This window comes from Rhinopithecus bieti, unplaced genomic scaffold (assembly GCF_001698545.2).
Source record: "Rhinopithecus bieti isolate Rb0 unplaced genomic scaffold, ASM169854v2 scaffold_52030, whole genome shotgun sequence".
NCBI lineage: Eukaryota > Metazoa > Chordata > Mammalia > Primates > Cercopithecidae > Rhinopithecus > Rhinopithecus bieti.
The window spans coordinates 723,881-792,943 of NW_016821228.1; the positions used below are offsets into that span (position 1 = coordinate 723,881).

General features: G+C 40.0%; 2 protein-coding genes across 2 annotated transcripts; one reads left to right on the forward strand and one right to left on the reverse strand.

The window, feature by feature from the left end:
* Positions 1 to 5,960: 5,960 nt before the first annotated feature.
* Positions 5,961 to 6,515, forward strand: LOC108520773 (putative TAF11-like protein ENSP00000332601). Its single transcript, XM_017860273.1, has one exon. It carries the CDS (start codon positions 5,961 to 5,963, stop codon positions 6,513 to 6,515), a length of 555 nt encoding a protein of 184 aa, XP_017715762.1.
* Positions 6,516 to 12,743: 6,228 nt separating this feature from the next.
* LOC108520774 (uncharacterized) lies at positions 12,744 to 60,627 on the reverse strand. Its single transcript, XM_017860274.1, has 4 exons — positions 60,563 to 60,627; positions 28,690 to 29,204; positions 28,066 to 28,130; positions 12,744 to 13,223 (listed from the first exon to the last, which is right to left on the reverse strand). The coding sequence occupies exons 1-4, from the start codon at positions 60,625 to 60,627 to the stop codon at positions 12,744 to 12,746; spliced, it is 1,125 nt and encodes a 374-aa protein (XP_017715763.1).
* Between the last annotated feature and the right edge of the window lie 8,436 nt (positions 60,628 to 69,063).

Sequence of the window (69,063 nt, forward strand, 5' to 3'; positions counted from 1 at the left end):
TCCAGAGGTCTGTCCCTGTCGTAGGTGAGGAAGAACCCAGGGACTTAAAGGGCTTTCACAGCCCTGATTAGGTTAAGTATCTGCTGAAGCACAGAATGTGGTGGAAGGTAGCTGGGTGGGTCTAATCCAATCATCCAAGCCTCCTATAAATGACTGAATTTGGCTGAGATCACAGAGATCTCCAGCCAGAGCAAGACTGCCTGGGAGAAAGATCCTCCACTGCTGTATGCAGACCTAGGAATCCCAAGGCCACTCAAGGAGACTGAATACAGGTACCTTGGACCCACTGATTTGTGAGCTGGTAAGTCCGGGACGGGGTGGGAAGGGGCTAAGTGTATGGGAGCATCTTCTGCATAAATCCTAACACAGAGACTCTCTGAATCCTGCCCGCAGTTCCAATACCATTGCTGTCTGGTACCAACGCTGCTGCCAGTTCACCAGGCTCGGCCCAACGACAAGGGAGAGGCCACAGCCCTACACCATGGCTCACAGCAAGCAGACCCACCACAAAGCCACCGCCTGGCAGGCCCCCAGGAAGCCCCTGGCCACCAACGGCACCGGCAAGAGGATCCTGGCTACACGAGGAATCAAGAAGCCTCACCGCCACAGGCTTGGCACCCTGGCGCTGCGCAAAATCAGGAAGTACCAGAAGTCCACGCAGCTGCTTCTGCGCAAGCTGCCCTTCCAGTGCCTGGTGCGCGAGATCGCCCAGGCCATCCAGGCAGACCTGCGCTTCCAGAGTGCGGCCATTGGCGATTTCAGGGGAGCAGCGAGGCCTACCTGGTCCCCCTCTTTAAACACACCAACCCATGTGTTAATCATGCCAGGCGCGACACAGTTATACCCAGAGACATGCAGCTGGCCCACCGCCTCCGTGGAGAGGGTGCTCAAGAGCCCAGGCTCCTGGGAAACGCTGCACTCTAGATGGCTTCATTTCCGTTTAGCTGTGTTTTTCATCGTCTCTGTATTAATCATAGTTCTGATATTAGCAGTTCTCTTCACTTTTGGTTTCATGTCCCTCATGGGGTTGAAAAGTAGCCCTGCATATGATTAGGAGTAACGAGGGAGGCAGATTTAATGGGTATGACTGTGTTTCTGTTTTCTTTTGTTCCTAAACTTTGAGTCCACATTGAGGGTCTAATGCGTTCACATCAACGGGGAATTTCTCACAGAACGCCTTTCAACAGTTCAAACCAAGAACAATTGTGAAAAAATTTGTTCATTAATATCATTGAAAACCAAATAAATTTCTTATTGGTGGCAAATAGATAATGTCTCCTGCATTTGATCAAACAGCACATGAGATCCTCACTTTGACTTTTCCTATATGCAGCTCCGTGTTCTCAATGTTCCCTGTCTCCTGGGCTGTTCCTGAATGTATCTTTGCTGTGAACATACATTACGTCCTACTTTCTAAAATGTGAATAGAATCTCTATACACAAGTCATTTCACATTATGGGAGGCAAAAACCAGTGTGGGTCTGTTTGTGGGTGGGAAAGGGAGCGAGGCACCAGTTAGAAGTCCGATACAGTCCATCACCAGCAGCTCAGTGTCCTAGAATGTGGTCCCAGCCGTGGCCAGGGCTGGAATGATACACGTCTTGGTTGGGGTAGTGGTAGGCGAGGCCCTGGGCATGTTTGAGATGTGGGGAGACATGCCCCACCGCAGCCCAAGCATTGGAGGGAGACCTTTCTCATGGGACAGCCCTGTGGCCATTTCCCAAACACCTACTACAAAACAAAGTCATCTTCCTCTGTGCCCCAGTCCAGAAAGAAAGGCCTGATTTTAGAGGAGAAAGTGCTGGTTCCAGTCTTTCTATGACAGGGCTCTCTGCAGGCTGGAACTTCAGTATCTCAACCCATCCTGGACTTACCCATGACTTAATGTCTTTCTTGCAGCTTACATTGGTCTCACTCAGATGTAGGCAGCAGCCTGTTTAATAATGTTGTCCAATCACCTTTGTATCTCAGACGGGGCACAATGGCTTATTTCTATCATCAGAGAGCATTTTGGGAGATCGGGGTTAGCGGATCCCTAGAACTCGGGCATTCTAGACCAGCCTGGGCAACATCTCGAAACCTCCTCTCTACAATTACAGTGGGGAAAAAAAGCTAAATGTGGTGGTTGGCACCTGCTGTTTCAGCTACTCCAGAGGCTGAGGTAGGAGGATCTCTTGAGCTCTGGAGGTGGAGATTACAGTGAGCCGAGATGGAACCACTGCCCTCCTACCTGGCTGGCAGAGTGAGACCTTGGCTCAAGAAAATAACAGTCATCAGCATCATATCTAGGTCTCTGAGGTCCACGTATGAGCAGGCATTGTTCTAGGGCTTCCTAGTTGGAAGAACGAAGGTACATGGGCCTTGAGCATACTGTTTACGGGGAGCTGTTTTCAGACAGAAGAAAGAAACCCTTTTAAGAGACTATGCTGGATTCATACCAAATCCTGAAGTTGATATAACTTAGGATTTTTGTTCATATGTGATTTTAAGGAGATACAACAAAGTCTTCCCGTACAATACTCTGTCCTGAAGGTCCTGGGCTTTCTAAGAGTACTGGAGTAGTTGCCCTTGTAAACATTTAGTACTTTTCCATAACTTTTCCTGGGGAATCAAGCACCTCTTTTCCACCTTGTAAAAATAAAAAAGAAATTAAAAAACAGTCTTCTTCTCAAAATGACTCTTTTACTTTCCTACCAAAACTGTTTCATGTCAGGGAGTGATGTTTGATGATGTCAGAATGGTAGCACACTCTAGGAGCCTAAAACTAAGAGACGTACAGACCCCAGATACCTTGTCTAATCTGGGCACTCCTTTCCACGACTTCACTTCCAAGGAATTGACCCCAGTGTAAACTAGGTTAATGGTTGAAATAACATGTTTATTTCTATTTTGTGTTCCTGTAAAACAGACATGCATATGATGACAATACATTTTCATACTAGATAAAATTTCATTTCATACTAGATAAAATTCAGTTGTTACTTTATTTTCCAAATTATTCTATAAGAATACAAAATTAAAAATAAATTCCTTCTCAGTGTAGGATTTGACCATTAAATATTTTTGTGTAATTGAACATTATTTGTAATTATACTGACATGTAATTGATCCAGTACCCTGAATATAACTATGAAGTGTGGCGCCGGTCAGCTTTCCCGAGAGCACGCATTGCACGTCTGATGCGGTCTATCAGTGGCAGCTCGGTGTCTGAGAACACGGCCATTGCCATGGCTGGAATAGCCAAGGTCTTGGTTGGAGAGGTGGTGGAAGAGGCCCTGGACGTGTGTGAGATGTGGGGAGAGACGCCCCCGCTTCAGGCCAAGCATTTAAGGGAGGCTGTTCGCAGGTTAAAGCCCAAAGGCTTCTTCCCCAACAGCAACGGCAGAAAAACCATGTTCTTTTAGGCCCACGGACAGAGGGTCAGGTCTGTTGGTGAAGGACGAAGTGCTGCATCCATCTTTCCACGACAGGACTGTGGTTGCTGGAGCTTCTACATCTCAGTCCACCCTGGGTTGACGTAGGACTTTAACGTCTTTCTCAAACTGACGTTTGTGTTCCCCAGATGAGGACAGTGACTTGTTTCATAATCACTTCGACTAAATATTTCCGCTTCCTAGGGCATACGGAGGCATCTTTCTGTGTCCGCCTAGTTGGAAGAAGATGGGAGCTCGGGCCTTCAGTCGTTTGTGGGCAGGGAGATGCTTTCAGAGGGGGACACCTCTTCCAGAGGACTTGTATGGTTTTATGCTGAAGCCCGGAGTCGCTGTGTCTTAACTTTGACAATTAGGTCTGCGGAGACTTTTCCCTCGTGTTATTCTGCCCTGGAGGCTGTGTCTGAGCAGGAGCTCTGCAATTGTTGTCCTTGTATGTCGTTTAAATTCTTGTACCGGCTTTTTGACTCATCATTGAACTGTTTCCAAACTGAGGAAATAAAAACAAAATCGCAAAGCGTTACTTTCTCTTATTTGACTCTTCTCATGTATATTCCTCCCTAGTTTGCTTTATGTCGGCAAGCGGTCATCTACATTATTGGCAATTAATGTAGCATAGGATAGTTTTATAAGACTAGGGAGGGAGGAACAGAGGACGAAAACCACCTGTCTGTGAACACCCATTGTTAATGATCATCCACTCTTTAAAAGACACATGTAGAGAGAGCTTATTGATCCTTCAGGTTTGCTTCATGTGGTCACATTACCGGGGCTGCTAGAGGCACCCAAATTTAGTTGAAAACACTGTCACAGAGTATTATTGATTTTATGCTTTCTAGAGGCCATCTGCTCTGAAAATCCAACCTGAGTACAGCAACGTAGAGAAGAAAGTATTGAGATATGGAACAAAGTAGGTTCCACAGGAGTTATAAAGTCATCCCACAGCCTCCTTGTATATACTCTACTTTACCTTTGTTATGTTCCATATTACCTTTATGATACGGAAGAAAGTAAAGTTGTAAAGTTACCCCAACATCTGTTTGTAGGTACTCTTCTTTACCTTTGTTATGGCAAAGAAGACTTTTCCATCATAAAATAAAAGTCTGAGATTTAGTATCCAATCATTGTGAACATTCGCAGCACACTTTGTGAGCATTCCCATTCACTTTGGGAATCCAAGGGGGACAGATCGCTTGAAGTCAGCAGTTCAAGACCGGCCTGGCCAAAACGGTGAAACCTTGTCTCTACTTTAAAAGATACAAAAATTAACCCTGCGTGGTGGTGCACACATTTATTCTTAGCTACTCTGGAGGCTGAGGTGGGAGAGTTGCTTGAGGCGGGGAGGTGGAGATTGCAGTGAGTTGAGATCAGGCCACTGCAATCCATCCTGGGGCACAGATAGAGACTCTGTCTCAAAGATAAATAAGTAAATAGATACATAAATAAATAAAAGAAAACTGAAATAATATTTTCATATTCCCCTCACCCAGCCCAGTTTCTTTGCAGAGTATCTGATAAACCACTTGTTTCCCTATGAGTCAGACATTTTTTTCTCAGACATCTAAGTGTCCTAATGTGCAACTCCATAAAATGTCTCATTTTTACTGGGAATGTATTTGTGTTGCTGTTGTGGTGAGATGTGAACTTCGCGATTCCGTGAGGAAGACAGAATTCTGAAACGCCCCCTGCATCTCCCGCCCCTCAGAGACTCGCCCTACATCTGCCCCTCCCTTGGGTGTGGGCGGAGCCGTGAATGGATGAGCCGCCCAAATCCCTGATTAGATTAAGGATACCCTGAACCAATCGCTGTTAAGGGCTGGGTCTAATTCAATCATCTGAACTCTTTATAAGGGACTGAACCTCCCTGAGGTTGCATTCCCTGAGGGAGATTCCTCAGCACTGGCTGTGCAGACCCAGGGAGCCCCACAGAGCAGACCGGGTCAACACCTGTAGGAGCTGAGAGCATCCTCCCAGCAGCAGGCAGAACAAACAAGTGGGCCTGGGTTTCACAACCCTAAGGCGTTGAATTCCGCCACCAACTCGCATCAGATCGAAGCCAGACCCTTCTCAGGTGAAGGCAACGACCGCACAGCATAGTCGGACCCTTCCTGGAAGTCCCTCTTGTGACTCTGAGCAGGAGGCAGTCACTTGGCTCGGTAGAACTTCTGACCTGGGAGTTGGGTTTTGTTTCAAAAAGACTCAAAATTGACGAGAATTTATTATGCATTGATCTCAAACTAGTATCCTCTCTATCCACAAGTTTCTTCACATTGCGGAAGTGAGAAAACCTGTGTGTGTGTATGTGTGTGTGTGTGTGGGAGCGGGAGGCAGGGAGTTGTGTCCAGTTGTGGCTAAACTGTGGCTCAGCAGAAACACAGCAGCTGAAATCTTTGAATGGTTCTCGTTGCAGATCCATAATCCAACCAACCCAGGCGGAACTTCCGCCTCCACAGCGCTGTCAGAGAGCAGACCTGAATCCCACCCGTGGAGACTGGCAGGCAAGCAGGTGTGTCTGCTGAGACGTTCGCCATGCCCCGAGGTCGGAAGGGCAGCAACGAGGTTGGAATCCTTGAGGACTTAGATGGGAAGGTGGAAGAACCCAGGGATCGGGAAGGTGAGCTCACGAGTCAGGAGGTCACGGACCTCACGGAAGGTGACAATGGAGCCTCAGCCTCAGCTCCTCCTGTAGCCAAAAGACTGAAAACAGACACCAAAGGAAAGAAGGAGAGGAAGCCCACCGTGGATGCAGAGGAGGCTCAGAGGATGAGCACCCTGCTGTCCGCCATGTCCGAGGAGCAGCTGGCCCGCTATGAAGTGTGGCGCCGGTCAGCTTTCCCGAGAGCACGCATTGCACGTCTGATGCGGTCTATCAGTGGCAGCTCGGTGTCTGAGAACACGGCCATTGCCATGGCTGGAATAGCCAAGGTCTTGGTTGGAGAGGTGGTGGAAGAGGCCCTGGACGTGTGTGAGATGTGGGGAGAGACGCCCCCACTTCAGCCCAAGCATTTAAGGGAGGCTGTTCGCAGGTTAAAGCCCAAGGGCCTCTTCCCCAACAGCAACGGCAGAAAAACCATGTTCTTTTAGGCCCACGGACAGAGGGACAGGTCTGTTCGTGAAGGACGAAGTGCTGCATCCATCTTCCCACGACAGGACGGTGTTTGCTGGAGCTTCTGCATCTCAGTCCACCCTGGGTTGACGTAGGACTTTAACGTCTTTCTCAAACTGACGTTTGTGTTCCCCAGATGAGGACAGTGACTTGTTTCATAATCACTTCGACTAAATGTTTCTGCTTCCTAGGGCATACAGAGGCATCTTTCCGTGTCCGCCTAGTTGGAGGAAGACCGGAGCGTGGGCCTTTAGTCGTTTGTGGGCGGGGAGATGCTTTCAGAGGGGGACACCTCTTCCAGGGGACTTGTATGGTTTTATGCTGAAGCCCGGAGTTGCTGTGTCTGAACTTTGATGATTAGGTCTGGTTTCAACAAATGCAGCCTGCGGAGACTTTTCCCTCCTGTCATTCTGCCCCGGAGGCTGTGCCTGAGCAGGAGCGCTGCAATTGTGGTCCTTGTATGTCGTTTAAATTCTTGTATGGAGTTTTTTGACTCATCATTGAACTGTTTCCAAACTCAGAAAATAAAAACAAAATCGCAAAGCGTTACTTTCTCTTATTTGACTCTTCTCATATATATTCCTCCCTACTCTGCTTTATGTCGGCAAGTGGTCATCTACACTACTGGCAATTAACATAGCATGGGAGAATGTTATAAGACTAGGGAGAGAGGAACAGGCGATGAAAACCACCTGTCTGTGAACACCCGTTTGTCATGATCCTCCGTGCTTTAAAAGACACATGGAGAGAGAGCTTATTGATCCTTCAGGTTCGCTTCATGTGGTCATATTACCAGTGCTTCTAGAGGCACCCACATTTAGTTGAAAACACTGTCACAGAGTATTCTTGATTTTATGCTTTCTAGAGGCCATCTGCTCTGAAAATCCATCCTGAGTATGGCAACGTAGAGAAGAAGCTGTTAAGTGCTGGGTCCAATTCAATCATCTGAACTCTTTATAAGGGACTGAACCTCCCTGAGGTTGCATTCCCTGAGGGAGATTCCTCAGCACTGGCTGTGCAGACCCAGGGAGCCCCACAGAGCAGACCGGGTCAACACCTGTAGGAGCTGAGAGCATCCTCCCAGCAGCAGGCAGAACAAACAAGCGGGCCTGGGTTTCACAACCCTAAGGCATTGAATTCTGCCACCAACTCGCATCAGATCGAAGCCAGACCCTTCTCAGGTGAAGGCAACGACCGCACAGCACATTCGGACCCTTCCTGGAAGCACCCACGTTTAGTTTAAAACACTATCACAGAGTATTCTTGATTTTATATTTTCTAGAGGCCATCTGCTCAGAAAATCGAACTTGAATACCGCAACGGAGAAAAGAAATTATTGACCTGTGGAACAAAGTAGGTTCATCAGGAGTTATAAAGTCATCCCAAAGTCTCTCTGTATATACTCTACTTTACCTTTATTATGTTCCATAGTACCTTTGTGTTATGGAACAAAGTAGGTTCATCAGGAGGTATAAAGTTATCCCATAGTCTTCTTATACATACTCTACTTTACCTCTATTATGGCAATGAAGACTTTTTTTTTTATCATAAAATAAAGATCTGAGAGTTATTATCAAATTATTGTGAACATTCCCAGCACAGCTCGCCAATACTGATGATGCCAGTTCAGCGGGTTTTTCTTTGCCCTGGGCCCCCTCAATCACAGATTAGGAGCAAATAGGATCTAAAAGCCCCTTCCAATTCATTTCTAATATTGAACACAGGGTACCATCAATTATTTTTTCCTGATGCCAAAATACCCCCTCAAAAGTGTTGCTTTATTTATTTTGAAACTTAGCTTTTGCTCTTCAAATGGTACTTATGGTACATAGAACCTGTCTTTGACTGGGTGAGTATTACAGAAACTTTTAAACTTTACCAAGAATGGGGACATTCTGTTTCACACCACCATATTTTGACATTACTTGGCTTTCATTTTTTTAATCAACTTTCTTGCAATGGCATATAACAAGTTAGACTACTGGGTCTAAGGGAGGCATGTGGAAGGTACAGATTCTTGGAAGAATTCATGGAGTTGGGAGGGCTCTCTCAGAAATTGAAGCACTTTAGCAACCAAAATAAGTAAGATCCAAGGGCCTCGATATCACCCAGTCTTTATACTGCTCTCTGCTCTTTTTTCCATGGCACTGGGGAGTCTCAGAAGCTGTGTTCTGGCCGATGTGGCAGGTCTAGTGCTCTCTGAACACTAGAAGTAAAGAGAACCTTCCTCAAGCAACCTGAGGTGGGGCAAAAATCTACAGGCAGCCATGAGGGTAGTGATTGGACACACTAGGTTAGAACATTTTTCTGGCCCCCATATAGAACTGAATGCTTTTCGTGGAGTCTGAGTAAAGCTGAACTGCTGAAGACAGAAGCAAGATCCCATCAAGGTCTCAGAGGTCAGTTCAGGAGCAGAAACACAGTGTTGTTTTTTCAAAGAGGAAAACCGGATTAGCTGAGAAGGTTCAGTGTCCCCACACATTCTAAATCTTCTCAATGTGTAATATCACATAGCCACAGTTGTCAAGAAGAAAATCTGTAGAAAGTTATATCTTTCCAGGAAAAATCTTTGACAGTTTTCATGGCTGGTTGTATTACATGTTAATAACAATGTAAGTTTTCCTAGAGCTTCATTGTCATTATTAAAGTCTATCTCATAATGTACATTTGGAGACCGCCTAGAAAAATGTGGCCTCTGGTTGGAACTGGTGAGGTAGTGAGGAGATGACTAACAAATGAAGGGACTGCACTTCACAGCTTCTCTCTCTCTCTCTCTCTCTCTCTCTCTCTCTCTCTCTCTCTCTCTCTCTCTCTCTCTCTCTCTCTCTCTCTCTCTCTCTCTCTCTCTCCCTTCCTTCCTTCCTTCCTTCCTTCCTTCCTTCCTTCCTTCCTTCCTTCCTTCCCTCCCTCCCTCCTTCCCTCCCTCCCTCCTTTCTTTTCCTTTTTTTTGATGGAGTCTTGCTGGGTTGCCCAGGCTGGCATACAGTGGCATGATCTTAGTTCGCTGTATCCTCTGCCTTCCAGGTTCAAACAATTCTCCTGCCTCAGCCTCCAGAATAGCTGGGATTACAGGCATGTGCCATCACACTGTCTAATTTTTGTATTTTTAGTAGAGATGGAGCTTCACCATGTTGGCTAAGCTGGTCTTGAACCCCTGACCTCAAGAGAGCTACCAAAGTGCTGGAATTACAGGTATGACCCACTGTGTATGGCCTACAACTTCACAGTTATTTTCAATAGTTTAGGATCACTCTGGAATAACCTTAACATCTGCTCTGCCTGCCTTTGCCCCCCAAAAGTACTTAGCCTGTGTCCAAATAAAGTTTAAATGATCTAGCTGCACTGTTTCCAAGTGCAAACTATCTAGGGTTTGGTCTTCAAAGGTACAAGTAATCAAAAGGTTGTACCCCAATTAAACAAGTTTAAATAATAATTTGATGGAATTATGTTTTCTATGAAGAAGGATACAAAGTAGAGTGGTAACTTTCATATATAGCGGAGAAGGGTGCCATGCTCTCACAAAATGAATGGAGTCAGATCATTTTAATAGCTTAGTAAGTCACGAATATTGGAGAGACATGTCATACAATTTCAAGTTAGTGCCGAGTCTAGGAATATGTAGCAGTCTATTTGATAAGATATATTTTCTTTTATATGAACATATTAATGAGATAGATGAAGTTGTTTTAATTTTAATTAGTTTTCTTAGTCACATATTCAAGGGGCATACTACTGTTTGGTAAAACAAGACGATTCAACATCAGGTTTTGTTTTAAAGATGAAAGAGCTGAAAACCTTGTTTTGTCACAGCAATGTCATCCAATTATTCAATTTTTTTTAGATCATAATTCAAAACGACATTGTGATTTAGCTTCAAAAAATTTTTTGTAATGACCTTTGAATTGACAACTCATTAAAACTTTCTGTAGTTTGGATAAAGACAAAAAATTTGAAATGATCTAAACTGAAAAAATCATGTTTCTCAAAATCTACCTCCTACTCCTTCAGCTACCATGCCATGTTCAACTCTTGTACGTGAAAAGCATTGAAAAATTTAAGTTCTGTTTATTTCAATCCACTTTCAGCAAAGAAGTATTGTTTATGAGAAAGCCGTAATCTCATCAATAATGCCTTTAAAAAAATTCAACAGAAAATACGAACTAGTAACTGATCATGATAAGAAAATAAATCCCAGAAAAAGCAGTCCTAAGGCAGAGCAACTTCTGTCTTCAGTGTGAAATCACCATAGTCTCTTGGAAGGGGTTTCTCTTTCAAAGCAGTTTGCTGTCCGGAGGGTGCTAAAGGCCCATACAAGTTTATTCTTCCAAATAGGAAGATGTAGAAACAAACTCAGATGTCAGAAACGATCCAAATATTTAGCCAAAATGATTATGATATAGGTTGCTTCCTTCATCCAGATGTGGCCAATTTAAGGGTTTGAGGAAGATATTAAAATTGTGGGTAAATTCAGGGTAGATTGAGACACTGAAGCTCTGGCCCACAAAGTCTTCCGTCATAAGAAACGTTTAGCAAGTACTTTTCCCCCCAGGATTTCTTTTCTGGCCTTGAGTCTAAGATCACATGATTTTTTGGTACTTGTTAAAAATGTGGCCCTCTGTAATCCCAGTACTTTCGGAGGCTGAGGTGGGCAGCTCATGAGGTCAGGAGATCAAGACCATCTTGGCCAACATGGTGAAACCCCGTCTCTACTAAAAATACAACAAATTAGCGGTACATGGTGGTACTTGCCTGTCGTCCCAGCTACTTGGGTGGCTGAGGCAGGAGAATGGCTTGAACCAGGGAGTCGGAGATTGCAGTGGGCCGAGATCATGCCACTGCACTCCAACCTGGATACAGAATGAGACTCCATCTCAAAAAAAAAAAAAAAAGGAAAAAGTAGGCCGGGCGTGATGATGGCTCTTGCCTGTAATCCCAGCACTTTGGGAGGCCAAGGTGGGCAGATCACGAGGTCAGGAGATTGAGACCATCTTGGCCAACATAGTGAAACTGTGCCTTTACTAAAAATACAAAAATTAGCTGTGCCTGGTGGCGCTTGCCTGTAATCCCAGCTACTCAGGAGGCTGAGACAAGAGAATCGCTTGAACCAGGGAGTTGGAGGTTGCAGTGAACCGAGACAGAGCGAGACTCCGTCTCAAAACAAAAAGGAAAAAAAAAAGTAGACTTGGCGCAGTGGCTCCCACCTGTAATCCCAGCACTTTGGGAGCCCAGGCGGGTGCATCACGAGGTCAGGAGATCTAGACCATCCTGGCTAACACGGTGAAACCGGTCCCTACTAAAATCACCAAATAAGTAGCTAGGAGTGGTGGCTCTTGCCTATAGTCCCAGCTACTCAGGAGGCTGAGGCAGGAGAATGGCATGAACCCGGGAGGCGGAGCTTGCAGTGAGCCAAGATCTGGCCACTGCGCTCCAGCCTGGACGACAGAGCCAGACTATGTCTCCAGAAAAATAATAATAAAATAAAATAAAATAAAATAAAATATTAAATAAATAAAAGTGTCCCTTAAACTTGAATGTACAGTCTGCCTGCCTCAAATGGTTTGGCTGCAGTGGGGGTGTGTCTCCTCACATCTTATAGACTTCTGGGGCCTCTCCTACTACCTCCTACCAGCACCTGGGGCATTCCAGTCATGGCCATGGATGCGACCACATTCTAGGACGCTGAACTGCCAGAGATGGACAGCATTAGACTTCTAAAGGCTTCCTCTTTCCCTTTCCTACCCACAAACACAGTCACACTGCCTCCCATAACTTGAAGTGCCTTGTGGATACAGGGTCTATTGGTATTTTAGAAAGTGGAGTTGAATGTGTGTTCATAGCACACTAGTAGGAACAGCCCAGGACACAGGGAACATTGCAAACACAGAGCTGCATACGGAAACGTCAAAGTGCGGATCTCATCTACTGATTAAGTTAAACAAACATCACCGAGTTGCCATCAGGAAGAGATTTATTTGGTTTGAAGTAGTCTAAACACAGGCGTAGGCCAGTGAAAATGAACAGGTTTCTTGAAAATGGATGTAGAGTTGAAGCGCTGAAACTCGCTCACTGAAACATTCCCACCTGACACTAGTGCCTTACGACCCTCAAGGTAGATTAGACATTGACAAAAGCACACAGAACCACCACCACGACCTGATTTCTGCCTGGTTCCACTCCCAATCCTATGCTTAGCTACCTTTGGGTCCTTAAGCACCCTCTCTGCGGATGCGGCGGGCCAGCTGCATGTCTCTGGGCATAATTGTGACACGCCTGGCATGGATGGCACACAGGTTGGTATCTTCGAAGAGGCTCACCAGGTAGGCCTCGCTGGCCTCCTGCAGGGCGCCAATGGCCGCGCTCTGGAAGCGCAGGTCCGGGCTGATGGCCTGGGCGATCTCGCGCAGGAGAAGCTGCGTGGATTTCTGGTACTTTCTGATTTCGCGTAGCGCCAGGGTGCCAGGCCTATAGCGGTGAGGCTTCTTGATCCCTCCTCTAGGCGGCAACCTCTTGCCTGGGGCTTTGGTGGCCATGGGCTTCCTAGGGGCCTGCCAGTCGGTGGCTTTGGTGGCTTTGCGGGCGGTCTGCTTGGTGCGCGCCATGGGCTGGGCTGTAGCGTCTCTCCTCTCCTTGGACTGAGCCTGGCCGGCTGCAGGCGGTGCTGGCGTCAGCGAGCGAGGGCAGTGGTGCTGTGGACAGGATTCAGAGAGCCTGTGAGTTGAGATCCATGCCCATGACCCTCCTACACACTTAGTCCCTGCAAACCTAGCCCCAGACTTACCAGCTCTCAGGTCTGTGGGGCAGAGGCTGGGCTGTTGAGTCTCCCCACAGGGTCCTGGGTTTCTTTGGTCTTCACAGCAGCGGCCAGGAATCTCCCTCGCAGGCAGTCTCTTTCTGACTGGAGATCTCTGTGGTCTCAGTAAAGCCCTGCCTCTTATAAGGGGCTCAGATGATTGCATTAAACCCACCCAGCTACCTTCCATTGTACTCCCTGCTTCACTAGATCCTCAAGCTCATCAGGGTTGTGAAAATCCAATCAAGTCCCGGGGTTCTGCACACACCCAAGGGAGGGACAAACCTGTGGCATGTACCTTGTGGGAGGCAAACACCAAGGCATGAGATCATGAGGTTTTATCAGTTCCTTTGAGAATGAAGTGTTCCGGGAGGGGGTTGGAGGGGTGTGGAAATTGGAAAAATTTGAAATGGTCACTTCTCTGTCAGGGATTCTCCTGTAACATTTTCTCCCCAAAAGTGACACTTATGAAAATCTTCTTGTAGCCTCCAGCAGATTTGACTCCGGATAAGCCAAAGCTTTCCGGAGACAAGAATCACATGTGACTGTCACTGGTTTTCCCCTCAGCTCCCTCAAGCTCCTTTTCCCCTTTGAAGGGGGAAGGGAGCCTGAGCTGAGCTATCCTGCCGTTGCCCATGATGGGAATGCCATGAGTTCCTGAGAAGCCAGCCTTGACCTCACTGACCTGCTGACCCGAGGTCACAGCTGAGCTAAGCAAACATTGAATATATTTTGTTATTTCAATATTTGTAGGGGTACCTGTGGTTTTAGGTTCCATAGATAAATTGTGTAGTTGTGAATTCTATTCAAATACACTGTTAGAAGACTTTTGTGATCCCTGTAGTAGAAATTAATGCCCAATTCCATGTAGCTACGGCACAGAGAACAAGAGATTCCATGATATCCGTACTTACAAAATAAGTTCATATGAGTGTTTTAAAATTTGAGCTTATTATTATTATTGTTTTGTTGTTAAATTTTTTTAAGTGCGTTTCAATAGCTTTAGGAGTACAAGTTGTCTTTGGTTCCATAGATGAATTGTATAGTGTTGAAGTCTGGGATTTTAGTGCACTCATCACCCAGTTAATTTACATTTTACTCAACAGGCAGTTTCTCCTCCGTCACCCTCCTCTCACCCTCCCCACTTCTGAGTCTCTAATGTTTAGTATACTACACTGCATGCCTTTGTGGACCCATAGCTTAGCTTTCACTTCTAGGTGAGATGGTGCACTATTTGCTTGTAGATTCCTGAGTTACTTTACAGAGAATAATGACCTCCAGTTCCATTCAAGTTGCTGAAATGACATAGTTTCATTCCTGTTTATGGCTGAGTAGCAGTCCATGGTGTATATGTTCCTGTTTTCTTTTTGTTTGTTTATTATTATTATTATTTCAGTAGTTTTTGGGGAGCAGGTGGTGTTTGGTTACATGGATAAGTTATTTAATGCACAAAATTTCGGAAATTTTGGTGTGCCTGTCACCTGAACAGTGTACACTGTACCCAATGTGTAGCCTTTTATTCCTCACCCCTTTCCACCCAAGTCCACAAGTTTCATTGTAACATTCTTATGTTTTTGTGTTGTCATAGCTCAGGTCCCGTTTATAAGTGAGAACATATGATGTTTGATTTTCCATTCTTGAGTTACTTCACTTAAAATAATGGTCTCCAATTCCATCCAGGTTGCTGGGAATACCATTATTTCTTTCCTATTTTTGGCTGAGTTGTATTTAGTGGTATGTGTATGTATATATATATACACACATATATTATATATATATGTATATATATAAAACATTTTCTTTATCGACCCGATTGATGGGCATTGACTGGTTTCTTTCTTTTCTTTTCTTTTTTGAGACAGAGTCTCGCTCTGTCACCCAGGCTGGAGTGCAGAGGCGCGATCTCGGCTCACTGCAAGCTCCGCCTCCCAGGTTCACACTATTCTCCTGCTTCGGCCTCCGGAGTAGCTGGGACTACAGGCGCTTGCCACCATGTCAGCTAATTTGTTGTATCTTTAGTAGAAATGGGGTTTCACCATGTTAGCCAGGATGGTCTTGATCTCCTGACCTCATGATCCACCCACCTCGGCCTCCCAAAGTGCTGGGATTACAGGCATGAGCCACTGTGCCCAGCCTGGTTTCATATTTTTGCAATTGTGAATTGTGCTGGTATAAACATGTGTGTGCAAGTGTTTTTTTCATATAATGACTTATTTTTCTCTGGGCTGATACCCAGTAGTGGGATTGGTGGATCAAATGGTAGATCTCCTTTTAGTTCTTTAGGGAATCTCCACACTGTTTTCCATAGTGGTTGTGCTAGTTTACATTCCCACCAGCAGTGCAAAAGTGTTCCTCACCTCATCCACCACAACATCTATTATTTTTTGATTTTTTAATTATGGCCATTCTTGCAGGAGTAAGGTGGCATTGCATTGTGCTTTTGATTTACATTTCCCTGATCATTATTGAACAGTTTTTCATATATTTGGTGGCCATTTGCGTATCTTCTTTTGAAAATTCCCTGTTTATGTTTTAGCCCACTTTTTGACGGGATTATTTGTTCTTTTCCTTGCGGCTTTGTTTGAGTTCCTTGTAGATTCTCAACATTAGTCCTTTGTAAGATACATAGTATGTGAATATTTTCTCCCACTCTATAGGTTGTTTGTTTACTCTGCTGATTATTATTAAGATTTTTGCTGTGCAGAAGCTTTTTAGTTTAATTAAGTCCCATCTATTTATCTTTGATTTTCTTGCATTTGCTTTTGGGTTCTTGGTCATTAACTCTTTGCCTAAGGTAATGTCGAGAAGAGTTTTTCTGATGTTACCTTCTAGAACTTTTATGGTTTCAGGTCTTAGATTTAAAGTATTTGATCCATCTTGAGTTGATTTTTGTATAAGGTGAGAGTTGAGGATCCACTTTCATCCTTCTATATAAAGCTTGCCAATTATCCCGGCACTATTTGTTGAATAGGGTGTCCTTTCGCTCCTTTACGTTTTTGTTTGCTTTATCGAAGACCAGTTGGCTATAAGTATTTGGCTTTATTTCTGGGTTATGTATTTTGTTCCGTTGGTCTGTATGCCTATTTTTATACCAGTAGCATGCTGTTTTGGTACCTATAACCTTGTAGTATAATTTGAAGTTGGGTAATGTGATGCCTCCATATTCCTTCTTTGTGCCTAGCCTTACTTTGGCTATGCAGGCTCTTTTATACTCCCATATAAATTTTAGAATAGCTTTTTTCTAGTTCTGTGAAGAATGATAATGGAATATTGATGGAAATTGCATTGAATTTGTAGATTGCTTTTGGCAGTATGGTCATTTTTACAATATTGATTTTACCCATCCATGAGCATGGGATGTTTTTATATTTGTTTCTTTCATCTATGATTTCTTTCAGCCATATTTTGCACTCTTCCTTGTAGAGGTCTTTCACATCCTTGGATAGGTATATTCCTAAGTACTTTCTTTTTTGCAGCTTTTATTAAAGGGGTTGAGTTCTTGATTTGATTCTTGGCTTGGTCACTGTTGGTTTATAGCAGTGCTACTGATTTGTATACTTTGATTTTGTATCCTTAAATTTTACTGAATTCGTTTAACAGATCTAAAGGCTTTTTACATGAGTCTTTAGGATTTTCTAGGTATACAATCACACCATTGGAGACAGTGACAGTTTAACTTCCTCCTTAACAATTTGGATGCCCTTTATTTCTTTTGTATGATTCCTCTGGCTAAGACTTCCAGTACTGTGTTGAATAGGAGTGGTGAGAAAGGGCAACCTTGTTTTGTGCCAGTTTGCAAAGGAAATGCTTCCAGCCCTTGACCATTCAGTATGATATTGGCTGTGGATTTATCATATCCGACTCTTATTATTTTGAGGTATGTTCCTTCGATACCTAGTTTGTTGAGAGTTTTTAACATGAAGTGATGTTTAATTTTATGAAAGATCTTTTCTACATCTATTGAGAAAAGCATGTGGTTTTTGTCTTTAGTTCTGTTTATGTGATGAATCACATTTATTGATGTGTGTATGTTGAACAAGCCTTGCATAACGGGGATGAAGCCTACTTGATTGTGGTGGATAAGCTTTTTGACGTGCTGCTGGATTTGATTTGCCAGTATTTTATTGAGGAATTTTGCATTAATATTTATCAAGGACATTAGCCTGAAGTTTTCTTTTTTTGTTGTATCTCTGCCAGGTTTTGGTATCAGAATGATGCTGGCTTAATATTTTGGAGTAGTTTCAGTAGGAATGGTACCAGCTCCCTCTGTTTTTTTTTTTTTTTTTTTTTTTTTTTAACCTCTGGTAGAATTCAGCTGTGAATCCTCTGGTCCTGGGCTTTTTTTGGTTGGTAGGCTATTAATTACTGCTTCAATTTTAGAACTTATTGTTGGTCTATTTGAGAATTTGATTTCTTCCTGGATCAGTCTTGGTAGGGTATTCATGTCCAGGAATTTATGTATATCTTCTAATTTTCTAGTTTGTGTGCATGGAGGTGTTGTTTATAGTCTCTGACGGTTGTGTGTATTTCCATGGGGTTAGTGGTGGTGGTATCCCCCACGTTTCTGATTGTGGGTTTTTTTTTTTTTTTGAGATGGGGTCTCTATCACCATGCTGGAGTGCAGTGGCGCTATCTCGGCTCACTGCAACCTTCACCTCCTGGGTTCAAGCGATTCTCCAGTCTCAGCCTCCTGAGTAGCTGGAACTACAGGTATGTGTCACCATGTCCAGCTAATTTTTGTATTTTTAGTAGAGATGGAGTTTCATCATTTTGATCAGGGTGGTCTTGATCTCTTGACCTTGTGATCGACCCGCCTCGGCCTCCCAAAGTGCTGGGATTACAGGCGTGAGTCACCACACCCACCTGATTGTGTTTACTTTAATCTCCTCTTTTTTCTTTTTTATTAGCCTAGCTAGAAGTTTATCTATTTTATTAATTTTTTCAAAACACCTGCTACTGAATTCATTGATTTTTTGAAGGGTTTTTTTTTTTATCTCTATCTCCTTCAGTTCAGCTGTGATCTTGGTTATTTATAATCTTCTGTTAGCTTTGGCATTTGTTTGCTCCTGTCCTCTAGATTTTTAGTTGTGATGTTAGGTTTTTAACAAGTTCTTTCTAACTTTTTGATGTGGGTGTTTAGTGCAACAAATTTCCCTCAACACTGCTTTAGCTGCGTCCCAGAGATTCTGGTACATTTTATCTTCATTCTCATTAGTTTCAAAGAACTTCTTGATTTCTGCCTTAATTTCATTATTTACCCAAAAGTCATTCCAGTGCAGGTTGTTCAGTTTCCATGTAGTTGTATGGTTTTAAGTGAATTTCTTAATCTTGAGTTCTAATTTGATTGTGCTGTGGTCCAAGAGACTGTTATAATTTCAGTTCTTTTGCATTTGGTGAAAAGTGTTTTACTTCTAATTATGTGATCAATTTTAGAGTGACTGCTGTGTGGTGATGAGAAGAATGTATATTCTGTTGTTTTTGGGTGGAGAGTTTTGTAGATATCTGTTAGGTCCATTTGATTCAGAGCTGAGTTCAGGTCCTGAATCTCTGTTAATTTTCTGTCTTGACGATCTGTCTAATATTGTCAGTGGGGTGTTAAAGTCTCTCATTATTATTGTGTGGGAGTCTAAGTCTGCATTGTTTTATCATGATTCTTAGCTTCTTTCCATTGGGTTACAACATGATCTTTTAGGTCAGTGAAGTTTATTTTTATCCACATCCTGTCATTTTAGCCATCTCATTCTCAGCCCACTTCTGAGCCCTTGGTGGAGAGATGTTGTGGTCATTTGGAGGAAAAGGGGCACTCTGGGTTTTGAGTTTTCAGGGTTTTATTGTGCTAATTCTTTCTTTCTTTTTTCTTTAAGAATTAAAAGAGGTCCACTTTTTGATGGGGTTGTTTGATTTTTTTCTTGTAAATTTGTTTAAGTTCTTTGTAGATCCTGGATATTAGTTCTTTGTCAGATAGGTGGATTGCAAAAATTTTCTCCCATTCTGTAGGTTGCCTGTTCACTCTGATGGTAGTTTCTTTTGCTGTGCAGAAGCTCTTTAGTTTAATTAGATCCCATTTGTCAATTTTGGTGTTTGTTGCCATTGCTTTTGGTGGTTTAGACATGAAGTCCTTACTCATGCCTATGTCCTGAATGGTATTGCCTAAGTTTTCTTCTAGGATTTTTATTGCTTTAGGTCTAACATTTCAGTCTTTAATCCATCTTGAATTAATTTTTGTATAAGGTGTAAGGAAGGGATCCAGTTTCAGCTTTCTACATATGGCTGTCCAGTTTTGCCAGCACCATTTATTGAATAGGGAATCCTTTTCCCATTTCTTGTTTTTGTCAGGTTTTTCAAAGATCAGATGGTTGTAGATGTGTGGTATTATTTCTGAGGGCTCTGTTCTGTGCTATTGGTCTACATCTCTGTTTTGGTACCAGTACCATGCTGTTTTGGTTACTGTAGCCTTGTAGTATAGTTTGAAGTCAGGTAGCGTGANTCAGATGGTTGTAGATGTGTGGTATTATTTCTGAGGGCTCTGTTCTGTGCTATTGGTCTACATCTCTGTTTTGGTACCAGTACCATGCTGTTTTGGTTACTGTAGCCTTGTAGTATAGTTTGAAGTCAGGTAGGGTGATGCCTCCAGCTTTGTTCTTTTTGTTTAGGATTGTCTTGGCAATGCGGGCTCTTTTTTGGTTCCATACGAGTTAATGGGTGCAGCACACCAACATGGCACATGGATACGTATGTAACAAACCTGCACATTGTGCACATGTACCCTAGAACTTAAAGTATAATAATAATAATAAAAGATTTTAAGGAAAAAAAAAAGAATTAAAAGAGGCAACATGAATTTGTTTTCTTTTTTTTTTCAAAATTGAAACTGATGAATATCAATATCACTTAGTAAAGTTCAGGAGAAAAAATCAAGTTAGACATGCAAAAATGTGATATGAATGTGATAAGAGATGTTATTCTGTGAAGCTTAATTTTATCTGAAAGAAATGTAAGAGAAAATAAAAAGCATTGTCAAATTCTTTCTTATCTTTGTGGATTTATCTGGCTTCAAGCTTTGAGGTTGCTGACCTTTAGATGGGGTTTTTAGTTTTGTTGTGGTGGTTGTTTGCTGTTTTTATTTTTTTCACTCTGGCCACTCTTCTGTAGGGCTGCTGCAGTTTGCTGGGTGTCTGCTCCAGACTGTAGTCACCTGGATTTTTCCCATACTTGGAAGTATCACCCTTGAAGGCTGCAAAACAGCACAGATGGCATCTTGCTTCTTCCTCTGGAAGTACCCAGGAGGGTACTAAACTTGTTGCTGGCTTGAATGCATCTGTAGGAGGTGGCTGGTTATACTGCTTGGGAAAATCTCATGCAGTCGGGAGGAATGGGATCAGGAACATACTTAAGCAATCTAACTGCTTTTTGGTAGAGCAGCTGTGCTGTATTGGTGATCCCTTCAACCCCTGATCCATTAGGGCTTTCCAAGGCCCACGGACTGGACCAGCTGAGATGCCTGGACAGTCATGGTGGCAGCACACCCTGCCCCATGGGCACTTAGACTCAGGGAGAAATTAGAACTCTGTCAGGCAGGTGTGGCTGGAGGCCCTGGCTGGGAGTACCCACCCCAAAAGGAGCAGTGGGTTGGGCTCCTGCTTAAAGAAGCAGTCTGGCCACATTCTGGGAAAGCAGCTGTGCTGTGCTGGAGGTACCCTACCTCATCACGACCAATTGGACTCTCCAAAGCCCACAGACCGAAACAGCTGAGCTGACCAAACAGCATAGATAGCAGTGTGCCCCTTTCCTGGGGTCTTTGTCCTATCTCAGGCAGGCTCCACCTTGTTTCTTGTGGCTGCCTGGAATTCCAAGCCAGAGGGTCTTATCTTGTGAAGTGCTGTGGAAATGGGGCCTGCAGATTGATGCTGCTCAGTCCCCAGGATTTAATCCCTTCCTAGGGGTATGCACAGACCTTCTGCCTTGCCTGAGCTGCAGATGCCCTTGCCAGGGATCCCAAGGCCAGAGTATGTAAAGCTCCTGGGTCTCTGTACATGTTGGAGCAGCTGCTCTGCGGAGACTCCACGCAGCTGTGTGTATCAGACCCAAGGCCCGGGAGTCATGGGCCTATAAGGGCACCTCCTGATCCACAGATCGCAAAGATCCACAGGAGATGTGTGGTTTCCTGGGAGCATGCAATCACTCACTGCTTCCCTCAGCTGGGGGTGCGGGTTCCCTTGGCTCTGTGTTGCTCCAGGTTAGGCTGTTTCTCCATCCTGCTTTTCTTCATTCTCCATGGGTCAGATTGATTTCCTACATAGTCTCAATGTGAGTACATGGATATTTCAGTTGAAGGTACTGCCTTCACTCGCCCCTCTTCCTTTCTGTGAATGCGCAGACCACAGCTGCTTCGGAATGGCCATCTTGGGACCCACTCATCAGTGGATGGGCACTTAGGTTGTTTTTTTTTTTTTGACAGAGTCTCGCTTTGTCGCCCAGGCTGGAGTGTAGTGGCGCGATCTCCGCTCACTGCAAGCTCCGCCTCCTGGGTTCACGCCATTCTCCTGCCTCAGTCTCCTGAGTAGCTGGGACTAAGGACACCTGCTACCACGCCCGGCTAATTTTTTGTATTTTTAGTAGAGACGGGGTTTCACCGTGTTAGCCAGGATGGTCTCGATCTCCTGACCTCGTGATCCTCCCGCCTCGGCCTCCCAAAGTGCTGGGATTACATGCGTGAGCCACTGTGCCCAGCCAGGTTGATTTTATATCTTTGCAATTGTGAAGTGTGCTGTGATAAAAATATGTGTGCAGGTTTCTTTGATATAATGACTTCCTTTTTTTTTAGCTGTGTACCCAGTAGTGGGATTGCTGGATGGAATGGTAGATCTACTTTGAGTTAGTTGTGAAATCTCGGCACTGTTTTCCACAGAGGATGTACTAATTTACATTCCAACAGCAATGCCTACGCATTTCCTTTTCACCACATTTACGCCAATACCTACTGTTCTTTGACTATTGAATAATGTCCATTCTGACTGGGGTAAGGTGGGTGAGAAACTCAGCTGTTTCTCATTGTGGGTTTAATTTACATTTCCCTGATAATTAGAGATGTGGAGCATTTTCCCGTTTATTAGTTATTTGTGTATCTTCTTTTGAGAAACGTCAATGCATGTCGTTTGCTCACTTTTTGTTTTTGTTTTTTGTTTTTTTTTGAGATGGAGTCTTGCTCATCACCCAGGCTGGAGTGCAGTGGCGTGATCTCGGCTCACTGCAAGCTCCGCCTCCCAGGTTCACGCTATTCTCCTGTCTCAGCCTCCCGAGTAGCTGGGACTACAGGTGCCTGACAACGCGCCCGGCTAATTTTTTGTATTTTTAGCAGAAACGGGGTTTCACCATCTTAGCCAGGATGGTCTCGATCTGCTGACCTTGTGATCCGCCCGCCTCGGCCTCCCAAAGTGCTGGGATTACAGGCGTGAGCCACCGCGCCTGGCCCGTTTGCTCACTTTTTAATGGGATTATTTGTGTTTTCTTTGATGATTCGTTTCAATTTCTTGTAGATTCTGTATCTATTAGTCATTTGTCAGATACATAGTTTGCAAATAGTTTCTCCTATTCTGTAGGTTTTTTCTTTACTCTGATGATTTATTTTGCTTTGGAGAAGCTTTTTCTTTTCATTAGCTCCCACTGATTTATTTTTGCTTTTGTTCAATTTGCTTTCGGGGTCTTTGTTATAAGTTGTTTGCCTAGGCTGATGTCTAGAAGAGGTTTCCCGGGTTTTCTTCTAGAGTTTTTATTATTTCAGGACCTAGATTTAAGCCTTGAATTCACCTTGAGTAAATTTTTGTGATGAACGATAGGGATCCAGTTTCCTTCTTCTGTGTGTGGCTATTGTGTTCCCATCACCATTTATTCAATAGGGTGTTCTTTCCCCAGTTGATGTTTCTGTATGCTTTGTTTGAGATCAGTTGGCTTTATTTTTGTTTTCTCTATTTCGTTTCATAGGTCTATGGATCTACTTTTATGCCAATACCACATTGTTTGGCATACTACAGCCTTTTGGGATACTTTTGTAGCGGGACGAGCCACAGACAAAACTCATCAGATACCGGATTAAAGAAGGAAGAGGTGTTTTTATTCAGCCGGGAGCGTCAGCAGTCTCAAAAGCCGAGCTCCCCAAAGACAGATTTCCTGGCCCTTTTAAGGGCTTACAACTCTAAGGGGTTCCACGTGAAAGGGTCGTGATAGATTGAGAGCACATGTGGTTGGAGTGGGGGGTGGGGTTAATCTTTTAACGTCAGGCCTGGTCATCAGTGGCACCAGCTGGTCTCGCCACGGATTTCATTCCTGTTGTTTTTCAACTTTTCCTTCCTCCTCCTCTTCAGAGACAGGAGACAGTAAGAGAAATGACTTCTCTCCTCAATTTGAAGTCTGGTAATGTGATGCCTCCATATTTACTCCTTTTCCTTAGGATAGCTTGGCTATTCTAGCTGTTTTTGGCTCCGTATGAACTTTAGAATTTTTTTTCTAACTCTGCATAAAATGATGTTGGTATTTGGGGAGAAACTGCATCGAATCTGGAGTTTGCTTTCGGCTGCATGATTGTTTTTTTTAAAACAATACTGGTTTTTCTAATCCACGGGCATGGAAAGTATTTCTGTTTGTTTATACCATCGATTATTTCTTTCAGCAGTGCTTTGTGGGTTTTCTTTGTTGGGATCTTTCACCTTCTTTTTAAAGTATATTCCCATATACATATGTAACTACTATAAAAGGCATTGAGTTTTTGATTTAATTCTCATCTTGGTTGTTGTTGGTTTATAGCATGCTATTAATTTGTGTGCAAGACTTTTGTAACCTGAGATTTTACTGAATTTACCTATAAGGTCTGGCTGTCTTTTGTAGGAGTGTTTAAGGTTTACTACATATACCACCAGATCACTGGGCAACAGAGATAGTCTGACTTGCTCTTTTCCAATGTTAATACCTTTTATTTCTTCCTCTTGCCTGGTGGCTCTAGCTAGGACTTTGGTGCTCATTTTATAGAAAAGTTTTAGTTTTATGCAAAATTGGGCAAAAATTAGAGAGTTCCCTTATATTCTTTCCCCCACATACGCATCGCCTCCCTCCGGTATCAACTCCCTATCCCGGATTGTATGTGAGTTACAATCACTGAACCTACATTGACCTATTATTATCACTCAAAGTCTGTAGCTTATGTTAGGGTTCACTATGTTTTTGTTGTACATTCTGTGGGTTTGAACAGATGCATCATGACAGGCATCCACAACCATAGTGTCCTATGAAATAGTTTCACTTCTCTAAAAATCTTTTGTCTCTAGCTTCTCTATTCCTTCTCTCAACACCAACCCCTTCCAACCATGGATCTCTGTATTTATTGATAAATCTTGTCTACTTCATATTGTATATACTTCTTATGTACAACATGACGTATTATATACATTTTACGATGTCAAAATCTAGCTAATTTTTACATAGTTATTGTAGTTTTGTTAAGAACACTTCACATTCACTCTTAGCATTTTTCAAGAGCATGATATATTGTTAGGTGGAGTCACCACGCTGTGAAATAGATCTTTTGAACTTATTCCTCCCATGTGACTGAAATTTTGTATGTTTTGACTGTCTCTTCAAATACCCCACCTCTGCAACCCCAGCCCATGGTAACTGCCATGCTACTGTCTACTTCTATAAGATCAACTTCTTTAGATTGTACATAAGATTGAGGTCAAGTAGTATTTGTCTTTCTATGCCTTATGTATTTCACATAGCATAATGATCTCCAGATTCATCTATGTGTCCTTATCTTTTTAGGCTATTCCTTAAGTAGCCTTAAAATATAAGAACACATAGATGAACCTGGAGATGTATTTTGTTGTGTATACTTATCACATCTTCTTTATCCAATCATGTATTTTTGGACACTTAGTTGATTTTATATCTTAGCTATTGTAAATAGTGCTGCAGTAGACATGAGGATACAGAGAGCTTTTCAGTATACTAATTTTATTTCCTCTGGATATATATTTAGCAGTGTGGCATTGGTGGAACATACTGTGGCTCTATTTTTAGTTTTTGGAGGAACTGCTGTACTAATTTTTGTAGTGATTGTACTAATTTGTATTCTCACCAACAGGGCAAGGGGTTTCCCTTTTCTTCATATCTTCATCTACAATTGTTATCTCTTGATGTTTCCATAACAGTTATTCTAATGAGTGTGAGGTAATATTTTATTTTGGTTGTAATTTGCATTTCTGTGATGATTAGTGATGTGGAGCATTTTTCTATACACCTACTGGCCATACCTTTCTGTCTTTTTTTCACAAATGTCTCTTTAGGTCTTTTGGCCATTTTTATTTTGGATTTTTGTTTTCTTCCTATTGAGTTGTTTGAGTTTCTTATATATTTTGGAAATTTATTCCTATCAGATGTAGGATGTGCAAATATTTTGTTCCATTCTGCTGGTTGTCTCTTCACTCTGATGATTGTTTTCTTTGTTGTGCAGAAACTTGTTAGATGTAATTCATTTTGTTTACTTTTGCTTTTGTTGTCTGTTTTGGGGTTCTATCTAAAAGATCACTGGTCTAACCAGTGTTAGGGATGTTTTCCCCTACGTTTCTTTTAGTACGGTCATAGTTGAGGGTCCAGCTCTAAAGTTCGAAAGAGATTTTGGTGTATTTTTGTATATGGTAAGAGAAAAGGGTATAATTTGATTATTTTGCATGTGGATATCTAGTTTTCCTGTCACCATTGATTGAAAAAACTGTCATTTCTTCATTGTTGTTCTTGTTACCTTTGTGTAAACTCAGTTGGCTGTACATGTCTGGATTGACTTCTGTGGCCTCTACTCTGTTCCAATGGTCTAAGCGTCTGTTTTTAAGCCAGTGTTATTCTACTTGGGTTACTATCACTTTATAGCATACTTTGAAGTGAGGAAAGCACAGATCTTTTTATTTTCTTCACAGTTTGCCCTATGACCTCACTATTCAGAGAAATGTCAAAAGAGATGTTGATTTTTCACTTTTATTTTTTGAGATGGAGTTTCGCTCTTGTTGCCCAGGCTGGAGTGCAATGGCATGATCTTGGCTCACTGCAACCTCCACTTGCTGGGTTCAAGTGATTTTCCTACCTCAGCCTCCCGAGTAGCTGGGATTACAGGCATGCGCCCCCACGCCTGGCTATTTTTTTTTTTTTTTTTTAGTAGAGATGGGGCTTCCCCATGTTGGCCAGGTTGGTCTTGAACTGCCGACCTCAGGTGATCTGCCTGCCTTGGCCTCCCAAAGTGTTGGAATTAACAGGCATGAACCACCATGCCTGGCCAATTTTTCACTTTTTAAACTTTATACTTGTTGTAGGACAGAGTGATGACGACTAAGCTCCATCCATACCACCGTGAACACCGGAAGTTCATTTGATTTTTTACTATACATTTGTTCCCATTTCTCTTATATTCAGAGTATTTGATGAATTACACATCAATGTAATTCGAGTGTTTTATTTTAAGGAAAATATTTAATGCTTAAATCTTATAATCATAGGAATTTTAAAATTTTGCATTTTAACAGCATACTATAAAATTAAAATATGTGAGAATCTTATGTACTATAAAATTACATATCAGATGTATTTTTCTTTCTCAGAAGGACAACGGATAGATCAGTATATTACCTTAGCTATGAAAATAGTTTACAGTAAAACCAATTCTTCAGAGCTGAAGGCATGGAAATAAGTGCACAGACTAGACGGTGTTTCTCGGGTCTGCTTTCTCTCTGGAGTTTTCCATGCAGCTTCTAGAATACGTTGCCATTTTTACATTATCAAAGATCCCTCCCTGACATAAAACAATTTTAGTAGCAATGTGAATGAAGTCATTTTAGACAACAATTTGGTGTGTAATTTTAATTTCATTCTTACAAAAGTCGGAAAATAGTTCAGTGGATGGCAAATGAAAATTCAGTTTTCATTCATTCAAATTTCATTCATTCAAATCAGTTCCAGTCTCCTGCTCAGGGCACAGCCTTCTGGATAGACTACCACAAGGAAATAGTTTCTGGAGCCTTCACCTATTGAAATCAATTGATTTCAATACACAAGCATAAAAGCTAAGACATTGTGGCTCCAGGCTTCAGTATGAAAACACATAAGTCTCTTGGAAGAGGTTTTCTCTCTGAAAGTAGCTTCCTGTCCCCAGGATGCTTTGGACCCCCATAACTTTTTTCTTCCAGGTAGAAAGAAACAGAAAAATGTGTCTATATGCCCTCAGAAGCACAAATATTTAGTTAAAGCAATTATGAAAGAAGCTGCTGCCTTCATCTAGATGAGATCAATGAAACAGTTGGAGAAAGACTTTAAAATCATGGATCAATTCAGCCTAGACTAAAACACAGAAGGGGTAGGGCACAGGCAGTCCTGTCATAGAAACACCAGATTCAGTCCTTTGTCCTTTAAGAACAGGCCTTTCTATCTAGACTGGCGCTCGGAAGAAGACAATTATTTTGTACTAGGTGTTGAGGAAGTGGCCCTTGGGTTTTCATCTGTGAACAGCCTCCTTCCAATGCTTGGGCTGCAGTGGGGTGTCCGTTTCTGCATCTCACACACACCCAGGGCTGCTTCTACCACCTCCCTGAATAAGACCCAGGTCATTCCAGCCATGGGCATGGCCATGACCATATTCTAGAACACTGACCTACCAGTGATGGACTGCATTAGACTTGTAATAAGTGTCTCTCTTTCTTTCCTACCCACAAGCAGACCCACACTGGCTGTTCTACCTCCTGTAATGTGAAGTGACTTGTGGATAGAGAATCTATTCACATTTTAGAAAGCAGAGTTGGATGTATTTTCATAGCAAACTAGCAGGAACAGCCCAGGAGACAGGGAGCATTGAAACCATGTAGCTGCATATAGAAAACTCCAAAGTGTGGGTCTCATCTATGTTTGATCAAATGCGACAAATGTCATCGAGTTTCCATCAAGAAGAAACGTATTTGCTTGTAAATAGTCTAAATGAGGCATTCTCCAAACATAAGAACAAATGTATTGACAATTGTATAGAGTTGAAGTGCTGAAACTTGCTCACTGAGACATTTCCACTCAACACTAATGCATTAGACTCTCAATGCAGATTAAAAGTTTACAAATAAAAGCAAATAGAAACACAGTCACTACCTGTGATTTCTGCTTATGTTTCTACTCCCCATCATATTCTTAGCTACTTTTGGACCCCATGGGGGAAAAGAAACCAGAATGAAATAAAACTTCTAATATCAGAACTACCAGTAACTGCAAGAAGAGAAAAAAAACTCAACAAAACAGAAGCGAAGCCATCTAGAGTGCAAAGTTTCCCAGGAGCGTGGGCTCCTAACCACGCTCTCCGTGGAGGCGGCGGGCCAGCTGCATGTCTCCGGGCATAATTGTGATGCGCCTGGCATGGATGGCACACACGTTGGTGTCTTCAAAGAGGTGCACCAGGTAGGCCTCGCTGGGCTCCTGCAGGGCACCAGTGGCCACGCTCTGGAAGCGCAAGTTGGGGCTGTTGGCCTGGGTGATCTCGCGCACCAGGTGCTGGAAGTGCAGCTTGCTCAGGAGCAGCTGCGTGGACTTCTGGTACTTTCTGATTTTGCAGAGTGTCAGGGTGCCAGGCTTGTAGCCGCGAGGCTTCTTGATCCCTCGTGTAGGTGGTGCCCTCTTGCCGGCAACTTTGGTGGCCAGGGGCATCCTGGGGGCCTCCCAGGTGGTGGCTTTGCGGGTGTTCTGCTTGGTGTCCACGATGATGGTGGGCCGCGGCCTCTCCCTGCCCTTGGGCTGAGCCTGGCCAACTGCAGGCGGCTCTGGCGTCAGGGAGCGAGGGTGGTGGGTTTGTGGACAGGATTCAGAGAGTCTGTGAGTTGAGATCCGTGCAGAAGACGCATCCTCAGCTTAGCTCCTTTCAACCCAGCCCTAGACCTACCTGCTCACAGGTCTGCGGGTCAGAGGTCTGGCTGCTTATTCGCCCTGTGGGGTCCTGGGTTTCCGATGTCTACATATCCGCAGTGGGGAATCTTCCTGCAGCTAGTCTTGCTCTGTGGTCTCAACCAAGTTAACAGTCTCATAATTTGCTCTGATGGTTGCATTAGACCCACCTGGCTAGCTTCCACTGCACTCATTGCTTCAAGAGATTTTTAACCTAATGAGGGCTGTGAAAGCTTATCCAGTCTATGGGTTGTGCCACACCCAAGGGTGCTGTTACCTTTCATTGTATTTACGGGTTCACAGATTTGTTACCTAATCAAGGTATGAAAAACTGTCAAGTTCATGGGTTCCTCCAACACTCAAAAGAAGGGCAGATATCTGAAGTATGCATTATGGGATGGGTCATAGGTGGTGGTTGATACGATTTTGCTGTCACCACCCAAAATCTCATCTTGAATTGTAATCCCTGTAATCCCCATACTCCTCATGTCAAGGGAGAGACCAGGTGGAGGTAATTGAATCCTGGGGGCAGTCTCCCAGTTTCTGCCATGCTGTTCTTGGAGTAGCGAGTGAGTTCTCACAAGATCTGATGATTTTATAAGGGGCTCTTCCCCCTCAGTCCTCACACTTCTCTCTCCTGACACCTTGTGAAGAATGACGCGTTTGCTTCCCCTTTTGCCATGATTGTAAGTTTCCTGAGGCCTCCCCAGCCATTCAGAATAGTGAGTCAATTAAACCTCTTTTCTTTATAAATTATCCAGTCTAGGGTATTTCTTTATGGCAGTGTGACAACAGACTAATACCGTGGTCATCCAGAATTCTGCCTGCAACAGAGATTCTGACAGTTCACATTTTATGATAATAATGGAAACATTTATAATGAAAGCATGTTTTAATAAAGTTGTATCTTAGGCAGTTGATGAGGCATGAAGTTGGTTTATCAGGTGCTCTGGTGGTTCATAGTGCCAGGAAAGACAATGTGAAAAATCTAATTAGCCACTCCTCTAGCTGACTTTTCTCTCTGGCAGGGATGTTCCTGGGGCATTATTCTAAGATAATGTGCTAAGAAACACATATTGGAAACTTCAGAGAGGCTCATGGGAAAGCGGAAGCTTTTCTGATAAAATGATCCTGTGTGAATATCACTGATGCTCTTCTTGGCTCCTCCTCAGTCTTGGACCTGGATGTGATCACTGGGTTGAGCCATCTTCCCATTGCCCAGGATGAAAATGACGGAGAAGGCAGCCCTGACTTTACTGAGCCATTTATGTGAGTTAACAGGTGATACCTTCAGATGGGTTCATGAGAAAAAAATTCCTGTTTCAATCCACCTTACACTTTTCTGACATTTGTAGTGGAAAGCAATACTCATCCATATAATGCATGCCGTTCACAGACAAGAAATTTTATGAGATCTATAGTAACAAAATAACACCGTTACATTTTGTATGTGTATTATGTCTTTTAATAATGATTTGATTGAAAAGAATGTATTATTAAAAATAAATCCCATGTCATTAGCTCCAAGTGCTTTGGTAGCTGAAGCTGTAATTTTTGATCAACACTTAATATCAAAGAAGGTTTAGTTTTTTATAAATCGATAGAAAACTAATTGAATATGTCTATAGAGAAGGTGAGTATAGATAAATTGTTAGAAATAAGAATAACTCAATATATATAGTGGTGTAATGAGTGATAATGATTTGAGTATTGGACATAAGTTTATGAGTATTAAATTGTGTAATCTAGAGGATTGAAATGTTATCACCAAGAAATAACTCTTGAAAATAACTCTGGAGAATCCAGAGAGATTAGATTCTGATTGTCCGTGAGTCAAAGGAAAGGCTGCCAATGACATATGCAATGGACACCATTGCAAGGGCCATGGGGTGGAGTATTGAGTTTAAAAGACATTAATACATTACAGAACAATTATTTTTGTTACTTGTCATCCAGAATTCTGCCAAAACAAACTGAAGGGGCCAAATGGATATGAAAAACTCATTTAGTATAGCAAAATATTTCTTACCTCTTTTTTCCCCCATAAGTTGATTCAAGTACAGAATTAATGAGGTCAAGATTATATCTTAGATCCCTGGATAGCCTAGTTAATTTGCACAAAGAAAATTACATTTTATGACTATGGACCCTATGACTAACTTTGTCAGGTCACTTATGAAAATATGTGTCACTGATCACTGGTGCCATTAGGTAAAAGTGCACAGATGTTTTAGAGAAAAATCTGCATTGTTACTAAGAAACTGAACATCTGAAAATACAGGATGGCAGAATGTAAGTGTATGTTATTCATTTTAGAGCTTAGTGGTTTTGATAAATATTTCTAATTGCAGAATTCTTTATTCATATACTTGAATGCCCAGTGTGTAAAACAGAAAGTTGTACTGGTTGATGAGGGAAAAAATTGGGGTCTGTAAATCAACATTGTAAGGATTCTTATGCCTTCCTACTTCACTAACTCATGTCCTTTCATCTACCACCGAAACTACCTACCCTCTGAAATAATTTTTAAAATGTGAGAATTAGGGTTCTGAGAGACACTGTTGTCAAAGCACTGATGTGGGCAGACACTCTCATTTTAGGAATTAGGAAATGACAGCTTGTCTGAGATGACCCGGTCAGGCAGTGGCAAATATGGGACTTAAACTCAGGTAGTGACATTCTTTCTACATAGTGTAATTCAACAATTCACATTTATTTATCTCCTGCTTAACGGACTGAGTTGAGTATTCCAGACTGATGAGTAGCTCTGCTCCACACTGTTATTTATTCAGGGATCTGGATTTGTTGCAATTCAATTATTCCATTGCTCTCTTGTCATCATTTTCGTGAGGAAAATTTGTCTGCAAAACACTCTAATTGACACTGAGGAGAAGAGAGTCTGGGAGGGGACTGCCCATGGAATGTTGAGCCCATGTAATGTTGAACACTCACTGACAGTGGAACTCCACGTGAGAGTGGACACATGGCTGAAGTTAACACCAAATGAGGCTAGGCAGCCATGTGCCAAGAAGACAGGAAGACAGATTTTGATTAACAATTGGGAATACCTGTCATTGAACCCTATCAATTCCTACAATTTGTGGAAGCGTTATCTTCAGTTTTAATAATAAACTTACTAAGTAGTTTCAGGAATTCTTTAGAGTTCTTTCACATCAGTTTTCTCCTGTGTCTTAGCCCCTTTGCAATGCTATAACAAAATATCTTAGACTGGGTAATTTATAATGAACAGAAATGTGTTTCTTACTGTTCTGGAGGCTGGGAGTTCAAGATCAAGGTGCCAACAGTGGTGTCTGGTGAGGGCTACTCTCAGGTTTCAAAATGCCACCTTATGACTTTTTCCTCATGTGGCAGAAGGGGAAAGGGCAAGAGTGGCCTGTGACCCTTTTGTAAGAATGCTAATCTGCTTCTGAGGGTGGAGCTCTCATGGCCTAATCACCAACCTAAAGGCCCCATCTCTTAATACCAACACAACGGGAATTAAGTGTCAACATGAATTTTAGAGCACATAGTCAAATCACAGCATGAAAACCTAGTAAAGTTCAAAGAGCAGGAGTATCCTTACAATCTTAAAAGTGAGCTTTAGGAAGTACAGCAATAAAGACATTTTAAATCAAGTGTTTGTCAAGCCTCTAACAATGGCAGCTCATTAGTAGAAACTGTCTCTTTGGCCAGGTTACAAAATCTTTCCTCTTCCTTTTCGTTTCTATTCCCTTACACATATTTTAGACACTGTAGATGTTCTGATTCCCTTGGTAGAGGAAAGTATAAGGTATTCTCTGTTTTAGTATTCATATGGTCCGTTCAGATCTCCTTATACATAGATATTGAGTAAATCTCATCTAAGTTTTAATATTGATTAAAGTGGTAATGTCTAAGTGGTAATGATTGAACCAGAGTAGTATTCTGTTGGGGTCTTAGTTGATTTATTTTTGGGGCTTTTTTATTACTTGAATGTGTTAAGTTTGGCCAACACTTTCAACATAGTGAAAGGACATAAAATGGACATTAGCATAAAAATAGCTTCAGACAGATTGGTTTTTGAATAATATGAAACTCACAGATGAAAATCAAATACTACGATACTATGGGTCAAGAACTGACTGATGTGAGTAAACTTCTTGTTTTCAAAAAGATAAATGAAACACATGGCGGAGCTCATATTTGCTTTTCTGGTATTAATATCTTATATGTGATAAAATATCAAATGTGAGAACATAACTTGGTGAACTGAAAACAATAAGCAAAACCTCTCTGTTTCTCTGTATTTATATCTCCCATTGCCTTGCTACAGAGGAACTTTATGGCAGTTTTGAAGGTTAAGAAAAGTTATATTGTAGGTAAGAGACTCCTAGATTCTGCTGTGTGAAATCATTTTTTTTTTTCTTGCACAATGTTTAATAGACATGGGAAAAAGTTCTCTCTTGTCAAAAAAAAATTGGAAAATGATGCATACTTTAGTTTCTTTTAGAGATTTGCAGTAAACATCAGCCTAGTAAATTATATAAGGTGAACTGACTAAAAATATTCTGTTTAACTTTAATGCTGTGTCTTCTGCACTGGTTTGACTATGAAGCACATGTTTCTCCTCTCAAAACATCTATTGTCATTGTATAGATTATGGATTAATATTTGCTGTTATTTTTTAATCATTGATAAGATTAATCTCAGACTTTTGAAAACAAGATTAAAGGCATATATAAAATGTCACAAATATTTAATTTTTATTTAATTGTTGAAATATACAAAATGAGTGCAATTATAGAAATCTATAATATTGCCTGAGAATTTCGAATTTCATTTTCAGAAATAGCATTACCAAAGTTTCAAAAAGCAAAAGGACAGTTATTCTTGGGAATAAATTTTTCATTGTTCTTTGCTTGTGTTTCAATGTTTCCTCTTACACATATGTGATATTACATAAATGCACAAATATGGCATGCCATTTATGCTTCTGCTTCTCTTCTTGTTTTCCCTGCTTCCCACCCTGCCTTTCTTTTTCTTTTCAGCCACATTGGCATTCCTGTCTCTACTCCAGTGAATGCACATCAGCCTGTTGCATATTATTGCATATATTTCATCTGGAATCATATATAAAAAGACACACGTGGGTGTGCACACACACACACACACATACACATTTAAGGATGAGCTTCTGGAGGTCAACTTCTTGGATTTGCACCTTGGCTCTGACACTTACTGTGTGACCTTGGAGAATCTTTCTAACCTCTCAGTTACTCAGCTGCTTTATTTGAAAACTGGGCTAACAGGGATGTTGTGAAGATTAAGTGCATTATTTCACGTGATGTGCTTAGAAAGGCACCTGGTGTGTAATGAGTGTTCAATAATATCAGTGACTAGTATAATTTTTACTATATTATTTCATTTGTTGGTAGCTTGCTTTTCGTAAGGTGATCATATATACACAATTTTCTTCATCTTACTTTATTAATTTATAATAGTTTTACTTTGTGGAAATTATTCCAGATCAACTAATTTATCTTAAGTAAATGTCTTCATATTATTAGATGGCAAATTATTCAGCCATTTTCCTTGTCATGACATTCACTTATTTCTAGAGTTTATTGCAAATTATGCTACATAACTACACCTGCTATGTAAGTCCTTCTGAATCGGTTTATTTTTCCCTTTAAAATTAAAAAAAATTGGCCAGGCGCGGTGGCTCATGCCTGTAATCCCAGCACTTTGGGAGGCTGAGGCGGCTGGATCACCTGAGGTCAGGAGTTCGAGAGCAGCCTGACCAACATGGCAAAACCCTGTCTGTACTAAAAATACAAAACTTAGCTGGGTGTGCTTGTGGGTGCCTGTAGTCCCAGCTACTCAGGAGGCTGAGGCAGGAGAATTGCTTGAACCCGGGAGGGGAAAGTTCCTGGGAGGAACTCCAGCCTGGGTGACAGAGCTAGACCGCTGCTCAAAAAAAAAAAAAAAAAAAAAAAAAAAAAGAAAAAAAAATTAATGAAATTAAAAAAATAAATAAATAAAATTAAAAAAAAATCCTGGTGAAATACACATAACATAAAGTTTTTATCACCTTAGCAGTTTGTAAGTGTACAGTTCAGTAGCGTTAACTACATACACGTTGTGCAACCAATATTCAAAACTTTCTTCATCTTGCAGTACTGAAATTCTATATCCATTAAATATCAACTCATTTTTTTCCTCTTTCCCACAGCCCCTGGAAACCACTCTTCTACTTTCTGTCTCTACCGGTATGACTGGTCTGGGTGCCTTGTGTGAGGGGAATTATACAGTATCTTTCTTCCTGTGACTGGTTTATTTCATTTAGAATGATGTTCTCAAGTTTCATCCATGTTGTAGTAGATAACAGAATTTTCTTCCTTATAAAGCCGAATCATATTTTATTGCATGCATATATTACAATACCTCATCTTCTTTATCCATTTGTCCCTTGGTTGTTTGTTGCTGGACACTTGGGATGCTTTTATCTTTTGGCTGTTGTAAATAATGCTACTAAGACCATGGGTACGCAAATAACTCTTCCAAACTGCTTTCAATTCTTTTGAGTACATTCTCAGAAGTGGAATTGCTAAATCATGTGGTAATTCTATTTTTTTTTAGGTACCACCATACTGTTTTCCATAGTGACTGTGTCATTTTACTGTATTGCTTTTATTTCCGTTGGTTTTCTGTTAACATTTTGATCCTAGTGTAGATTAATATCTTTTAGAGATCATTTGGATAGAAATAAGAAAAAACTGGTTTTAGTAGTGAAATCCACTGAAACCTATGGAATCATCTAGGAAGGAGTGTAGAAGGACCAGGTTTAGAATTGATGCAGTTACTGTCTAACACATCATAAAGAGTTTTTGACAATTATGTAATAACTGCTGTAGAAACTAAAAGGTTAATCTTTTGACATTTAAGTGTATAATAATTATATTGTCATATGTTCATGGGTGTCTTCAGGAGCTGAAAATTCACCTTTCTATCTGAAAATGTCAGCACCTTTGCTATTAATAGCAGTAGTTTCTTATCAAGATCCAGAAATTATTTTGAAACAGATGTTTTATTTTCCTGTTCATTGTCTTTCTATTCTCTAGGTTTTAAATGTACAAGTTATCTAATAAATGACCTTCATTAGCACCCATGATCTACTTATTATATCTCAGTTCTATAGAAATTATGTGATTTTCATTATATTACTAAATTATGTTATGAAAATAATTTATATTCGTGGCTACCAGAAATCAATAATATGACAGATCCTAGTTTTACACATACTTGTTTTGAACTAGCAGGTGTGGAGTGGAGCCTAGGATTCCTCATTTCTTTTCTTTTTTTTTTTGAGACAGAGTCTCGCTTTGTCACCCAGGCTGGAGTGGGAGTCCTCATTTCTAATGGGCTTTCATCTGAGGCTGGCGCTGCTGTGGGGCTGGTGTAGTTCATACCTTGTGTAGCAGGGCACTAGAGGACCAACAAAAGTCTGGCTCCTATGGCACCAAACAAGCCAGTTTTTTAAAGTAGCTTTTAATCTAAGGCATTACCTTTGTTGAGAATGCATTTTTTCTAAGGTCAAAAAATTTATTCAGTTTTAAGTTGCTGAATTGATTCTTTTGATTTTGTATGTCTTCGCTCACACCATAATCACTGCATTCTTTTAACTACAGTCAACAATTTTCCTTCTTTGCGTCTTTTAATTTTTCCTCTTTGGCACTGAAGCACTGTGTTTTTCTGAGCCCCTAGATTGAAAATATCCAGTTACCAAACCTTTAACTTTTAACAGACTTGACATATTGAACTAATATATACATATACATACTATAATTATATGTAGACTATTTAGTATTATAATATAAAGTATTATGGTAATTAGAATTCTTCTACGTCTAAACACAGGAGACCATGTAGAAATGATGAGAAAGTAATGACTATTGCATTATCATTTATCTTATGGAAATACTGTACTCCATCAAACATACATGTGGTATGTGTCCAGCATATAATTATTGCATTTAGAGAGATATTACATCACCACTGATATACATGAAAACAAATACAGTCTTCGTTTAACTAAAATGAGATGCCTTGAAGGGAAGAGCATAGTTTACTAGATCATGGAGCTGGCTATCAGGAATCAGAATTTTACGACCTACACCAGGGTCCCCAATTTCCGGGCCATGGACCTGTACTAGTCCGTGGCCTGTTAATAATCAGGCTGTACAGCAGGAGGTGAGCAGCGGGCAAGTGAGCAAAACTTCATCTGTATTTATAGCTGCTCCCCATCACTCACATTAATGCCTGAGCTCTGCCTCCTGTCAGATCAGCAGCAGCATTCGATTCTCATAAGAGCGCAAACCCTGTTGTGAACTATGCATGCGAGGATCTAGGCTGAGTGCTCCTTCTGACACTCTGCTGCTTGATCACCTGAGGTGGAGCCGAGGCAGTGATGCTAGTGCTGGGGAGCAGCTGCATCAAAGGTGAGCATTAGCAGAGAGGTCTGACTGCATAGAGAGCATAACAAATCAATTATTTACAGATTCATACCAAAACCCTATCAGTGAGTGGCAAGTGACAATTAAGCTGCATCTGTTGGCAGGCTTTAAGTCAGAATGTCACATTTATTTTAGTCCACATGTGGCCCTCTCATTATTTTATTTACCACTTCTGCCCATGCCTCTTTCTCGCACTGCACACTTATCTCAGTCAAGTTTTGGCAAACTCATTAGCTAACCCTAGCCAAAATGAGTGAAAAGCAAACATCACCGGAGAGCTTCTTTGAAAAGGAAGAAAGACCAAATGATGAGACAGAAGAAGACTCTAAGATTACCAACAAAAAGAAAGCTGCATTTAAAAGAAAATGCCAAGAGTCCTACTAAAATTATGGGTTCAATGCAAGAGGTGATTCACATTCTCCAAACCCATTTTGTATAATATGTGGTGATCACCTATCCAGTGAAGCCATGAAACCTTCAACACTGCTTTGTCTTATGGGGACCAACAACTCTGCATTAAAAGATAAGCCTTTGGAGCTTTTCAAATGAAAAAAAAATGTGATCACAAAGAAGAGAAGCAATTATTGAAGGCCACCACTTCATCAGATGCGTCTGCACTGACAGCATCATTCTTGTGGCTCTAACCACGTTGCTAAAGCTAAGAAGCCCTTTACTCTTGGTGAAGAGTTGATCCTGCCTGCTGCTAAGGACATTTGTTGTAAACTTTTAGGAGATACTGCAGTTCAAAAGGTGGTACATGCTCCTCTTTCAGCCAGCACCATAACTAAATGAATTGATAAAATAGAAGATATTGAGACACTTTTGTTAGAGAGGATTAATGAGTCACTGTGGTATGCAATCCAGGTTGATGAGTCTACTGATGTTGACAACAATGTAACAATACTTGTTTGTTTGTTTGTTTTTGAATTGGAGTCTTGCTGTCCTCCAGGCTGGAGCGTGCTTCCCGGGTCCAAGCAATTCTCCTGCCTCAGTCTCCTGAGTAGCTGGGATTACAGACACCCACCACCGCACCCAGCTAATTTTTGTATTTTTAGTAGACATGGGGTTTCATCATCTTGGCCAGGCTGGTCTCGAACTCCTGACCTTGTAATCCACCTGCCTCAGCCTCCCAAAGTGTGGGGATTACAGGCATGAGCCACAGCCCCTGGCCAACAGTGCTTATTTTTGTGCAATATATTTTCAGGAGGATGTGCATGAGGAAATGTGTGTACTTTTCTTGCCAACCAACACCACAGCTGCAGCACTAGTCAAGTCTTTGAATGATTACATATCAGGAAAACTGAAAGATCATTTTGTGTTGGTATATGCATGGACAGAGTCACCATGACTGGACAGCTTTCTGGTTTCACTACTCGGGTTAAAGAGGTTGCTTCTGAATGTGACTCTATGCACTGTGTCATCCGTAGAGAAATGCTGGCTAGCCAAAAAATGCCACCTGAACTTAACATCATTTTGCAGAATGTAATTAAAATTATCGACCACATTAAAGTACATGCCCTTAACTTGTGTCTGTTCACTAAGCTCTGTGAGGAGATGGATGCAGAACACACCTGTCTTCTCTTATATGTAGAACTGAGATGGCTTTCTAAAGGTAGATCACTGGCCAGAGTGTTTGACTTATGAGAGCTACTCCAGAGATTTCTTTTAGAAAAAGTCACCATTGGCAGCACATTTCGGTGACACAGAATGGGCTGCAAAACTTGCTTACTCGTGTGACATGTTCAACCTGCTCAACAAACTCAATCTGTCACTTCAGGGGAGAATGACAACTGTGTTCAAGTTGGCAGATAAAGTGGCTACATTCAAAGCCAAATTGGAATTATGAGGGTGACGAGTGAACATTGAATTTTTTTTTTTTTTTACATGTTTCAAACATTAGCAGGGATTTTGAAAGAGATTGAGCCAGAGCCTTCTTTTTCCCAGGTGGTACATGATTACCTACCTCAGGTTTCAAAAGAGTTTGAGCATTACTTCCCAACGATAAAATACCCCTGAACTGGAAAGGAAAGGATCTGCTTCCCATCTGTAAATAAATCTGGTGAATCCACTTTGTCCATGCTAGAAGAGGATCAGCGGCTTGAGATTGCAAATGTCAGTGGCCTTGAAAGCATGTCTGAGACAACTTCAAATCTCCATATGTTCTGGGTTAAAGCCATGGTGGAATATCCTGAGATGGCCACAGCAGCACTGAAAAGCTTGTTTCCATTTCCAGCTTCTTACTTTGTGAAGGAGGGTTTTCTGTAGTGACAGCAACCAAAACAAGATTTCAGAGTAGACTGGACATAAGCAACAGACTTGGGATGTCACTGTCTTCCATCACACCCAGATGAGACCGTCTAGTTACCAGCTCAGGGCTCCCACTGATTCTACATTATGATGAGTTGTATAATTATTTCATTATATATTACAACATAATAATAATAGAAATGAAGTGCACGATAAACGTAATGTGCTTTAGTCATCCCAACACCATCCCCACCACAGTTCATGGAAAAATTGTCTTCCATGAAACCAATCCCTGGTGCCAAAAATATTGGGGACCACTAACCTAGACACTTTCATACACCTGGAGGAGTCCATATATTGAATCATGGATTAGGGATTTGTTTGCCTTACAACTGGGGGATACAGAAAACTAGATGGTATGTAGTTGAAAGGAAATAAGACCCAAGACGGCCACTGACCTCAGGAGTAAATTCGAGGCACCAGAAGTGGAGTTGAGCATTTTACTAAAAAGTGAGTAGGAGTTCAGCTCACTGATAGAAGAAAAGCCAAAGAAAGACTTAGAGTGGCTGCCTTCTCAGTCCTGAGCTTCGCCTTCCCTGTGCAGATTGATCTCTCTGTTATTCTTTCCTCCTTTCCTTTTCCCCTGTGACTCTTGATCTTTCTCATTCTGTTCTTCTTTTTATTTATTCTTCTCTTCAACTCTAGTAGGCATCATTGAGACCTCCATATGCTTCTCATTATTACAAAGAAAATAACAATTCTGAAATTAGATGTGAGTCTGATGGAAGTAATTTTGATTAATTGGTTCTAGCAGCATGAATATGTTGCACATAGATCTCAGCTTGAAATGCCTTGATTTGGAAGTTAATATTAGGTAAGAAAATGCTCATAAATGTTCACTTGGGGATTCAGAACTCAGAAGTATAGCTGTAGTAGTGTCAGCATTTTACACAGAACAAAAACTTTTTTTTTGTAGTAAAAAAATTTTTTACTAAAATAATTTTGTATTTTAGTAGAGACCGGGTTTCACCGTGTTGGCCAGGATGGTCTCGATCTCTTGATCTTGTGGTCTGCCTGCCTCAGCCTCCCAAAGTGCTGGGATTACAGGCATGAGCCGCAGTGCCTGACTGACAAAAACATTTTTATGGAGAAAAAAAGGTAGAGGTAAAAGACCCCTAACTTAAGCAAAGTATTTCTATTTCTGTAGGCTGGGCACAGTGGTGCACGCCTGTAATTCCAGCACTTTGGGAAGCAGATAGCTTGAGCCCAGGAGTTCCAGACCAGTCTAGCCAACATGGTGAGACCCTGTCTCTACAAAAAATAAACAAATTAGCCTGGCATGGTGGCACATGCCTGTAGTTCTAGCTATATTTGAGGGGCTATGGTTAGAGGATTGCTTGAGCCCAGGAGGTCAAGCCTGCAGTAAGCACTCCAACCTGGGCAACAGATTGAGACCCTGTCTCTAAAACACACACACACGCACACATACACATGTGTGTGTGTGTGAGAGAGAGAGAGAGAGTGTGTGTGTGTGTATATCTATCTATCTATATATATATATCCTACTTGGTGAGTATGAATATAAACTACCATAGTTAATATTTTTATATTGCTGTTAGAGCTGAAAATGTTTAGAAGCCAACCATTTCCTACTTCCTAATTATCCCATTTACAGGAGAAGATATTAAAGTCATTTAAAGACTACATGAACATTAATCCTACCCCTTATTTTCTTTTTCTTTTCTTTTTTCTTTTTTTTTTTGAGATGGAGTCTCGCTCTGTCACCCAGGCTGGAGTGCAGTGGTGCGATCTCGGCTCACTGCAAGCTCCGCCTCCTGGGTTCACGCCATTCTCCTGCCTCAGCCTCCTGAGTAGCTGGGACTACAGGAGCCCACCACCACGCCCGGATAATGTTTTGTATTTTTAGTGGAGACGGGGTTTCACTGTGTTATCCAGGATGGTCTTGAGCTCCTGACCTCGTGATCCTCCCGCCTCGGCCTCCCAAAGTGCTGGGATTACAGGCGTGAGTCGTTGCGCCTGGCCTCTTATTTTCAATATAAATTTTTTTTACTTATCTCCCCATGTTTATAGGTAAATAATGATAATCAAAACAATTATAAACCAGAATTAGATACACATACATACATACACATTATATTTTAGTTCAGAGTGATTTAGATCACTAGGCTTGCTAAAATATTCTCAAGAAGTATGTATGTATGTGTATGTGTGTGTATATATACATACACACATATATGTGTATGTATATACATATTTGTATTCATTTATAAATATTAAAATGTCTGTAGAAGAGTCATGAGACTTTAGAATAAAAATAATGAAAATAAATAACAACATATTTATTGTAAAGTCTGCAAGTCATAAAAGAGATCCATTTTCATGAGTTCTGCTGTGCTGACCTGTGGAAAACAAAATATGAGCGGGGTTTAACTTCTGCAGTTATAATTAATCTTTCTAAATTTAACATCATTCTACAAGAATAAAGTTTTTATCTGGTCCATGTTAAGTGTGTAAATAAATTCAAAGCAAAGTAATGTTTAAACATTTTTGGCTGCTGCTTTTCTAAATTCATCTAAGGCATTTTCATTTAGGTCTCAGTTCATAAGTTCTTCCCTGATCTCCTTTTCAAAAATAGCCCTGCCATTCTCTATTAAATCAGCTTATTCTCATTCCTGTGGAGCACTTGTCAGTACCTGAAAGTATCTTGTTTATTTATATTTTGAGTTGTTCACTATTATCTAATCCAAGAGCAAATCCAGGTTTTGTGGGGTCTAAAGCTAACACGATTCTGATGATCCTCTTAAATAAAATGATTTGAAATTATGAGTACAGCAAGTCCTTGAATAATGTTGTTTTGTTCAACATCATTTCATAATAACACCGATGAGCAGAAACACTGACTCCCAGAGGGACCCCGGTCTGCGTGGAGCTGGCACCTTCTCCCCTGATCCGCAGGGTTTTCTCTGGGTTGTCAGGTTTCCTTGAACTGGCACATCCACCTTGTCCCGGTGTGAGCAAGTGTGGGTGTGAGTGTGAGTGAACCCCGTGATGGCTTGTTGTCCTGTCCAAGCCTGGCTCCCCCACCTTGTACCCTGAGCTGCTGAGATTGGCTCTGGCTAATCACAACCCTGAACTGGAATAATTGGGTAAATAATTATTTTATTTTTATTAAATATATTTATTAATTATTAAATATATGTATGTCTATTAAATATATGCATAGCTAACATTTATTTGGTTAATAGGAGTGTTTTGGTTTTTATTTAGGAGTTTGGTGATGCTTTTGTGACTAGAAATATGCAGTAGAAACTTACCTCTTGTTTACATCTATTTGTCAGTGTAAAGTTGGATTTGTGATATGTCATTTGGCTTAAAGTCACTGTTTTTAATAACTTATTGACTTATTGTACAAAACGAGGTAGAAGACGTCGCAGAAAGCACTGTGCAAGGGAGTGGACCTGAAGCTTTTCTTCGCTGGCTTCAGAGTAAATCCAGCCCTGGTCTCACCCATCAGCTTGTGAGATTTCCTAGGCGTAGAGACTTTCTTGCTCACCGCTGAATCTCCAGCACTTCACAGACACTTAATACATTTTTTTTTTGAGTGAGTTAATGAAGGTGCATGCTACAATCATACTTCCTTTATTGCCCATAATTACTTTTCTCATAGCACATACAAATTTCTTCTGTTATAAATAATGAGGCATAGTGATCTCATTATTTCATTGTTCTATTTGAGTTCCTGTATTTGTTTGCTGTGATGCTTTATGGAAAAGTAATTTGGTTGTAATAAGGACTCCATTTTTTCTGTTTAAATTGCTATCCAGCATGACGTCTCTCAGGATATAATATTATATTTCACTGTTATATAATTGTGAAAGGCTTAGCAAGATCATTCTCACTTTCCCTTTTGAGAATTTTATGGGTACTTGTATTTTATTTTTGACTTAATTTTATTTTCTGAATTTTGCCTCAATGAGCATATACCGATTTTACAATAAAATAATGAAAATTTTTTTGGGAAAAAACCCCAACAGAGTAAGTTTTGTTCTCACTGTTTGCCTGAAGCCTATCACCATTTTGCAGAACACTTACTACATGAAATTCCTGTTCATATTCCCTACTCACCTTATCCTCATTTTTTTTCTCTCATAGTGGTGGTAGTTTATTTACCTAACAGGTGGATGTCTGCTAAGAGTTAAAGTGTTTCTTAATGCATAGCTTTCAGACCTGAATTTTGTAAATATATGTACTTCTTTTTTTTTTTTTTCTAAGAGATGGATTCTCGCTCCGTCGCCAGGCCGGAGTGCAGTGGTGTGATCTCGGCTCACTGCAGCCTCTGCCTCCTGGGTTCTAGCGATTCCTCTGCCTCAGCCTCCCTAGTTGCTGGGACTACAGGCGTGCACCACCATGCTCAGCTGATGTTTTGTACTTTTAGTAGAGATAGCATTTCACCATGTTGGCCAGGATGGTCTCCATCTCCTGACGTCGTGATCCACCCGCCTCGGCCTCCCAAAGTGCTGGGATTACAGGTGTGAACCACTGCGCCTGGCCATATGTGTACTTATGTTGTTCACTTGAGACATCCTGAAATTACAGGTGAATTATAGTATTATTCTTACTTGTTTGAATATTAGTAACTACAGGGAATAGTCACTGTGTGGGCCCACGGATGTTCTTCTCTCATTTTTTCTCTCTGAGATTCCTACATTTTAAGGGCTTGCATTCAAACAGCCTGGGTGTATTTGATTGTGATTAATTAATTAATTTGAAAGCATCTGGGACAATGAGGTACAAAAGTCTGATCAAAGAGTTTCAGTGTGCTTTCACTGATGCAAGCAAGATACATTATTTTAGGAAGTGTCTCAAATGAAGAGTTCTGCATCTGGCATGAGCGTGGAGGTGGATCAAAGCCAGCCGCTGGGCAACGTCCCATGGTAGAATACTGACTGGCTAGAGTGAAACTATTAAAAGCTCAGTTTAGCCTCAGTTTTCACAAGTGGTTTATACATTTTAGGAATTAATTGCAACTAGTTTTAGGGCTGTCTTTTCTTGTTAGTATGACTCAGAATGTTCCAGGTTAGCTAGTCCCATTCTAGCACTGGAAACTCCTGCTAATATTAGCCTAAGAAAGGATAATTAAGAAGAAAATCTGTCCTCAAAATAAACAAATGAAAGATCATGTGCTTGGCTGTAGGTTAAATAGAAAGGACTCTGAGATTATGGATTCGATTTGAATTACCCATATCAGAGTACTCTGTTCATCATGGAAATTAGCAGGTTTTCTTGAGAAGTTCTAGCGTTAAACAGGGAAGTATGGAAAAGTATAATCAATGAATATTTACTGAGGGAATTATAAGGTAAGGATGTAAAATTAATCCTAATCGCAAAGTTGGTGATTTTCAAACACTAGTTGAACATAATTATAATGCATATCAAGGAATCAGACTTTGTCTACATTCAATATTCTTGATGGAATTTCTAAGAATTGTTCTAAAATTAGCACACAGAGTTGTGTGACCTGGCAGGGTGGGCTTGAGTCTTCAGGGATTATCAGGAATTCACATATTTTGGAGGCACAACAGAGAGGGTCCCTCAGCACAGATTAAAATTGCATGTCTGTTTGTAGTGCTTTCTCTTTTTAGTGTGAACATTGCCAGATATCTTACAGCAATGATGGTGCAGAGCATTGGTTCTCAAATCTTACTGTACATCAAAATCGTCTGGAGGATTTTTGTTAAACATAGATTCCCTGCCCTTCCTCAATCCACCAGGAGTAGGTCTGGGAGGGACAGAAAATTTGCATTTCTAACAAGTTCCCTGATACAAATGGTTGGGGAGCCCCACCTAGAGAAATAATGATGCAGGGTATTGATGGACTAAAAAATCACTTATCTGTATAGTTTTAGGGTTATAAATCTATCAGAGTCATTTTATATACCTTCATGTAAAAAATGAGAAAAGATTAATTCTAAAGCTTTTCTGTTGACAAAATGACAAAGCTGTTCATATAGCTTTTGATGCTGGAAAAATTAAATATAGCAACTTATGACTACTAATTAGCAAAAGTAAAGATCTTTAGGATTTAGAATAAGTTCCCATGTATTCTTCATCCAGTCACCCCAGTGGTAATCTCTTGGCGACTATATATCCAAACCAGAAAATTGACAGTAGTCCAATCCAAAGAATTTATTCATATTCCACTAGTTTTACAGGCACTCACTGTGTGTATATAAAGTTCCAAGAAATTTTTATCACCTGTGCAGATTTGTGTAACTACTACTGCAATCAAGATACAGATAGTTCCATCATAATGAAGATCTCTCTACCCCTTTATCGAAACATTTACCTTCCTCATTCCTATTCCTCAACCTTTAGCCATTCCTTTTTGGGAATGTGCCTATTTTTTGCTATTCAGAGCTTACACTCTTCCTATGCTGGCTAAGGTGGAATTTAGAGCTATGGGACTGTGGAAAACCATATTCCTAATGGCCATTAGATGAGCAGCTTTTAGTGCTATTTAAGGTAAAAGCTCTAGTTTTTACAAGATGAATCTTTGTTTACATAGCACAATAAAGCGGTGGTGATTCCTAAATGTAGGCCATGCATTTCCCTATTTTGCCACTAATAGAGAAAGAGGTAATTTCAGTTTTGAAAGGTCTGGCCAATGCTTTAGCTGTAATTTCTAGAAAGGTTTTACCTTCAACTTTTCTACACTCATTCAAAACTTTGCAGATAAATGGCGCCAGAGGACTCTGCAGGTCTTACGTGTCAGATGGTTGTAATTAGAGAAAAATGCCTGCTAGCCATGTCCACATTTTGAGGAGAGTCTTATAAGCTGTCACCATGGTCTGGCACTTAAGTGAGAAATGACTTATTGGTGTTTGAGTCCAAAGGAAAATAAGATCTTAAGAGTAAGAAGTCATTAAATGATTGGTGCCATTGTTTTTGTGTAGTGAGAGGTGTAACCCAGTTAAGGTATTGCAGTGGTGTCTCCTGATATTTATGGTTACAGCAGAATGCAAAAGTTGAGATACTTGTTTCTTTCATCTTTACAACCAAAACAAAACTATTAATATTATAGTGGCTTAACATGAACGGAAATGGACTGAACCTGGCAGGCAAAAGAGAACATTTAAAATTCTCTGCCTATTTTCTAGCTATTCTCTAGGGCTTGGTAGCTTTCTTAAATTCGGAATGCTTTGAATGCCTGAAAATACATGTATAGATTTCTCTTTTGTTCTTTCCATCTAGCTCAGTCTTTCTTAACATTTAGTTTGCCTCAGAATGAAAGTATAGGTTTAGGCACAAAACCTCATATGCTATTCTTTATTGACAATTTAAGAAATTTTCAAGAGTAATCTTTTTTAATCGTATAGAATTTTCACCTTGTTCTTTGGGAACCGAATCCCTGCCTAATATGAGGCTCCACTTATATATGTACACATGAATTATTTTAAATTAAGGTTTTAAAATTTCAATAGTTTTGGGGAAGAGGTGGTTTTTTTTTTTGTTTTTGTTTTTTTTTGTTTTTTTTGTTACACTGGTAAGTTCTTTAGCGGTAATTTCTGAGATTTTGATGCACCTGTACCTGAGCAGTGTACACTGTACCCAATGTGTAGTCTTTTATCCCTCACCCCCATCTATCCTTGTCCCCGAGTCCCCAGAGTCCATTATATCATTCTTATGCCTTTGCGTCCTCATAGCTTATCTCCTACTTGTAAGTGAGAACATATGACATTTGATTTTCTATTTCTGAGATACTTCACTTAGAATAATGTTCTCCACCTCCATCCAGGTTGCTGCGAATGCCATTATTTCATTCCTTTTTATGGCTGAGTAGTATTCTATGGTGTATATACACCACATTTTCTTTATCCACTTGTTAGTCAATGGGCATGTAGACTGGTTCCATATTTTTACAATTGCGAATTGTGCTGCTATAAATATGCACGTGGAAGTGTCTTTTTCATATAATCACTTCTTTTCCTCTGGGTAGATACCCAGTAGTGGGATTGCTGGATTAAATGGTAATTCTACTTTTATTTCTTTAAGAAATCGATATGCTGTTTTCCATAGTAGTTGTACTCATTTACATTCCCACCAGCAGTGTAAAAGAAGTGTTTCCTTTTCAACTCATCCATGCCAACATCTGTTAGTTTTTGATTTTTTAAGATACTTTTATGAATTATCTCTTGTGACTGTTGCAACAATCCCATGAGGCAGAAAAGGCAGATACTTCCATTTTTAAGATGGGTAAATAAGACTGAGAACTTACATACAAAGGAAGATAATCTTTGAAATGCTGTCTATTAATGTGCTTTTCTCTTCAGCACTTCCTTGTACATCCACTTTACCTTGAGATAAATTGTGATTATTGTATCCAAAATTCAAGAGAAAGAATCCATCAATGTCTACAAGAGCCTGATTTTGCTGAGAAGAAATGCTCTTGAGCATAAAAAGGGAAGATCCTTGAAGGAGGCAGGATACAGAATTTATATTACAACAATGTGTTGGAAATGGGATGGAAAAATTCTCAAGAGTCCAACTTGCTGGGGGATGAGGTGAGAGCATGCTGGCCAGGGCCAGGAAAGAGATTTGGGTGGGATTTGACCTTGGAGGAGGTTGGTGTGTCCTTGGAGGTGTAGACCAACCTCGAAGCTCACTTGGAGAGTCAAGTCAGTATTAAAGGACTTCCATGCATTGTTTGTGACCAAAAGTAGGAAGTGAGTCTATGAATACCCAGTCAATGACTTTGATGCCCTGTAGTCATCCAGAAGAAGCCTGTATGTTAGCTGTGTAAGGACCTACAAAACTTTTCTTCATGGCTGCCTGATATGATCCTTTCAAGAGAATTGTTGACTTGTGCCTTCTTATTTTTCTGAATTCCATCTAAAATGACCTATATGGATACTTCTCTTTTCAATGACCAGGACAGCTGATAGCTCTACCTGTCACTCCCAGAGGGATAGTATAATATGAATGGAAAAAAGTTCCCTAATGCTGCTATGTAAGTGGAACTAGATGGTAGTGAAAGCCATTGCTTTTTTACAAAGTTTGACAACAACAGGGGAGGCAATTAAACTGGTCGGTCTTTAGAGCCCATGTTCTGTCCACTCTACCACACCAGCTCTCCCTATTTTCTGAATATCATGCAAATAATGAAGTAACAGGTCATGAATGCGAGATGGGAAACAGAAAGCAAGAATCAAAGGAAGCAAAATAAGACATTTATGTTAATGTTTCAAAGACTCAGACTAGCTTAAGAAGTCATTATCTCTCTCAGAATAGTGGTGAACAAAAAGCACAAAATTTTTTCAGGTCAGAAAATGCAAATTATGTTAGCCCTTATTGCAAAGAGTTTAAAACACGGAATAGATTATCACTATTTTTTTTGATGTAATTCATACAGTTTGCATCTGCCCAAACAAATAATTTTTAGCCCATTAATAATAATCTCTTGCCTACAGATGTGTCATCTTCAAGGAATGCTTATTGATTACTTGCCAAGACTAGGCATTGAAGATACAAAGATAAATAACGTGTGGTTCAAAAAGAACCAGAGAAGATCATATTTTAGTAGCCTATAAAAGGTCAATTACATGTATATTGCAGCAAGCATGAAAATAGAAGTATAAACAAATGTTATACTACAGATACCAGAGGATGGAGCAACCACCTCTGCTTGCTATTTGGGTTAATGCTTGAAAGATGAGAGAAAGACTGAAAGGTAGAGAAAGGGGAGTAAGAGAATAGGGCATTCCAGCAAAGGGAAAGAAGAGGTACAGCATAGGGTGCACTGGGGAGTGGTAGGAGATCAACCCACAGAGAAAGATGGAGGCAGGTGGGAAGGGCCATCTAGGCCAAGCTGTGAGTGGGCTTCAAGGTCACGGTGAGCTGGGAATACCCTCATAACCTCATTCCCACTTCCTTTCCAGCCTTACTGGGTGCCACATATTCTCTCCTTCACATGTGCTTTCTCTGTCTTTCAAGCCTACTCTGACCTTTCTCACCTTGATGGCTTCATCCATGCTGCATTTCTGTCTGAAATAGTTTTCTTTTTCACCTGACTCTTCTTGCCCTTGTCCAAACATATTACCCTCGGAAACCTGCTCCTTCTCTCTTAGGTTTATCTTGATTTGAGAAAGACGTTGCGTGGCTCTCTGAGCAACTAAAAAAAAGTAGGTTTCCGCTTGTTATTTTATCTTCATTTTTCTCATAATACTTACCATGATTTAGAAATATAGAAACAACCATTGACAATGCACATAATCTATAATTGTAATTTTGGTAGCTGGGTTTTATTTGCCAGTTTGACCTCAAATTCCACAACACATTCCTAGAATACTCTCTCATTTCTTAGTGTGTTTCAAAATACTACCACTCCCTCCAGATCCTGGAGCCCTGAGGAGAAATCAGCCTGGAGTCTGAAATTTAGGACTATATTTTGAAGACATAGTTTAAAACCAGAGAAGAGGAAGAGATCACCTAGGAAGAAAGTGTAAGTGGCGAGTGAATTAATGCCATAGCTGAGGGTCATAGAGACTCTGGTAGAAGATGGTGAGCCCCAGCTTGGGTATGACCAGCTTAGACCCTAAGTCATAAAAACTCCTGATCTGATCTCCCCCCTGCACCTCAGACCAGGACATCAAACCTCTTATCTGGTCATCTCATTTGCTTGTCATAAAGACACGTCAAACTCCACATGTCCAAGCCTCAATTCCTGACCTTCCTCCAATCTTTTCCCTCTTCTGAGTTCTTTCTACCATTTGATTACTATGCCAGGCAGCAACATGGGGATTGTTTTTGACTCCTCCTTCTCTGGCATCCTCTTCATTCCTTATTCAACTTCAACAGTGATAGTATTTACTAAAGTAGTATAAAAAGTATATAACTGGGAGAAGTGATCTAGTCTGGGTAGTCAGGCAGGTCTTCCCTGAAGAAATGGCTTTTGACGTGAAGTTTGAAGAATTAGGTTCCTGGGTTATATGGGATGATGGAGAAGGAGGAAAGTGTTCCTGGAAAAGGCAACAGCTTCCTTGAGTCAGGGGGCGAAGCTGAGTAACTAAAATAACTCCAGCTTGCTTCGAGCAGAAAGAACAAGAGAAGGTGTGTTATGAAAAGAGGTGGAGAGGAAGAAGGATCAGATCAAGGAGATGGTCACAGGGCGTGTTAAGAATTCCGGTCGTAGGGTGAATACGGTGAAGCTTTTTTTTTTTTTTTTGAGATGGAGTCTACTTCTGTCTCCCAGGCTGGAGTGCAATGGTGCCATCTCAGCTCACTGCAACCTCCGCCTCCCGGGTTCAAGTGATTCTCCGGCCTCCGTCTCCCAAGTAGCTGGAATTACAGGCGCCCGCCACTACGTCCTGCTAATATTTATATTTTTAGTAGAGACGGGGTTTCACCGTAATGGCCTGACGTCAGGTGATCCGCCCACCTCGGCCTCCCAAAATGCTGGGATTACAGGCATGAGCCACCGCGCCCTGCCCAGTGAAGCATTTTAAACAGAGGGATGACTGGATTGAGTTAAAAATTTAGAAGATCGTGCTGGTTGTTCTGTGGAATAGAATGTTGATGGTACAAAAGAGAAGCTGTGGGGAGACTCGTTCGAAATGTAATATGATAGATCATGGGTGAGCTCTCAGATGTGGAGAGAAAGAGAAGCGGATAGATTCAGATGTGAGTGGTCAACATTTTGCTTGATCTAACACATTTGTTTGGGCTTCATATCGCTTCCACAGTCTCATTCTCCTAGATTACCAGATTTCTTGCCATTGTGTCTGCACATTGCATGAGCTTAACATCCATCACTTGGTTTATACTTTGAGTCTCTCCTTAACGTACAATCTCTTCTCCCAATCACTTCCAACATTTCTGTCACCTTTTTTACTCATTGACTTGGGCTATTCATTATTCCTGGACGCTGTTTTTTGTTTTTGTTTTTTTTTTTAATCTTGGACTCTGTAACTTTTCTCACTCTCTGTCCTACCATATTATCCTTTTTTCCCCCTATGTGTTTCTAAAATGCTATTCAAGGCTTACATCAAAGACCATTTTCATCAAAAAGTCATTTCTGTCTTAGCATAAAACGACTTTTCTTTCTGCAGCTCCCAAGTACTGTAATTTTTCTTTTTCACTTTTAATGAAATTGGGCTACTTCATTCAATTGTAATAAAATGTCCTGTTCATGCAGAGACTCATGTTCCACTCTTTCTCTGCTGTGTTCTCTATCTCAGAGGGCTGGCCTTTGCAAACTGTTTTTTTACCAGACTCCCTTGGCAAATGGCTTTCCTCCAATGGGAGGTGTTGGAGGGAGGCTGGAAAGGGAGAGGAAGTGAAGAGCTGACAGCAAATTCTCATATGGTTGTCTAGCCCAATGATGTTGAAGCAGATGTTAATTCTGTGAGAAATCAGCTGTAGCACTGTTGTTCTATATCCCACATTCATAGTGACCACAAAGGGGGCACCATAACCACAATCTTGAGTGTGCAAAAAAGAGTCCTTCTTGCAGAGACCACAATGGCCAGGCCAGAGCTTATACAATTGCTAATTAATTAGTCCAGACATCGCCATCCAATCCATAGCCCTTGGAGATTTTGATTTCTTAATCTGGACAGAAATTGTTTATGTTTCAGTGATAAAAAACGGATTTCTATTTTTCTTCTCAAGACTCGGCCCCTGGAATGTTACCTCTGTGTTGGATTAAGTTTGCCTCTTGATACTTCTACTAATACTCATTCTATGGTCCCAGAGTCTTACTTAAAAAAAAAAAAAAAAAAAACCTCTAAACTCTCTTCCTTCTGATTCAGGTAATAACTACTCTGGGGTTCCAGCTTCCTTCGGGCAACCCATCTCATGATCTCAGCCCTACCAAGCATCTTCCACCATAGCACTTGTTCCCTCCAGTGGGCCCCAGGCAACCATAATTTGGCAACACCATCTCCATTTCCTTCCAGACCCAGAGGTGATATTGGCTGTTGCTCATCTTCAGCATGCCTCACCTTTCCCTGTTGGCCATCATGCTCTTGCAACACCTTTGTAATTAGTTTTGCCAATCAAATTCCTTCTATGAACTTTCTTGGCATGGTCTCTATTTTCCTGACTAGACTTTCTGTAGAGTGATATAATAGGGGGAACCAAACTATATTTGGCACTGAAAGAACTTAAAAAAATTAAAAAAACAATTCTAGCTTTGCTGTTTATTAACTATGTCTTTTATGTTTATTAACTAACTTCGCTCTCTGAATCTTAGTCGTTTCTTTCATAATATAAAGTTGTCTCTCTTATGAGTTTAATGTGTAAGAATTCAATATAGTAATGGATGTGGGAGTACTCTGTAAAGTGCTAAGTAAATACAAGGCTTGATACCCTTCATTTGGCATTCATGTTGTTTATCTTTTCATGAATTTGTTTCTTATCGTTATACACAGATAATCAATTTTATAAGAACACAGATCTTATCTTGTATTTTTTGCATAACCTCCCAATGACTTATACATTGTTGTTGTTGCTTGATGCATAATAGTTGTTTGATAAATACATACTCAGTCATCTGTTAAGAACAAGTAATGATGTTATCTACTCAGTGCAGTTCCTGTGCTTTCGAACATTTTCCAAAGAAAACAAGTTAATATGTTATCCACACGTTGTGAATTCAAAATTTTGAAACTACAGCATCCTACTTTAGCCCCTCTGTGAATTGTGATAGAATGCAACGAGAGAAAAAAGGGTTTTTGATCATTGGAAAAGACATCTTCCATATTACCTCCAAAATACGTTATTTTTTTCCTGATTTTAACATTATGAAAAAATACAGAATGTTTTCTCTGACAATCATCGCAGAAGGCATTTGTAAAACATGTTTCCATTCCACAGAAATTACTCAGGATTGTCATACCCCTTGTGGTTCTAGCATTGTACAGATTTCCTAATTGTCGTAATTAGAAATAACAACAAAAGGCAGCATCAAAAGAAACAGAAATAGAAAACAAGAGCTATTGGTGGCTAAGGAAGAAAGCATATACTTAAGCATTGGACTTAGAACAATTTCCGACAAATGATAACATGTTGGCTTAATGCAAGTGGTTAGTTTGGTGTGGAGGAGCTAAGCATGAAGAAGGAGACAATGGGAGACAGAGATCAGCCAGACCCATGCTGTAGAAAGAAGAGGATCATGCTGAGATGTTACTTTCTCTTTCCAGGGGAAGACTCTGATTGCTGAGCTTGGGCGAGAGAAACCAGTCACTAACCCCAGAACCTCATTGGACTTATTCTCATGTACTACTTATTATTTTTTGTACTACTTATTAAAAATAGCACTATATGTATATGTGTGTGTGTGTGTGTGTATTTATTTATTTATATACACATTCTTCCTTTTCTTTCTTGAGATAGGGTCTCATTCTGTTGCCCAGTTGGGAGTGCAGTGGCAGGTTCACGCTAACTGCAGCCTTGACCTCCTGGGCTCAAACGAGTCTCCGAACTCAGCCTCCTGAGTAGCTGGGACCACAGGTGTGCACCACCACATCCAACTAGGTTTTTTACTTTTGGTAGAGACAAGGTCTTGCTGTGTTGCCCAGGCTGGTCTTGAACTCCTGGGTTCAAGGAATACTCCCACTGGGATTACAGGTTTGAGCCACTGCACCTGGCTTCAGCATATTTTACTCGTGTATACAATACACTCAACAGTCTTCATTCAGCTCTCAAGTAATCATCCTGCTCTGTCTACACGATTTCACATTAAACAACCCATTCAGGAGCTGTTTTTATTAGGATCCTGGCATGATAGATTCAACTAATGTTACATTTTTGGCTATTTCAGTTTTGCATGACTTGTTTAAAATTCTGAGTATGTGGTTTAGTGCCTATTTGTGTGTGTTTTGTATGTCTATGTATGAATGCATGTATTTCCTTAGATATTTTCTGAATTTTTTTTCCCCTGAGTTAATGGCATTTAAGCATGTAGTGGCTGCTAACTCAGCACCTTATGAGATGTTTTCTTAACCAGACAAAATCCAGTGGGGATGAGGTGATCTAAGAATTTTGTTACCTTTAACATTTTCTGGGTTGCGATTAACATATGTTCCTGGAATTAGGTAGAAAGTTTGAGTAGAATTTTAGCCTTGCCTTCTTGGGCACCAATGCTTTAATAAAGGCTTTTCTTTTTTTTTTTTTTTTAATTTGTAGATAGCAGAAACCAAGTTTATAACTCAAAAGTGCTGACAGAGCACTAGGCTTATTTCTAGATTTATGAACATAAGCAGCTGTGGTTACTGTTAAAAATAGGTCAGTTGAAGTCTGAAGTGTAATTAATTGAATGCAAAAATAAATCACTTTCCACAACTAAATGTATCTTATTGGGTATCATTAAAATTACCAGTTTGAGACTTGCAAAATTAAAGTGTTTCCTGGTTACTGAGAAGTCTTCATCATTCTTTCAGGCTTTGATTTCTCTTTTGTTAAAGTCTATCTGCCCAATTGTTATTTCCTATATAAAGTTTTTTTTCTTTCCTTACTAGGTCCAAAAAACATTACTTTGCCCTTTCAAGATGGGGATTTATTTTTCGGTATATTATAATAAATCACCATATTAACCTCTACATAGTAATATATTTAAAATATTATTTGCAGCCATTGTTTTGAATATAAGTGTTCATTTTAATGATGGCATGGCTAAAGCAGGAATTTGGAGGTAAACTTAATTTGGATTTGGCTGTATTTCCAACACCATGAGCTAGAAGAGCTTCCTTAAGCCTCTTTCCAGCTGAAGGTAAAACAAAAATTGGAATAACAAAAATCGTCACAGCACCGGTTGCTCCGTTGAATTGGTGCTAATTGATTTGATTAATTCCTTTGTACTCAACTAACTTTTTAGTTCTGCTTACTCAATATACAGTTTGTATTGATATAATATAGGAACGGCCTCTTCCTCTGCTTGTCCTAATTCAAATATGCACATGTGTTATTTTGTCTATCTTGTAATAGCCAAGTGGTATGATTTAAGAAATTTATTTTCTTTTCCAGTCACACATTAATATTCTCCCTGCTGAAGTGTGTGGAACCATTTGGGGACAGTTATTCTCATTAGTTGCAAACTAATTTGAATTGAGCCATGTAAATCGATGCCCATTATTATTTCTGCTTTTTACATCTACCCCAGTTTTTTAATCTCCGAGAGTTTCACAGAGGTCTCTTATTGAATCTAGGGCAGTTCCGATCGTGGTGTTCCCTTACTCCAAGGTCTTTCACGGTTTCCAGTTGCTGTGGCAATGAGACATACATTTCTGTCAGGAATGTGTGACTGTGGTTCAGAGAAAGACATCATTCGAAACTTGCTGCTCCATCTCCCCAACTTTCCTGGGCTCCGGGTGGGTCAGAGGACTCCTCTTCTCCCAAACACACCTTCCACATTCCCGTGATCCAGCTCTCGTTAAGTAGTTTTACTTAAGCTTTATGGGTCTCCTTAAATTCAAGGTCTTCTTATAAGTCTTTTCTAAGCTCCACAATAAGATGCAGTTATACTCACCTTTGAATTACAATAATGTGTTGATGATACTTTTAAAGATCTTATTCTGCTTGGAATTAAGAGCAACTTACGTATAAACTACTGGCATCTTCAGGGTAGGGACTGTGTCTTTCTCATCCTGGTTCTCCTTTTGCATCTAGCACAATGCCTCATACATAACAAAAGGAAAAACCTTCAACTCTGAACGTCAGAATATGTGGAGGACAATTTCAATTCTGTCGTGAATTAGATGGGATGATACTATGTATAGCTTTGGTAAGTTGCTCTTTCAATGTCCATTTTCCTTAATTGGGTTATTAGACTACATAAACACTGTAGGCACAGTCTGGTGGTTAATGAATCAATTAACCATCAAAGTGGACTTTAAAGCCACTGGTGTGTATTCTAATGTTAGCGTCTTACTTGCTAATTGTCAGAGCTTAGGGAATTCACTTGAGTATCTGGTGACTCAGTTTACCCATCTGTAGAATGAGGATGATAATAATAGCATCTGCCTTACAAGGACAGTTGTGGTGATTACATGAGTCAATACTTGTAAAGTGCTTAGAACAGTAGTGGGCACATGGTAAGTGTCATGTAAGTGTTTGTTAAAAAGGAGATTTAAAAAAGTAAACAATATTTCCTTCTTTCTAAGTAATAGTTACTTCATGAACCATTATAAATTCAAACACATTTGAATCTACTGCTAGTACTGTTTCAATGTACTGTAAGAGCTTCTGTTCTCAACCAGAAAACACTTTGGCTTTCACAGAGGATCAGTGCTCTTATGGATAGGTGAGCGAGCTAGTGTAGCAGTTCACATACCCTCCGCCCCCTCAGACATGCATCTTTCTCCTTATGAATCTCACTTCTCATTCATTCATTGACTTATTTATTACTCTACAAACATTTATTGGATTCTTATTTGGAGAAAAAAAAATGAGTAAGAAGTCCTGTCTCCAAGGATCTTCTCATGGAAAGGAAGACACATATATGTAAGGGGTTATCTAGAAACAGAAAGTGATGAATGCTATAGAAGGATATGTGGTGGGAGGGGACGGGACAGTGTGGCCATTTTTGCTTAGAGGAGTTTTGGAGGACCCAAGAAAAGTTGTGAAGTTTGAGCAGAGTTGTGAAGAAAGAGCACACATTTTGCAACAAGGAGCAAAGATGGTGATTTTATTCCTGGTAGAGATAATAGACTGTACAGACAAGTCATAAATGGACGAGAGGGCCATTTTTGATTACAGCTCAGGTTTTGTAAAAAATATGTTAATCTTGGGGGGTGCAATTAAAATGGCAAGTTTGGGCCAACTGTGAAGGATTGTGTTTGTTGCGTTAGGTTTGGAATTCATCCTTAAGGCCATAGGAAGGAGGGGAGGGCTTATATGAGTGTGTGATGCAATCGGATTTGTTTCTTTGGGAGATCGGAACTCTGGAAACAGTGTGGCAAGGAAACCAGTGTCTACGGGGTTGTCTCCCAAATCAGAATCTACAGTTGACAATTTTCATCCGATCTACATTGCTAGCATGCAGCAGCATAACAGCTAATTAAATTAGCACCTATAATCACCTAGAAAGACATACCCATTGACTATTAGAGTCTAGAAGACGTTCATAGAAGGGCAAAGTGCATTATCTGAGAATGACTGGTGTAGACTGACATATTACATTTAATATATTTGTATATCTCCAAAAGCAGAAATACCTATATTTTGTACAATTCTGTATTAAATGAAAATATGAAACTTTATTTTTTATATTTGTTAAAAAAAACCACGGAAGTATAATTGACATGAAATAGCTGTACATATTTAATGTATATAACTTGATAAATTTGGAGATAAGTATACACCTGTGAAGCAATTACCATAATCTATACCATAAATAGAGGATATGAGATTTTGATGTTTGTAAAAAGGGGATTTGCTTCTTGAAAGCCTGATCCTCGAGGATCTAGAACCAGAAATACCATTTGACCCAGCAATCCCATTACTTGGTATATACCTGAAGGAATATAAACCATTCTATAAATAGAATGCAGCGCTATTCACAATAGCAAAGATGTGGAATCAACCCAAATGCCCATTAGTGATAGACTGGATAAAGAAAATGTGGTACATATACACCACTGAGTACTATGCAGCCATTAAAAGGAATGAGATCATGTCCTTTGCAGGGATGTGGATGGAGCTGGAAGCCATTATCCTCAGCAAACTAACACAGAAACAGAAAATCAAACATGGTATGTTCTCACTTATAGGTGAGAGGGGAACAATGAGAACACATGGACACAGGGAGGGGAACAACACACCCTGGGTCCTGTTTGCAGGGTGAGGAGAAGGAGAACATCAGGAGAAATAGCTAATGCATGCTGGGCTTAATACCTAGGTGGTGGTTGATAGGTTCAGCAAACCACCATAACAGATGTTTACCTATGTAACAAACCCGCGTGTCCTGCACATGTATCCTGGAACTTAAGATTAAAAAAAAAAAAGAAAAGAAAAGAAAAGAAAAGCAGTATAGTTCTTTATTATTTCTGAGTTTTGACTTCTTTCAACCAAGGAGCCCCCACAAATTGCATGACTGGTCGGTTCTCTGAACCAGTTTTCATCTTGGTAAAATGGTTGTAAATGATTATTATCAACGTGGAGACTGCAAAGGTGATAGGACGCAGGAGAGGGCAGTGGCTTCCTCTGTGTGAGATGACCGTTGTGGCGATGGATTCCGGGCCAATGAAAGGTTCCTTTATGGTCCTCAAGGTCTTCCTTGGGTCCATTAGCTGAGCTGCCTTTAAGTCTCTCTGACAAGTTACTTATAAAATGGCTGAGCTCACATTACTAGTGAGGGGTTTTGCTTCAGATTATAACTAAGACTTTAAATGTCTCTCATGTATTTTTTGACTGCAATAGACATTCTGACTGGTGAGAGATGGTATCTCACTGTGGTTTTGATTTACATTTCTCTAATGATCAGTGATGCTGAGCATTTTTTCATATGCTTGTGGCCTCATGTATGTCTTCTTTTGAAAAATATCTGTTCATGTTCTTTGCCCATTTTTAAATGTGGTTGTGTGTTTTGCTTGTTGATTTGTTTAAGTTCCTTACAGATGCTGGGTGGGTATGAGACCTTTGTGGAATGCATAGCTTGCAAATATTTTCTCCCATTCTGTGGACTGTCTGTTTACTCTGTCAATAGTTTCTTTTGCTGCCCAGAAGCTCTTTAGTTTAATTATGTCCCACTTGTCTATTTTTGTTGCAATTGCTTTTGGGGACTGTCATAAAGTTTTTGAGGTTGCAGAGAAAAGGGAATGCTTATACCCTGCTGGTGGTAATGTATGTAAGTTCAGTCATTGTGGAAAGCAGCTTAGAGATTTCTCAAAAACTGAAAACAGAACTACTGTTCCACCCAGCAATCTCATTGTTGGGTATATGCCCAAAGGAATATAAATAATGCTACCAAAAAGACACATGCATCTGTATATTCATAAAGAAGATGTGGTACATATACACCATAGAATACTACACAGCCATAAAAAATGAACTCATGCCCTTTGCCGCAACATAGGTGGAGCCAGAGGCCATTATCCTAAGTGAATTAATGCAGGAACAGAAAGCCAAATACCCCATGTTCTCACTTCTAAGTGGGAACTAAACATTGAGTACACATAGACACAAAGAAGGGAACAACAGACATTGAGGCTTACTTGAAGGCGGAAGGTGGGCAGAGGATGAGGATAAAAAAATCTCACTATGCTCACTACCTGGTGATGGCATCATTTGTACCCTGAACCCCAGCGACACACGGTTCACCCATGTAACAAACCTGCACATGTACTCCCTGAACTTAATAAAAGTTGAGAGAAGAGAAATTAAAAACAAAAGTCTCTCATTTAAAGGTGAGAAAGCCCAGCTCAAGGCTGACTAACAGAGAGGAGGAAAGGAGCTAGCTCACTTTCAGGCTCATCCAGAAAGAGATGACATTTTGTTACTTTCTCTGTGGGAAAATTTTTATTTATAGCCATACCTTCCAGTGAAAATTTGTCCTGTCTGAGCGCCTACATCACTGCCAAGCGAACAGGATTCAGACATCGCTCCAAGCCTTTAGTTTCTATATTTACAACAAAATCTGCCCATAGCTGCCTGTTTACATTACTTTCATCCTATCTGGGCTTGACAAATGCTGTAAATTAGGATTAAAAAAAGGAGATAAAGAATAAGGATAGGAAAACTGAAGTATGTCCACAAATTCTAGGTCTCTGAAGAATTTCTGAGGGTGTATGTCTTAAGAGACTAGCAGAGTTTTCAGAACTCCAGGCCTGCATTCTGAAATAAATTTCTTTTCATGTGCTTTTAAAAGTCCACCTTTCCTAAGTAATGCTGAGTTTTCATTAAAATGTAGATCAATAGGTTTCTATATATAGGGGATTCTTTCACGTGACTTTTATTAACTTCAAATTTTATAATCACCTTGAACACTTTGGTTTCATGATCGCATCAGAATGTATTATTTTTTTTATCCAGGAGTCAGTGCTTTGATCTGTAGGAATTTGTGATTTCGGGGATATAAAAAGTTAATTTTATACAGTCACAGTGACTGGGTGCTTTTTCTGCTGTGTACTAATCCTTTAGATTACAAGTAAAGGTCAAGTGACAGTAATGGAAAAGAATTTGCATTAGGTGGCAATTTTTACTGTGTGAGAAAATATATTCATCATGTTATGGAGAATTCAGTTGTTACTGTGCTGAGTGTCTTAGGGATTAAACTAGTAACTTGGCAACTCCTGAGTTAATAATTTGTATTGTTTTCATTTCTGGTTAGTTTATTTTCTCCCAATAATCAAGAAAAAAATGCACGCATGCACACACACACACACACACACACACACACACACACACTGCCTTCACCATGAACATCCCAAGCAAGTAAATGACATGTATGTGGGAAACTTTATCAACTAGAGCTCAGAAGATAGTGTTAAAAAATGGTTTCCAGGAACCAGTAGCTAGGAAACCAGGGCCACTTATTCTTGCCCTTAAACTTATGTGACATTGGTCTCTTTCCTGGTCATCAGATGTGAATTTCTAATATTTTCTTTAATATTCTATTTTGATGCCTTGGCATAATGTATTTCAAATTGTTAAAAATATTTGCCTCCTAAACTTCCCAAGTTCAAGTGCAGCCTACCTGGGTCCATGGCATTACCACTGGGTTTCATTGAGGAGAATCCTCAGCATTCACTTCACCGTCCCCAGCTTCTCTTGCAGTGCTCAACTCTGAGTGTGATCCCCTGCCACTGCTTAGTCCGCCCTTCAGATCCCTCACCTTAATGGTGGTAATAAACTTGTAACTGGGTCTAGGAATCTTAATTTTAATTCTTGTATTCTTCCAAACTATACGTAGTTTTTCTCTAAAAATACAGCTTGGAGAGGTGGGATCTCCATGATGCCATTCAATGCTTCTGCATAAAGTAAAACTTCTAAGTTATTCTAGGAACTCTTGGATGTGGCCTTAAAATATTTTTGCCATATTTTAAACTATGTTTCTGTGCAGCTATCCTTGAGCACATCTGTTTCTCAGCTTTTTCTAAAGGGATCAGATGGGACCTCATGGTTGCATGCCCTTCACTTCATTGCTGGGCCATTAGCTTCATCTTTAAACACTGTCTCAAGTGCTTCATGACACTTTACTTGGTAATTTAAGTTGGAATTAATGCTAAAAATTGTTATGGATATTTTAAAAGGTAAGGCTACGTGAAACAAAAGAACAAACCTTATTTTGTAAGGGAAAACACTTTTCAAATTCTATTTTACGGTCATCTTTTCTACTAAGAGGAATGATCTTCATGTTAGAAAAAATAACGTAGATAGATTAGAAGAGAAATGATGTACAACTTGTAAATAGTAGAGATAATTTGAATCCTTTTCATGAGAATATCTTCTTACCCAGATAAATTACCTTCATCATGATAGAATAATTCAAGGTATTATTGAAGACCTATTATTTAATCTTTAAGTTGGATCATATGAATTGGATAATATTTCCAAATACTTACCAGATCATTCCCCCTCATTAAAATCATTCCATTTTTTTTTATACATTATCATTACGATAGAGTCTTTCCTCATCTGCCTCCTTCTTATTTCTTATTTCTCAAACCTTGTCTTCTGCTACTCTTCATATTCTTCTATGCCAAAATCTACTCCCATAGATCCAAAGTCTATCTTAATTGTAGTAATTATTATACCATAATTTTTACTCAGTTCACTTGTCCTCCTCTATAAGGTCCCTAGAGTAGGGACTCCTCTTTTCTATAGGCAAGATGGAGAGAACACGTATTCTAGAGTTACATGGATCTAGGTTCCAGTCCTGGATATTCCTTTTACTACTAGCCTTGGCTAAGATGGTCAGCCAAGTTGGTTTTGTTGAAAAAGAGGGGAGAATGATGGAACAGTCGTCCAGCCAGTGACTAAGGAGATTTGCTGGCCTGCACATATCTAGGTGTGGTTATATGATTACTGATTATAATCGTCTGTGGAATTAATGTACATCACTGCCTTGGAGGCTTTAAGAAACAGGTGCCTTCTCTGTGCTTTCCTTCCCTCACCTTGCTAGATGAAAATGACTATGAACCTGTAAATTGTGGAAAGGACCTTGTCTCTGAATCACTGCATAGAGGAGAGCTGTCTGATGACCAGGGATCCTTCAGCTTGGGCTGTCATATATAAACGACAGATACTTCGCTGTGTGTTTATTTCTTGCATATATTTTAAATAATTTATTATGTGATATTATCTCCAAAGATGGCCACCAGTAATTTCTTCACTTTTGTATACACTTGTTTCACATCTTGATGTTTCACATCAAAAGATAGAGCTTATTTCCCTATTCTTGAATCTGTGCTGGCTTTGATTGGCTTTGACTAATAGGATGCAGCAGAAAAAAATGTTCAAAGTCAAGACACAAATGGTCTGACACATTTCACTTCTTGCTTCTTGCAACCCAGACGCCATACTGTGAGAAGCACATGCCATGTGGAGAGACCAAATGGAGAAGAAGTGAGGCTCTACTGCAGTCCATCAGGGATCAGAGGGAACAGGAGAATCCACCAATCTACCCACAGAATCCTGAGATAACATAAAGTAGCTGTTAATATGTACCAAAGATAGCTGAAATAGCTAGCTATTTTGCATATTTTCTGTATTTTGGCCAGTTACCTTTTGTGCCCATTTTTTGAGTAGTGAGCATGACTCTAAGTAATACACTTGCTTTGTGACACTAGTACTGTGACTTAACTCCCCTTAGCTCTCATTTTACGATCTATAAAATGGAAGAAAAAAACCCTACTGAATTCATACTGTTGCTATTGAATGAGACAATAATGGAGGGTTCCTTACCCAGTGCCTGGCATATGGTAGGCACTCAATTGAAGTGTATTTGAGTTAATATTACTCTTTGCTAAGTCATCAGAGAAGTGCTGAATTAGACAGAAAACCATTAATCTCATTTGTATTCTGAAAATTCAAAATGATAGAATATATCTCAATTCTATACCTTAGTCCTTGAAAGTAGATTTAAATTTTGTGATTTTATTTTGGGTTTCTTCAGCCAGCTCCTTTTTCATCTTTACATTCCTCTCAACATATTTTCTTTTATGAATCCCACTCCTGTTTTTTTTTTCCAATAACGCACCTATTCTTACATCTTAGTGAAAACACTGAGAAGATATTACTACTTTTTGCTTTTAATGTATATATTTTTTTCAAATGCATTCTTTTATGTTAGGTGTGGGATTATTCACAGATCTTACACATAACTTTCCTACTTATTAATTCAACAAACATTTAGTGTGCACCCACTGCATACTAGGCAGTAAATGAAATTTAATTTTCTTCTATACATACCTGATTCCTCACTAGTCATCAGTTCTGTTTTTCAGATAAAGGTAAATTATAGTAAAACTATAATTTATAACAAACGATAGCCCATGGCCCAAATCTGTCCCACTGTTTTTGTAAATTAAGTTGTATTGGAACATAGCCATATGCATTTGTTTTCATATCATCTAGGGTAGTTTTATGCTCCAGTGCCAGAGTTGAATGGTTATGACAGAATTGACCTAACCTACAAAGCCTAAAATACTTACTTCTGGAACTTTATAGAAAAAAAGGTCCAGCTCTTGATTTGTAGTAATATGAACAGTTTTGGTTGCCATATTTAAGAAATATTAATAAACTAGAGTTAGCTATTATGACAATGGAAAGTCTGAAAACGATGCTACACAGTAAAGTGTACAGAGAATTTTTAGTCTGGAAAAAAGAACTTTTAAGGAGTTTATAAAATTAAAAAAAAAACCAGATTCACTCGAGGCATACTACTTCCACTGATAACTGGTTTACTAAAGGTTGGAGAAAAAACTAGGAAGACATTTAGAAAGACAACTTGGAGTTCACTGGAAGTATGAATACTTTTGGACTCAGTAATTACACCATGAAATTAATCTGAGAGGGATATTTCTATATGTGTAGAAAGAAACACCGTTGAGGATGTTGACAGGGGCTTTTGTTTATGATAACCAGAGCTATGAAACAAGCTTAACAAATAGAGGTGGTTAAATAAAATATGGTGTACACACTGTCTATATATGCTATTTTAACTGAACAGATGTGGCCATTTAAAAGAATGAAGTAGCTCTATATTGTCCATCCTAGAAAGGTTGTCAAGATATGTTGTTATTCTCCAGGTCAATATATTATGATTCTACTTTTCAATTAAAAATATATTATGTAAACATTTGCATATGTAGTTAAGACTAAATTAAACTACACATGACAGCAAAATCTCAAATTATAGTGGCATAAGCAAGATCGCATTTATTGTTCTATCAAAGTCCAGTCGGGGAATCCAGGGCTGGGGTAGTGACAGCATCATGGCATAAGGGTGCCAAGCTCCTTATTTCTCGTTGCTTGGTCTTGGTTGGTACCTGTGTTCCATGCAGCACAATGATGAGCTGGGGAGTGTTCAAGGAGAGGGTTAATTAAAAGTCACTTGTGGATTTAAAGGTTCCCATTGTGCAAAAGAAAAGCATAACTTGGTCACTGTGGAAGCTAAAAGATGAAGACAAGGTAAGAAGGTCATTTGTTAAGAAGGGTTTTTCTAACAGGAGGTAGTGGGCCACAGAATTTGAAAAATAATAAGTAAAAGTGGCTACTAGAGATTCATAGACTAAAGACTAAAGCTAGAAGGAATGTCTGAGGTTATCTGATTTGAATCAGTCGTTTTATATCTTTTATTAGAATCTTCAAAGGTTAAGAAGAGAAAAAAGAAAAAAGTTGAATATTCAAGAATTTGTGAAAGACAATCTTTTGGTGCCCAAAGCATCTTAAAAACGAACATTGATTCCTACAGTTTTTTTATTTACTTATTTTTAGATTATCTAATATATTATTATATTAATGTATTATATAACATTAGAAAATGTTCACCAAAAAGAAATTAATTAGGATTAACTTGAGTTGAATAAATAATACAAAAATATTATTAATTATGATGACTTCATATTATCTTGAAAAAAATTTATAATTAGGACAAGGTTCGCTATTATATATGCAGATGCATATGTGTATGTGCATAGTATATGTACCTATACTATATCTCGAATAGTCTTGTTGGTAATTAAATCGCTTCCCTCAAATTCCCCATCAAATCTGTTAGGTCATCACTCACCTGGATTTGTGGCTGAAGACAAACCTGTATCGAGGGTGGAAGAATTGGTTTTTATCACTTGCCATGGTTCATTTGTGCTTGAATTATTGATATCTACTCAACTCAATTTATTTGCTACAGTCTTTTAAACTAGGTGCCTATTTTAAAAATTTTAATGTAGTTAACATTATGTATTTCATAAATCCATGCATTTGTAATAATGGTTACTCTGTAACCCACAGGGCCAGTGTGTTGTAATTTGCTGCTAGTGAATGAAGGGGGTTCTGCTGTCATTCCCTGCATGCCATGGAATTTCTGTAGTTTTCCGAGGCCACTTCATGTATTGGGTGGAACAAGTCACTCTCTGACATAGGGGTCGAGTGAGGGTATGAAATTTAATGTGTTATAAATATTGTCCAAACTTAATTTCTCACTCTCTGTGAGATAAAAACACATAGAAGTAGTCTAATACTCCATTCTCATATCCTATAAGCCAACTTGTTCCATCTCTAGAATGTATGCAACAGTTTTTCCAACTATAATCTTAAAATTACAGCTACAGTCTATGTACCATTTGGAGTTCATCCAAGAAGCAAAATGAGTAGATATGTATTTTAAGGGGATTATGATGAGGAATTGGCTTACATTACTATGCAGCTAACTAAGCACATCCAAAGATCACAGGACATGTAGTCAGGAAGGGAAGAGCCCCTGGGGCCTGGGCGAATGTTTAACAGGCAGGCAGTCAGGAAGGAAGATTCAAGGGAAAGGGGGAGCAATTGTAGCTGCTGGTTGGGGTCTTTGGGTTTAGGGAAGACCTAAGCCATCTTTTGAGAGACTCACAGCTGGTTAAGTCGGGATCATCCATTTAGGGACTATTATCTTAAAGTCCCTAATTCAGTGGTCCTGACCTAATCAGGATAATCTCTTTATTGATTAACTTAAAGTCCGATATTGGGGACTTTAAGCACATCTGCAGAATCCATTCACGATGGTACCCAGATTAGTGTTTGGTTGAATACCTGGGAGAAGGTGTGCCTCCTGAAACCCTGCTGCTTCCTCTTCTTTTCTCCAACTCTTGTGAGACATCTCTTGTAGTTCATTCCAACCAGAAACGTACTAGAAAGGGAATTCTGGGGCCTGTAGTTTAGCATAGCTCAGTCTATGCCTCATAAAGCTATCACATTCCATTACTTCTAACAGATAGCTATCTACCAGGCCAATGCCATCTTACCTTGGAGTTGTATATTAGCTGTGAGGTCATGCAAACTTTCTCTTGTACTCACTGTTCAATGAACTAGTTTTTGCTATAGCAGTTATTAAAAAGCTGTATCATTTTTCAGATAACTTTTATTTTGTCAGTGTATGACCTTTATACCCCAAAGTTCTTTAAACAAATATGCTATAAGCAATTTATACTCTAACATTAATATTTCAAGCAAAGACACATTCACCTGCTACTCATCACAACAGGCACTGGTTATAAAATAGTATATGAAATGCACTGGAAAATGTGCATCTAATATGTTTTCCTTTGTATATGTGACCAAATGAGAAAGATGAGGCAAACATATCCTCTCTGACTGGTCAGTCTGATGTAAACATGCACTGTTTTATGTGTTTCTAAAGTCTATATGTAGCTTTTATTTTTTTCTTCTATTTTTTTCTGTGCTATAACTTTAAGTGTACTTTGAATGCACGATATAATAGTGAGCCTCCATCCCCGGGTCAAAAAATTTGGTGACTAAAATGGTGCATAAGAAGGAACCGACCTTTGAGGTATGCCAACTCATTCCTTCTCTGCATCAGCCATCAGTCACATCCTGCTTTCTTGACTGCAGTAAACCTTTATGATAGCACATGTCAAGCATCCCATATTTTCTCACAATATTTTATGTACATACTAAATTTATTTTCTTCCAGCTTGCATTTTTATTACTTACATAAACTTATTTTCATTGTTCAATTATAAAAGTATTTGAATATCTTATGTTGGATGAAATATATTATGATTCTTCCCATTAAAATAAATGGAAATATTCTTATATAATTGTTTTTCACTTGGTGGTAGGGTTTTCAGGAATAAATTGAAGTTGGTTAGTGAGGGATGATTGCATTGCATTTCTATTCAGAAATATTATTTCCTGGGTCAAGTCAGTTATCCTTTCTCTGTTTAGTTATTTCATCTATTTTAAAAAAAGGAGCACTATCTCGTAAGGGTGTTATGACAAATGAGATCACACACGTAAAGCATTGGCAAGATTCGATAAACAGTAATCCCTCAACCAATATTAGTTCAAAAATAATTCATTTAGGTGAAAACATACCCTTGGTAAAAAGAATACTATTAAATTTATAAGCCAGAATAATGAAATATTTTATTGTTTACAAATGGAAGCATTCAATGCTGAAGGTGACGATTTTTCTCTTATGGAGATCATAATTCTGATGGCATTTTCTGGTTCTGGTAATATATACATTTTACATTGGAAATCATACGAAGAAACCGGGTTTGCACTGGAAGAAATCTTAGAGATGACTTAGACCATAATCCTCATTTTATAGGCTGGGAAGTAAAGACTCAGTGTTCAATGACTGATCTGAAATTGCAGATGTAATCAGTATCAGAATGTGGATAAAAAGGTAGGTCTTTTACCTCCCTGACTCTGACTCTAAACATTAGTTATCATACAACAGGGAGAAAGGTATGAAACACAGGGCTTTCAACATTTTAGACTAAAACAAACAAACAAACAAAACCTGAGGTTTTACTGGAAATAAATGTTCCTAGGACATTTTAAAAGACATTGATTTTATTTATT

Excerpts from the sequence above, each read along its gene's own strand:
- LOC108520773 (XM_017860273.1), top strand. The coding sequence starts at position 5,961 with ATGCCCCGAGGTCGGAAGGGCAGCAACGAGGTTGGAATCCTTGAGGAC.
- LOC108520774 (XM_017860274.1), bottom strand. The coding sequence starts at position 60,627 with ATGTCTGAATCCTGTTCGCTTGGCAGTGATGTAGGCGCTCAGACAGGA. Across the intron at positions 28,131-28,689 it reads CCGCCTCCACGGAGAGCGTG|ATTCTCTATCCACAAGTCAC; the intron begins GTTAGGAGCCCA and ends AAATGTGAATAG. Across the intron at positions 13,224-28,065 it reads CAGTGTGGGTCTGCTTGTGG|CACCACTGCCCTCGCTCGCT; the intron begins GTAGGAAAGAAA and ends TCCTGTCCACAG.